The sequence below is a fragment of the Nomascus leucogenys genome, chromosome 15 (assembly GCF_006542625.1).
Source record: "Nomascus leucogenys isolate Asia chromosome 15, Asia_NLE_v1, whole genome shotgun sequence".
In the NCBI taxonomy this organism is placed as follows: Eukaryota; Metazoa; Chordata; class Mammalia; order Primates; family Hylobatidae; genus Nomascus; species Nomascus leucogenys.
In genome coordinates, this window is record NC_044395.1 from 500,617 (window position 1) to 561,564 (window position 60,948).

The 60,948-nt window shown below is 53.4% G+C and overlaps 1 protein-coding gene across 3 annotated transcripts; it reads left to right on the forward strand.

Annotated features, from left to right (window-relative positions):
• Nucleotides 1-27,235: 27,235 nt before the first annotated feature.
• On the forward strand, nucleotides 27,236-60,514 carry B3GAT1 (beta-1,3-glucuronyltransferase 1). Of its 3 annotated transcripts, XM_030828742.1 has the most exons (8): nucleotides 27,236-27,723; nucleotides 32,144-32,250; nucleotides 50,626-50,738; nucleotides 50,871-51,017; nucleotides 54,389-54,897; nucleotides 56,063-56,359; nucleotides 57,015-57,115; nucleotides 58,299-60,514. In XM_030828742.1, the coding sequence occupies exons 2-7, from the start codon at nucleotides 32,210-32,212 to the stop codon at nucleotides 57,099-57,101; spliced, it is 1,194 nt and encodes a 397-aa protein (XP_030684602.1). In that variant the 5' UTR covers nucleotides 27,236-27,723; nucleotides 32,144-32,209; the 3' UTR covers nucleotides 57,102-57,115; nucleotides 58,299-60,514. The 3 variants fall into 3 exon arrangements, with proteins under 3 accessions (XP_030684602.1, XP_030684604.1, XP_030684603.1); XM_030828744.1 differs by lacking the exon at nucleotides 32,144-32,250; XM_030828743.1 differs by lacking the exon at nucleotides 32,144-32,250 and having other exon boundaries at nucleotides 50,626-50,721.
• Nucleotides 60,515-60,948: the final 434 nt, after the last annotated feature.

The window sequence follows — 60,948 nt, forward strand, 5'->3', positions numbered from 1 at the left end:
ATGAGGGCAGCATGGTGGGGTGGGCACCAATCCACACAGTGCAAGCTACCATGAGACAACGCCTCCCGGTCACTTCGTGTGTTAGGTGGCGTTGCAGGCGCCATGAATGTCCCCAGCCTTAACAGCCACATGCAGTCAGCAGAGGCCGCCTCTGGAAGGTGCGGAAGGCAGATGTGTGATGACTCAGAGTGTTTTCCAAGAGCAGTGGCGGAAAAGCAGCCCAATGTTGCCACCACCTGTCACAGCCTGGGTCGGCCCATCCGAGGCAGCCAGTCACACACCACCCATCAGCAGGGAGGTGGGTCCCATGTCCCCCTCCCTACTCCCGCAAAGACAACCAGATCCAAAACTGGCGGCAGCTGCCACCTCTGCACTGCGTCACTGAACAGACCCAACTGCATGGGAAAAGGGGTACTTGTCACCTTTTGTGAGGGTGTCTCTCAGCTTGGCTTCAAAACCCATGTTCCTACCTCTTATCTCCTCCTGGAGACACAGTACACAGCTAACATGAAAGCAATTAATTGAGGCCTTTTACCAGACCAATGCGTGTTTCACTCCATGTAGTATCAAGTTAATTATTTAATAGCACAGAAATGCCAGCAGCCTGTGTGGGCTGAGGCTGCCATGAGCAGCAGAGAGAGCCTCTTTTCCACTCCTCTTCATTGGTAAGGAGGCCACAGGTCGCACTGCCCAGGGGCCGAGTCCACACCTGGAAGGGCCCATGCCTTCTGCAGTCGGCACCTCCCCTGGGCAGCCAAGCAGGCTGGACTGCGGACTCTGCCCAAGGGAACTGCTCATTTGTTTTTCTCTCTGTATGGATGAGGAACCAAGCTCTTCCTCCATGATTCAGGAGGGCAAAAGGGGCAAGAGCCCTGCTGGACTCTACGCCTCCCACCACGAGTGGGCTGCCTTCAAGAGGACTCATGGGAGAACGAAGGCAGGGCCGGTGCCAGGCTTGCGGTCAGTGCGCCAAGTGGATGAGCAACGCTTCAGTCCCAACGGCCAACCAGGCAGCTAGCACAGGTCACAGGAGTAAAATCGCAACAGTTAGCATTCCCGGAGCACTGCAGGGTCAAGAAGAAATTTAAACCAAGTCTGTGCGCTCAGAGATTACAAAGGAGTTGGGAAAACACGTCTTATGCACGTGAGTGTATACACAACCACAGAAGCCATACACAGAACACCAAGTACATGGCCCAATAGGTCAGTCCGAGGAGACCAGAAGACACCGAGCTGACAGCACACTAAGGCAGGCAGGGAAGGCTTCCCGGGGAAATGGAGATGAGGTCGGGTGGTCATACAGCCAGTAAGTGTGGAAGCCGGGTTTTGAACTCAGGGAGTCCAGCTCCACAAAGCTCATCACTGCCTCTATGTCTTTACAAGTGCTGTCTTTTTAATTATGACTATACATCACTGTGACATCAATGGGGCTTTCACACAAAACAACCACCTGTAACGCAACGCCCGTGAATCAAAACTGTTGGTCCTGCTTCCTGTTCCCCTCTAGTCCAGTCTCTGCCTTGGCACAACTGCTCCCATGCTGTTTGGCCCACAGCTGCTGCTGAAGCCCGACCAGCCTGCCCATGCCAGCCCCTGCCAAGGACTCCCAGGCCCCCTCGCACCCAGCGACTGGAAAGGTAATGCCCAATGGCCCAACATCTTTAAAGCTGTGATCTGTCACCTCACAGAGGAGTGCTGATGGTGCCCAGAGAGACTGCACATTAACGCCTCTGGAGTGGGAGGTGCAGGAGGTGACCACGGGCTTTGTGCGGAAACAGGAGAAGCAGCCCTGGCTGTGAGATCAGGCCTGGTGAGGACAGCTCCTGCAGTGCCAGCTCTGCACCATCTCCAAGTGGTGGTGCCTTTGGCATAGGAGGTGTTATCATGGACACCATAAATGTGGAACCTTCAGGACTGGTGACAATTTTGATGGGCTGCACTAAAAAATCTGTAAAGATGGTTAAGATTTAGCATGACTAACACCTAAATGCTTCCTTTTATGTGTCTATAAAAATGATATTATAAAAGCGGAGCTCTGGGACGATTAATCTGGTTGCAGTTCTCAAGGAGTCCAGGCAGTATTATTGCCAGGCTTGCAGGTGTGACCGGGGGACCTGGGTCAGTGTGGCCATGGCCCTGGCAGGGGCAGCGGGGAAGGAGGGTGGGCTAAAGACGCTGGGTTTCATTTTGAATATGTTGAGTTGGAGGAAGAGGTCAGCCCCGAACTTAGGAGCGATGGAAGAGCCAGCATTCTTGCCTTAGCTTGGGGGTGGGGTTCACCTTGCTCACTGCAGTTTCTCAAGGCCCGAGGATTTGCACAGTGGAAAGAAGTCTGAATTTCAGGGACAGGGACAAGTGTTGCATGGGAACCTCCATGGAAAAGACAAGGTGCTGAGGAGAAGTCTTTGCAGCTGCCGCCTCCCGACCCCCACTGAAGACAGAAAGGAAAAGGGGCCAGAGGGAGATTTGTCCGGGGAGTAACGGGCAAACTGAGAATTGCCGTCCGCTGCAAGCTACAGCCACCCTGGGCTTTTCGCATGTGGACAGAGCCACCCCCTCCCTTCCAGCACTGCGGGCCAGCACTGCAGGACCCTGGCCTACAAAGGCAATGGGCCTGTGGCTGGCGTCACCCTCCCTCTGGGCAGCCGTGCAGACACCCACAGGCCCTTGTGACTTTGGTCTTTTGAGAACTATGACAGCTCTGCCTGTGAGGCATGGTTTTTCTCTGTTTCTTTCTCATCCACCATCACCAAGCTACTTACCACTTAGAAAGGGAAGTAAAAGTCAGGCCTGGAGGCAAACCCCAAGCAAGGCTGCGCTTGGCCTGTTGTGGGCATGGGAGGGCCTCTCTGCCTGAAAGCCATGAGAGGTGAAGTCCAAGGATGGTCACTGAGGCCTCAAAGGTCTCCTCACTGTGCCACTGAGTCAGATCTTGAGTTCATCCAGGCTTGTGGGGACCCAGAGGACAGAAGGTCATGGCTGTTACCATCCATCTAGAAAACGGAGTCTGTTTCCACGTGTCCTTGGCCTGTGAGTACAAGCTGTCTGATCTGTTGATTGGAGGCTTGAAACAGAACACAGACACAATCCCTTCAGGAATTTTCCAGAAGCCTCTGAGATGCCCCCTCTACCCACAATCCCCAAAATAGACAGCTCCATCAGCGAGCAGACCTCTGGGGTCACAGACCATTTATAAAGGAGTGTGGCGCTCACTAATGCGGCTTTGGAGCTACAGCAAAGCACAGCAAAAGCCTTGGGAAAAGTTCAGAGTGAGATTGGATCGAGGCTTTCTTGTCTGGGCGAGGCGAGGAGGCAGCCGTCACCTGGCTGGCATGGAGACCTTAACCCCGTGGACTTCAGATCTGGCCCCTTGGCCCAGTGCACCCTGGGAAATCCCCTGACTGCTGCACTGGGGAGTGACTGTGGTGAGGGACGTGTCCTTCCCCAGGGCCTCTGCACTCCATTTGCCTCACAACCCAGGGCCCAGCACAGTCGGGTTCACCAAGGTTAGAGCTGTTTCCTCATCTCAGAACCACAGAGGGGGCCCTGAAAGTGCAAGATGGGAATGCCACTCCAAAAGCCACGTGGCTTCCCTGGGACCCACTAACTGGGCAGCAGGGACCTCAGTGCTCTGGGAGGAGTTGGTGGTCCTAAGGCTATGTACCCCTTTGGGCAGAATGACCCACAGGGGACAGAGGCAGCGAGGGGCTTCACTCAGATTACCTGGTGGACCCTCACACACCACTCTGATTAAATAGGTAAGAGAATAAAAGCTCAGAAGGTTCGGTGAGCTGTCAAGACATACGGGCAAGCCCGTGTTCTAGCCCAGATCTGTGTGAGGTTGAAGCCTTTGAAGGAAGGGCATGGCCCACGAATAGACGATGTAGCCAAAGGGATCCCAAAGAGTGAGGCTCCAGAATTCCTCCCACTCAAGGACAGCCAGGTCCCAATGAGGGCCAAGAAAGGCCAGCTCCCTACACCATGAGCCTGGCTGAGGAGCCAGCCTGGCACCCTGGGAAGGAAGGGATCTGTGCTCCATTTGGGCACCCAGAATCATGCCTGATCCCAGACGGACTTTATGTCATCAGCTTTTCAGCTTCACTCTCCAGGGTGGTGGATTTGATAGAAGAAGGAATTGTCTGGGTTGTATGTCCAATATGCAGTTGTATTGTATGTGGGACAATCCTAGTTCTTGCTCCACTGCCCCATCCCAGCTGCTTCCCTATGAAATCAGCAGCTGTTCCCCCGACTCGCCCTCCCCTGCTCTCTCCCATCACCCAGGCACTGCCATCTCCCACTCCGTCTCCTCATCCCTTTACCCTGAGCCCCTTTCTGGTGGCCCCCAGATATATCCCCAGGGGTTTTTTTGTCTTGTTTTTTGCTGTTGTTGTTGTTGTTGTTGTTTTTGAGACAGAGTCTTGCTCTGTCACCTGGGCTGGAGTGCAATGGTGCAATCTCGGCCCACTGCAACCTCCACCTCCTGGGTTCAAGTGATTCTCCTGCCTCATCCTCCCAAGTAGCTGGGATTATAGGCACCCACCACCGTGCCCGGCTAATTTTTGTATTTTTAGTAGAGATGGGGCTTTGCCATGTTGGCCAGGCTGGTTTCAAACTCCTGACCTCAGGTGATACACCCACCTTGGCCTCCCAAAGTGCTGGGATTAGAGGTATGAGCCACCATGCCCGCCCCACGCCCCCAACCGCCAGGATTTTTTTACATCACAATGGCATGACCCAAACCCTTCCCAGGAGCTAAGACCACGAGCCAGGTCCTACCCAGGGACCACCCTGGGAACTCTGGGCACCTGTACCCACCTCACACACTGCCTCTGACCAGGCACAAGAGCCAAGCCCCATGCACCAAGGATGGAAGAGAAAGCCTTGGAGACGTTCTCTCAGCAGGATCGCTGTCTTAGAGGCTCGACCTCTCCGTGGCTATGATGCGTCAGCAACTTTTATAAAAAGTTTTCTCAGTGCCGTGCTGCTCTCAGAGTTGCTGGGATCAAAAGAACAGCTTTACTCAAGGGGAAAAGACCAGGGACCGAAATTGTCAGGATATATACAGCCAGTTGGACAGCGCGGCTCTGCTAAACTGGATATTTGGGTTTTGTTTTGTTGTGCCTTTTTTTCCTCCTTGCTGAGATGCTTGGAGGAGGTACTGTGGGGTGTAGACAGCACCGCTCTGCAGGAGGAGGGAAGCAGGGGCTGTTGCTTCCTGCTAAAGAGTCGGCAGAAACCACCTAGGTTGATACTAGGCCCTGAGCTCAGACTCCTGTCTTAGCAGGTAAGTCGGGTGGGAAAATAGGCATTCTCCATTAGTAACGGGCTCTCCACCCTCTAGGACTATTCAGGTATTTGACTGCTGCTCCAATGTCTCTACAGGTACATGTGCCATCCAGGTGCACAGATTGCAGGAAGACTCAGGTGTCTGCCCCTGCCACCTGCGGCCGCCACACGGAGTGACACCCTGGGTGGGAGTCATGCCTCCTGTGAGGTGTGTCATGAACGCACCCGCCTGGGGACCGAGTCTGCACAAAAGTCACGGGCCCTGCCCCCAGATGCAGACAAGGGTCTTCTCTGGACAGACATGGCCCCAGAAGGAAGTTCTCCTCCCTAAGGGTAAGAGGGAAATGGACCAAGCCCCTGCTTCTTTGTGACAGATTCCTTGCAGGGATGGCAGTATTGAACAATAATGTTAATAACAAAGTTATCATTACATGTATCACAATTAATAAAACAATTTATATTTATTAGGCACCTGCTATGTGCATAGTACTCTGTATGAAATATGAAAAAAAACATAACACTGCCAACCTATAATCTATAACACATTCAAGCCATCCTCAAAATGCCCTCAATTCATTCCTTATTCACTCATTCACTCCACATTTGATGGCCTCACCTATTTGACCCCAGCACTGAGCTAGACACCTCCAGAGATGCTAAGACAAGGCAGATAGATTTTCTAGCCTTATAGGGAATACATTCTGCTTGATTGACTCAAATTATGGTGCACAAAAAGCCATTGTGGGTGCCCAGGGAAGGGCGTGACTACTGAGCTGCACCTGGGAGTGTTCAGTAGGAGTTGGACAGCTGGAAAGGGGAGAAGAGAGTGTTCTACGGAAAGAGGACAGTATTATCATCACATTGGCAGGGACATTGCAAGCACAGTAACAAATAACTGGCCATAAAGGACAAAATGTGATAAATGTCAAATGAGTGTTTCTGATGGTAAATGCCAGAAAATTTGGAGAAGAATGCCTGTTTGAATTGGGGTGATCAGGAAAGACTACATGAAGAAGGGGAGGTCATAAGGAGTAACCTGTGGAAAGGGGAGCATATTCCAGAAGAGGACAAGGTCAACGAGAGCCAAATTTTAGGACATCTGGGACTGTGACCACAGAGTTAGTTTTTTCTTGGATTAAATCTGTCACTTCCATCACAGTCCTTAGCAACAGGATCATGATTTCCTGCTTATGTGAGGGCTGTGTTTGTTTTGACAATTGCATCCTCTATGCCTGCCCTAGTTCTTGGTGCATATTAAGTATTCAATAAACATTTGTTGGATGGACGAAGGGAGAGATGGATGGATAGATGTCATTCTTTATGGACATCACTTTTAATGGTCCCATAGTATTTTATTAGAAGGATATAACATGATGGAACATACTGAACAATAATACCATTGTTCAACCATAATTTTTGGACAATTCTTGTTTGTTAATTCATTTGTTGCTTGTATTTCCCACTAAACGACGAATTCCACAAAGAGCAGGAACCACATACATTTTATTCACCAGTGTGTCCCCAACATCTAATGCAGTGTTTAGAACAGAACAGATCTTGGTATTTATTTAATAAATGATTTAAAGAAGGCATGAACATTTGGATTGTTTTCAACATATGGCCATTATAAATAACACTGTGATAAACATTCTTGTGGATGAATCAAGAAAGGAGAATTATTTAATCAAATTGAACATGTATAAAAGCTTCAACATGTGTATTCATAATGTTTCAGTTAAAGGCAGTGATTTATTCTTCCATCAGCAATTGCCATTTGAGAAGACTACTAGTAGTCCTCAACACTTTGAAACCAATTAAAAGTACATCTTTTAAATCTTTGCTAATATTATACGTAAAAGTAGTTTCTCATTTTTAACACATTTGTTTCTGGAAAGAATTAACATTTTTACTATGTTCCTTAGTCCTTGGCATTTGAAATTGTATATATATAATCTTCTGTCCATTTTCCTATTGAGGTCTGTCCTAGTCCATTTTTGTTGCTATAAAGGAATACCTGAGACTGGGTAACTTGAAAATACAATAGGCTTATTTGGCTTAGGATTCTGCTGGCTGGAAGATCGGGCATCTAGAGAGGGCCTCAGGCTGCTTCCACTCATGGCAGCGGTGAAGGGGAACTGGAGTGCACGGATCACATGGAGAGAGAGAAGGCAAAAGAGACAGGAAAGGTATCAGGCTCTCTTAACAACCAGCTCTGCTAGGAACTAACAGAGGGATGACTCACTTGACCCAGAGAGGGCTATAATCTATTTATGAGGAATCTGCCCTCCTGACTCAAGCACCTTTCACTGGGCCCCACCTCCCAAGACCACCAGAATACAGATTAAATTTCAACATGAGATTTGGAGCAGTCAAACACCCAAACTATAGCAGGCCCTTAATGTTTTTCTTATGAATATAAGTAAGAACCCTTCACATAATTTATTATTTGTCTTTGATAGTTGTAACCTTTGCCTTTTCATTGTAGGATCCTTTTGATGTACTGATGTTTTTAAAAAATATATAGCCAAATCTGTTGTAAATAAATATCCAGAAGCCATAAGGAACTTAAACAAATTAACAAGCAAAAAACAAGCAACCCCATTAAAAAATGGGCAAAGGACATGAACAGACACTTCTCAAAAGAAGCCATACACACAGCCAACAAGCATACGAAAATGAGCTCACCATCACTAATTCCACCACTTTCATGCTTAGAATGTCCTTTACACCTAGAGGCAAGCACTGACTTAAATTCTCACTTCTAATTTTAATATGTTTTTTCTCCCCTATGTCGCTTTTGCTTTGTGGTATGAATCAGGGTCCTAAAATTTTCTATTCACAAAGAAAAAGCCATTTTTCCCAGTGGTAGGTATTCAGGGGCCCCTCCCTCCCACTGAGCTACCATTCTGCCTGTATAAAGGGTGGTTATTTAGGTGACCCTCAATAGATCTCTCACGTCTCTGAACAGCCGCACTGTCATGGTCAGTAATGATTTATGATATGTTCTGACATATGTTTAAGCAAGCCCCCTCATTCAACTCCTCTGTCATAATTCTTAGCTATTTTCACCTATATGTTTTTTAGATAAACTTAAAATTCATTTTTTCAAGTCTTTTTGTCCTCCTAAAAAAAAACAGTTTAAGGAAAAGTTAAACTTCTAAGTTAATGTTGGAAGAATCAATGTCTTCACGATCTCCAGTTTTCTCCTTTCCCGCTATTATTCAGGCTCTCCCTGCATGTGCTGGGTGGTGTTTGGGTGGGACATGTGGGTAATGGGGGAGCACTTGGCCTTTCCTTCCCAGCAGGGCTTTTACCCCTGGAGGCAGAGTATGCTCATGCTGGCTTTGAGGGCTCTCTGAAGCTGTGGGGTTCTCTGACAGAGCTGCGAGGATGAGATCCATACAGCAATTATTCAGCTAATTTACAATCCGAATGAACATTTTGATCTGAATTAATTTGGTAAATTGGGCCAAAATGAAGATGAGAAGCAAGATGTAGAGAGTAGCAACATTATGGCATAATTTTTTCAAATAAAGAAAGAAAGACACCCATACACATGAACCCTAATCTCAGCCTGCCTGTGTGTCACTGGCATATCCAGAAGCACCCCCTCCCCTCTCCAGGCCTCAGTTTCGCATTTGTCAAGTGAAGAGTTTAAACCAGGTGGTCCTGAAATTCCTTTTTTCTCTGGGTTTTTACCAGCCAATTTGCAAACTATCATGTCTGCATTTGCTTACTGACTAACAAATTCTGGGAGGCCTCATTTACTAGCCCAATTGTATAACTCCAATTATATAATATACAATCTGAGTTCTGCATTACTATCTGTGGCTCTAAGGTCAAACCGAATATCCCGGACTTGCAGGAGATGAGACACCTGTTAAGACATTGAATCGGCTTCCTGGTGCTTTTTCCCATTACTGAAGTACAAGCTGGAGAAGGAGGGGGGAGTCTAAGGGGCCTCCTGCTGGTTATGGGTCTTTGGGGTCAAGGCTGAATAACAAGCGCCCTGGCCATGGACACTGCAGGGAGGCCGGTGGCCTTTCAGGTGAGCCTGCACACCCTGACAAAGCCTAGCAGCAGACCCACAGGGATGTCTGGAAAAAGGGTCCTCACTGCTGCAGAGGTGAATTCTAATTCTGAGACCCCCATGCACCCAAGCAGACAAGACATTGCAGGGGGCCCACCAAGTGTGGTGCTGGATGGAGGAAATAAAATCACAGACCCCTCTGCAAGGCTCAATTGCACAGACCTAAGAGAGCTCCATAGAATCTCAACCCACAGGCGCAGAGCCTGGGGAGATGTCGTAGGAAGAGGAAAGGCGCAGTCAGCCCTGAAGCCCGGTCTCCACTCACCACTCACCAGCTGGGCAACACTGGGCACATCGTTTGTCTTCCCTGAGCCTCAGTTTCTTCACTTATAAAATGGGTATTATCAATTACATGAGTTCGCAGAGGTAAAGTGCCTCACACATGGAAGGTAGTCAATACGTGTTATTTTCTTCCTTTCTTTTTTTCCAAGCCAGACACACGATAAACCAGAAAGAGATGTGGTCCAAAAACAATGTCGAATCCCAGCTCCCCCACCTCCTAACAATGTAAATTTGATCCTCTCTTGAACCTTCCTTTCTTCAACAGTGAATGAGAAAAATAATACCCACGGCAAATAAGAAATCGGTGGTTGTGAACGTTCTTTATCAACTGCAAAGTGTCGTGAAAAGGCAAGCGAAGACTCTCATTGTTAGAGAAGGGAGGAGAGGAGAACCTGCCTACTGATTCCACGGAGGCTGCAGTTGCTGTGTGGCTGCATGCGGGGTGACTTCATGGTAATTAGTTGCCCATTCCCATCATTAGAGCGGATCCAGCAGGCTGCCTGGGCCTGGGAGCGGAGCCACTGTCTGCTGATCTAATGATGATGCTCCTGTGCTAACCTTCCCCGGGGTGCTCTCCATCACTGGGCAGCGGGCAGACGAGCTATTTTCTGGTTTGGCTTTGCCTCTCACAGCTGGGCAGCCGCCTCTGGGCTGGAACCAGGGGACTCTTGTGGGATGGTTTTTTTTCACTGCAATGTTATTTTCTAGGAAAATAGGATTAGAGGTGGAAGATGCACTCCCTGAGTCTCTGAAAAAAAAAGTTAAATGTAGGTGACATGCCCCTTGGGTCTATGGGTCTTGCATCTGTCATTCCCCCTGTATAGGACTCCTGTGCCCAGGCCCCCTCCTGTATAGCTGCTCCTTGAAGACTCAGTTCCAGGTGCTCAGAAGCCTCTCTGCAAATTTGCCACATTGCGTGGTCTCTCCATTTCTAGTCCTCTTCTGTACATGACAGTGAGCTTCTGGGGGGCAGGGACTGAATCTTGCTCCTGTTTGGGCCTCCAGTGCCTGGCTCATAGTAGGCACTCAGTTGAAAACAAATTCCAGCAAACCCAAGCTCCACTGGATGCCCATGTGCTGAGGACCTAGGTAGAGTGGCTGGGACTCGCTTTGGGAGTGAAAACGGAGCAGGAGGGAGCAGCGGGGAGCAGGAGGGGTGAACCTAGGGGCACCCACCTCACCTTGGGAGGGCCAAGGCCCTGCTTGGGCCAGAAAATTCCTGAATTTTGAGTTCTACTTATGGTGACCATGTTTTCTAGACCAAATTTGGAAAATGGTGTCCTGTTTAAGGGATCCATTTTATTGAAATGAATACAATCGTGAGAAATCAACAGAGCCTTATAAATGCAGCACGTGTAGCTCCACCAAGAGGAAAAGGCACCTCCATGGAGCAGGGGAGGCAGATAGTGAACTTCCTGCTGCTCTGATTCGGGCTGTAAAGCGACCCTCAGCAAAACTGATAAAGTGTCACAGGTTAACATCCCGCGAGGAACCCCAGGTCCTCACCACCAGTTGGGGTCTACCCGTGCGACCCCACCCTGCAGCAGTGGGCCACAAGGGCTCCAGGCTCCTTCGCAGCCCCTTCCCAGTGCCCCAGGGGCTCCACAGAGAGAAGAAATTTGCTTTTTCATCTCCCTCAGGTCCCTCTCAGTTGGCTGGACATGAGTTTGACCCACCGAAGGCCCTCGGAGAGGCTGCCCTGAGCATTTGAGCTCCACATGAGACCCAGGGAATGGAGGGGCACCACGGACAGCTGCCTGGATGTGCCTCCTTCCTTTCCTGCTACAAAGAGAAAGCACTGGCTTCCTGCTTCTAAGAAATAACACTGCTCTATTCAGAATTGTTTGGGGTTTATTTCTTCATAGAGTTTTAATTAAGAAGGAAAAGTATATGATCTTCCTGCATCAGTTAATCCTGCTGTGCGGAGCTGCAATTTACCTAGGAGGGGCTCAGGAGAGTGCAGTGAGCTTCTGGCTCCTAGCAGGACACTTCCCTGTCCCTGCTGAAGTGCTGGGTGCAGGGGAGGCCAGGGAGGGGAATGCCCACTGCCCCTGCAGACCTGACCCAGGATGCTGGGGAGGACCAGCCCTGCCTTGCCCAGCAGGACCCCAGGCCGACAGACACCCAGGAAAGGGAAGGTGCCTGGGCCTTGCCCTCAGAATGTTTGCCTTGGAAAGTGTAGGTCCCCACACCTAAAGATGCTCTCGCCTCATGAGAGGCTGGGATAGTGGGGATAGGGGGGACCTGCAGGCCCAATACGCTATGGACCCTGTGGACCTGCGGCAGCTCATGCTCATCCTCCCACGGGGGGCCCTGTCTCTGTTTGCTGCTCAGCACTCACTTCCTCGTGTTTTCTGTGACCTTTCCACACACTAGGAAACTTCAGTCCCTATGGCAAGTCCTGTTTCACAGCTGCCTGGCCTTCCTGCAACTGCTGCCTGCCAGGCTGACCTTCTCCTGGGTGCCTCTGTACCAAGCAGTCCCCACCTGCCAAGATTTTAGCCTACCCCAACTTTCCCCAGCATTGGCAATCCATCTGGCTGGCTTCTCTGCTGCTGAAACCTGCCCTGATGACCTCCCTGCAATTCTCAGTCTCCCGACCCCACTGTCCCCAGGCACACCAGCTGCCAAATAAACCTGAGGTCTAAGGATGTTGGTTCCAGAGTCTGCCCAGTTCCCTTTGAATGTTATCAAGCCCAGCACTATGCCTCATTTACCTTAGGATCAAGGTTCTTTATCACAGTGATGCTAAACTAGTTCACTGCAGAATTACTAAGAAGTAACTAAGTTTAAACACAGCCATGCATGCAAACCACAGGCATTTAGAGGCAGCAAGAATCTTAGACCTAGCTCATCCAGCCCACCCACCTCATTTCAGAGTTAAAAAGATTCCAGCTCAGAGAGGGGTAATGATTGCCAGTGGTCACACAGCAAGCCAATCACTCACAAAAGCAATATTGATTTCTCCTCACCCAACTGATGATCTAGGTATAGTCCTGCTGAGAGACAGAAACAGGACTCAATGGCAGGTGTGAAGTCCAGGGCTCAGCAGCAGGAAAATGAACACGTGCCAGTGGCTAGCTTCTCTGGCCCCTCCAAGTTAGTGTTGATGGAACTTGGGTCCCACGTAAAAGAAAGGTTCTGAAAACATTTGGTCCATGTCGCTGCCTCCAGCCATGTCTGTGTCCTCACCATGTCTTTGGCAATCCTGTTTCTATTCTCTTTCTCACTTACCCAACTAAACACTAACATGGTCCAACTCAATGTCACCAATGGACCTATAAACTAAGGCAAATCAGATCTAGTTCTTGAATTCCTCACCACCCACAGACTGTGGGTCTGAGGACAAGTTTGGGAGAGAGAATATGCTTCTGTCGGCAACCTCAGCTTCCTGCCTTGTCCTCCCTGCAAAGCTGAGCTCCCAGGGAGGAGGGAGGACAACAGTCCTAGCCAAAGAAACACCATGTGAGCAGCCTCAGGGCCCCAGTGCCTGATGGCTGTGCTGGTCTAATTGGGTTGTAGGAGGAGGAGAAATCTGAAGCCCCACATGACAGAAGGTTCCAGCTCAATCTGTGGCTTGCGCTGAAGAGCTAAATGACACGTAATTCAGTTAAAGGAGAAGGAAGCAAACCTCATCACAACAGTTGAAAACACGAAAACAACAAATAAACAGCTGCTTTGAGCCGGCAACAAGGAGGCCAATTTGATCTTTGCAGAAAGAAAAGTGCCATCTTGCATGTGTGTGTATGCATGAGCGAGCGGGCGTGTGTGTGTGCAGGGAGGGGTGGCACACTCCAGGAAGCAGCAGCTGCAAGCAGTTGAGAGAACAGCATCAACCAAGTTCTTGGAACAATCTGTGAGATTAGAGCTATGCCATTCACAGCACACAGAGGAGGGCCCCAAGTTTCAATACTCAGGCTATACCCACTCGCAATCACCCACCACACTCATTCTCCACCTGTTGCAGCCTGGCCACAGGGGGAAATATTGGGACTCTGACTGCCAAATGCCCTGTTCTTGAAAGTGCGCCACGTACCCACCAGCCACTGGTGAATGTGAAACAAATAACATAGGTCTTCCCCTTCAGTGAGGGAGGCAAACAACCTCAAAGAACCACAGATATGAGCAACACAAAATAGGATTCCAGATCCCTCTCCAGAGTTAGCAATCAGAATCCACTAGGGCCCAATGAGTCAGTGTTTTAGTAGGAACCTCAGGTGATTCCTTTGCACACAAGGGGTGAGATGACATGTTGCCTCTAAGAGCCTCAGTTAGCTATTGCTATAATAATTCTGCATAACAAAAATAAACTCGCAAACTCTCAATAGTGTAAAACAACAGTCGTTTGTTCTCACAGATCAGCAGGGAAGCAGAGGCAGCTCAGTTTCCAGCTGTAGACCCTGGATTGCCAGGAGGCTGGGGGCTGCTCCACGTGTATTTTTTCTGGGTCCTGGGCTGAGGGCACAACAACTCTTCCCACAGCAAAGGTAGAGGAAGACAATGTGGAAACCCAGGAGGCCTTGGGGCCTGATGTTAGAACAGGCTCGTGGTCACTTCCACCCATGCAATGTCCAAAGGAAGTTGCACAGTCAGTCACAGGGTCAAAGGATGTGGATCAACACACAGAGGAGTGAAGAACTGGGGCCCACTGATCCCTACAATTTCTTATTTCCTTTATCAGCAAAAGATTCTCAATTCCCAATTATCCTATCTATAAAATGGGTGCACAGTAATCCCCACCCCTACTATCTCATGGAAGTACTGCAAGGATGTAATGGATAATGTTCTTGATAGTGATTTCTAAACTGTAGGGGCTGATACGTACATTAGCCAACATGCCTGTGACCCCTATACATGAGTCCAAGAGGTGGAGGAGGGTGGTAGACCAGATGACCTCTCTGTTCTGTCAGGCTCTCCAAGTTTGTGTTGTGTGGCCAGATTGCATACTACTGCATGTCGGTATTCATTTACTCACCCGACCTGCCCTGATGCTCTCAGCTCAGTGAAAAGCACAACAGAAGGCCACCCTTAGGTCGACCCAAGTCTTCCTGCTGGAGAGACCACAGTGATACTTCTGAATGCCCAGCCAAGGGATCCTTTCACTGTAGCACCTAACTCTATCTGTCCCCTGTTAACATTGCACTCCTGCTCCTGAATACCGTTAATCATTCTGGGCTGCAGGAACACATCGATCCCAGGTAGTCAGCAGCTACATCACTCTCAGGATGTCCGCAGTACTAGAGCTTTTGGTAAAGGCCCTGCTCTGTCTGATAAATTTGTTGTGGTCCCCATGTATTTTGTTCCGAAGAACTCTGCCTGGTACCTTGATATTAGGAAGGACACAAACTGATGCTGTGGCATCTCTGTCCTGACACATTAACCGCGATGGGCCAGCACATGGCATCCTGGCTCAGATCTTAAACCTGGTTGCCCGCAGTGCTGTGATGTGTTACTGGGCCACTCAGGACCACTGGCAGACATGCACCTGGAAGCAAGTTTGTCCTCTGCTGAAGAGGCCCAGGTGTTTGGAATAAGCCCACGGCTCCCAGTCCTCTGAGCCTAAGCTTGAACCGAGACACTGGCTCCTAACACATCTTCCTCTCCAACGTGCATCTGAGATTTGGCTTTTTGTGTGTTTCTGTGGACAGATGGATGGATCTCAACCTGCATCCAGTCACTCCTGGCAGCCTGTGGTCTGAAGCCCCTCCTCTCCCCCATCATCCCATCACCCCAGTGATGGGACCCGTGGAACCTCTCCCCAAGCTCCTCTCCAGCCGGTATTAAGAGTTTTGACATACCTAGATAAAGACACTCGTCTCCGGGATACAGGGAGACCAGAGAGGATGAAGGCATGCTTTGTGCATTTCCCAATCTGCGCCTCTGCGGTATGTTTATGTCAGTCTCACCTAGAACTCAGTGAGCTTTCTCAACCTTCAGACACAAGTATTTGGCAAACCCAAAAAGATTTTCCTCTATTATTTCTTTATTTATTGCTTCTCCATCTGTTCACTTTTCTCCTTCTGGAACGCCTACTATTTACATATGAAACCTCCAGAATCTGTCCTCCAAGTGCCTTATTTCTCCTCCTAATTTCCAACTCTTCATTTTTGCTGCATATTTGAGATTTGTCTTCCACGTGATCTTCTAAGGCACTGATTTACTTCTCTGTACTTGCCATCTCCTTTAACGTAGTTACTGAATTTTCCAACTTGGAAAGCAGGACTTTGTCTTCCAGAAAGTCTTCACTGTGCTGTGGTTTAACCTCCCTCATGCTCTAGTTTCATAATCACTATAGTCAGAGTTTGTTCTCTGTGTTCCAGCTGCTCTCCTCTCTGCGTCTGAAGGTCCCCATAGGTGTGTTTTATTTTCCTTAGTTGGTCCACGTTTACCTTGTGGGCCCTGGCAGGCTGTTGAGTTCCCTCAAGGAGCAGCAAACTGTGATTGCTGTGAGTCCTCGTGGGAAGCCACCCGCCCTCCACAGGGACTCCAGGACGAAGCCGCCCTGCTTCTATCCCTTGGTAGCCTCCGCAGCATTCTCTCAGCTTCGGCGGTGGGGAGGGATTCAGCCCACCCATAGCACCTCCCGCAGCTTCTCTGGGTCCAGGGAGACCAGTTGTATCCAACTGTTACTTAGAATCTTCCCTGAATTAGCTAATATTCATATCAAACTTAACATCCAAAACAGAACCCTTGGGTTTTCCTAGGAAATCTGATTATTCCTCCCACTATTCCCCTCCTTCTCCAGTGCACAAACCTAGGCCTTTCCCTCGAGTCCTTGACTTCCCTCACCAGGCACATCCAAAAGCCAGTCTTGGTTATCCCAGGTCTAATTACCACATTTTCCCATTAAGGTATTTGCTATGTATACAGTAATCAGATTTTCTTAATTAGGCTGTACAGTCCTGGATTTTGACTGCCTACTTCTAATGATTTATTTAGGCACTCATGCACTCAACAAATATGTATTAAGTACCTAATGAATGCCAGGCCCTGGGTTAGGTGCTTGGGAAACAGTGGTGAACAAAATATGGCCCTCAAGATGCTTATTGTATGCAGGTATGAAAACATGGAACTCAACAGGGAATTCTGCACGCAGGGCCAGTTGTAGACAGGGATAGGGGCCAAGCGCTGTGGGGATGGAAGGGATAGCTGCCCATCCCCTCTGATTCATGTGAAGGATCCAACCCCTACTTTCTTCCCTGAAGTTTCGTTTACTCTTCCTGTTCAGCAGGAGTCCCCAGTAGGCTTGCATCTTCCCTGTCCCACTCCCCATGGGCATCCCACTCTCTCCTTCCTCTCACCCATCTGTCTGACTCCATCCCCGTTTCCCTGGCAGGAGAGGACCGCCCCGCTGTGCTCCTGCCTCACACAGCAGCAGGGGGACTGCAGTCAATCACTCTCCCTTCAGCTGCTCCTGCTTCCAATATCCAAAGGTGGCACTGTTTAAGAGAAGATCCTAGGTCAGCAAACCCTAACTCTAGCTATTCTCAGCTCTACCAGCTTCATGACCTTAGGCAACTCTCTGGGACTTCTTGGGCCTGCATTTCCTCTGTTGTAAAATAAATCAAATTACAGACAAGATTCCTTCTGGAGAAGATTTCACCCAGAATTGACATCCAGTGAATTTATACGACTTCTTTACTATGGACTTAATGGAATGTAGGACTCTTATCTTGGTAAAGAGAAATCAAAAGGTGGACATGATGCTGCTTTCACACTTAGATCCTGTCTGGCACCCAGGAACCTTGGTCACTCCAAGTGAGCTCTGTGGACCCGAGCACTCTTCAGAAATGCAGCCTCCGGGGCCTCCAGAATCAGAATCTACACTTTATTCAGACTCTAGTCAGAATCAGAAGATTCCTAAGTGCTTCACAGTTTGAGAGGCACTGCTCAAGAGGACACAGCCCAAAGTGTCAAAGGGAGGCAGGTTTCAGTTTTGAAAGAGAGAAAGAACTTTTCACCAAAAAGAGCAGACCAAACATGGGATGGGTTGTCTAGAAGGCAGTAAGGACCTCTGCCATCGAGTTCAAGCAGAAGCAGAATGGCCACTCTTCAAGGACGTCGTACAGAACAGAGTATTCTGTAGGAGTGTGGATGCCTTCGCCTGCAGGCTTCCTTCTAACTCGAGAGTATAAGATTTTTAAATTCTGACTCTGCCATTGCCTCAGTTTCCTCCAGGGCGGAAGGGAGCCAGAACTCATGCCCACTGGTCATCTTCGCTAGTTTTGAGATGGCATCACCAAGCATGGATGCCATTGTGGGAGGGCAGAGTACGGCAGAGGAGAGTGACAGGCCCCGCAGGGACGACATTATTCCCTTGTCACACAGAGACCATTTCCAAAAAAGGCCTCTGCGTCTACTACAGGGCTGGAAACCTCATTCCTTTTGGACTGCAGGAGGGCCCTTTCTCCCTTCCTGGTCAAGGGCCTGGATTCTCAATTTAGAAGCTAATTCTCGTTCAAATTAGTCCATCTCACAGATAGAATTAGAAGCCGGGTGATGATTTGGAAAATACAGTCAATTTAGTCCAGTTGTTCTTGCATGTCAGCTCCATGCAATAATGAAGAATTTGCTCCTCTGGCTCTCGCACTGACGAGGAGCCATTATCCATGGGAGTGAGGTTGGTCTGATAGAACACAGGAGCTGCACAGTGGAGAGGCACCCAGGCCAGCACCAGAGGGAGAGGAAGGGAGGACAAGGACCAGATTCTGCTGCTGGGGGATAATGTGACCAGAGCAGGATAATATATCTCTACCAAGTCAGACCACAAGACAGGGCCCGTGTCAATGCACCTGTGAGTGCACCAGTGTATACAATACACCTGTCTGTCTCCGATTCCTTATACACGATTGGGAGATGACGGCACCTGCTGCTCCTCATCTCATGGGATTGTACTCCATGACAAAAAAGAACATAATTCATTGACTTTTAATAAACATTTACAATAGCTGATGTTCATTAGGCATCAGGCATGTGGCAGACATTGTGCCAGGCAAAGCAGCCAATCTAATGAACAAGACACAGTCTGAACGTCCAAGGAACTGAAGTGAAACTATGCCCTGACCATAAAAAGTAAGAATGATGATGGTGAGGATGGCGGTGGGGATGACGGCGGTGATAATGGACATTCCTCCACAAAGGCACCACTGCCTGGTGGCTGATCTTCATGTGCAGTGAAAGATTGTTCCTCATGTTGCTCATCTTGGCTACGAGCTGAGAGACATTAAAATGCTTTTGTACAAAGCAAACATATGCATATTTTATGAAATACATTCCTCTGCCTGTTTAATTGTGAGATCTTCAAAAGAGGCAGAGAGATTCACCATTCACCACCGGCTTGAATGGATGGGGTTCCAGTGTCAGCCTTGGGAGGCCCCCTGATGCTGCCATGTCCTGGCTCTCCAGGCCTGTGGAGGAAGGAGCTGGAGGGCTAGGCCCTAAGATGTGGCCCGGCCACTTTCGCTCCTCTGGGAGCCTCAATGTGTCCAGTTGTAAAGTTAAAATATCTACTTTCCCACTGCCTAAGGTTTCTCAAGCCTGGTTTATCTCAAACCAATCTGCTGAGACTTACAATAATGGTGGTTTTACAGGTCATTAGAAGTGAGTTTTCCTGGAGACTCCTAGAAGTCACCCACACTAGGTCTCCAGAAGCATCTCTAGTGGTCCTCCCAGGTGCTTTCACTGCCGGGACACTCCCATCCTGCCCCTAATCCTTAGTCTAGAATGTAGACATTCCAGTCCCTGGCAAAACAACACTGCAGCTCTCAAGGTGGTTTCACACTGAGGCTCTGCTGGGCCTTCCTACCCAGCAAGTGTGGACATCTCCAGGTGGTCTGTGGCTGGCCACACCAGGCCAGGCCTAGGAGAGGACTGTGTGATTGTTCCAGCTACATCAACGGGCAAATGTCACTTAACAAAGCCTTGCATAGGTTTATCAAACAACTGGTGGCCTGGAGCCAGGGACCTCTTCACTGCACATCAGAACTAACGCATGGAAATCAGCTTTCAGTTCTGCCAGTTGGGCCACCACCACACAGAGACAACTGCACCTTGATTTGAAGACCAGGAACCAGGACTCCGTCATACCTTCTCTACACCAGGAACTTGCCATCAGCCCCACAGAACACTGTCTTCCTCCCCCTGCACTGTAACTCTTCCATTGTCCCTTCTCCCTATTAGACCATAAGCTCATCAAGGGTAAGTAAGATGTACTGCCCAGTAACAAGCATCTAGCAGGCACCCAGTAAATGGTGGTTAAGTGAGCAAACAAAAAATGGAGGAACTGAAAGATGAGAACATATAGAACTATTGATTTTTACAGATATATAATACTACAAATTAAAAGGATCTTAAATATCACCTTGCAACCAGAAATGGCCCCCCGCTCACTCTCTCTCTCTCTCTGTGTGTGTGTGTGTGTGTGTGTGTGTGTGTGTGTGTGTGATTACCTTGCCACCCACTCAAGGCAGACATCACTAATTCGTCATGGTGCCCTGTGCTGCTTACCACAGATGTAGCTTCAGTACATTTCACCCATCTACAACTAGTTTACTGAAATCTGCATCCAGGATAAAACTGATTTGCCATCCCAGATCCAGCTCAGCCCCCTCCTTGGAAACATGAGTCCTCTTAACCTTCTCCAGTCCTTCCCCAAATAACACCCTGTTTCCACTCACATGCCTTATCTAGCTGTCACTTTAAAGAAGGTCCTGCCTCTTTCAAAGAAACACGATGACAAGGCCTGGAAAAAGGGCTCCGTGTAGATGTCACCTGGCTTCCACAATGCGATGCCTTCCTGCCAAACCCAAGTTCGGCTTCCAGAGTCCTGATACTGCTTACATCCAGATGCAGGAACATATGCCGCTCATGAGTGGAGCTGGCCTCGGTGCTGAAACATGGATATGTATATATGAGACTATAAAACCTGCATTATTGAGGATTTAGGGTGTTTGCTTTGCTGAATGAGGGATTAGAGACCAGAAAGCCCAAAATGACCATCCGTTTGCAGAAAACATAGCTGGAGAATTAGAACTGTCAGATGTGTGCTCAAACCCAGGGGGCCCTATTAAAGCTCTCCCTAACTCCCTAGACCCTTAATCTATCACTAGGCTATGGGAGGACAGATCACCAGTTCCCTACAGAGCCCCTGAGTGTTTTCAGCCAGGAAGTCGTAATCAGATAAAAAGCAGTTTTTCCAGCTCCAGGCACGGGTGCAGCCACAGAGGCTTGGGAGCTGATTGTCTGGGCAGTAGGCCCAGGACTTCGATCTTTGGGATCTCAGTGAAGGACCAACCGTTTCATGTTTCGATGAGAGCAGTGCCCAGGGTTTCCAGTGGGCTAGCTCCATCACGTTTTCTCAATATCTAAGGAGGGAGGAGCTTTGTCCCTAACACTCAACATGCTTTCTATTCACGGGTCCATATTTCCTCTTTCTCATTTCCCAGAAATCCTGCCAGACTCTTGCTTGTCTCATAAGGCCAACAGGGAACTGTTCTTCAGTCCCGCCAGCTTCCCACAACCAGCCAGGAATCTGCCAGGAAGTATTTGATGTGAGTTCTCTCTTTTCCTATCTGGCATCGGATCTGTGGGGCCTGTCCCTCTCCTCTGCCGTACTCTGCCCTCCCACAATGGCATCCATGCTTGGTGATGCCATCTCAAAACCAGCGAAGATGACCAGTGGGCATGAGTTCTGGCTCCCTTCTACCCTGGAGGAAACTGAGGCAATGGCAGAGTCAGAATTTAAAAATCTTACACCCTCGAGTTAGAAGGAAGCCTGCAGGCGAAGGCATCCACACTCCTACAGAACCCAGCAGACAGAACCCACGAGGGGAAGAAGACAGAGGGCAGCTCTTCTTCCTCTCACTCCCCTCGCTCTCTGACACATAGTTCAGACCACATGCACATTGGGCAAAGGACATCAATGTCCAGTAATTCCATGTGTCTTTCTTCCCAACTCTGCCACCCTCTTGGCTCCAGGGGAACAAAAAGAAAGTCACTGGCCTGAGTCATCTTCGAATGGAGGAGCAAGATCTTTCAATATGTTGGATTATGCTTCTCAGACCTTTCAGTGTGCAGCCTTTCTTTCAGAATGTGCCTGAACAAAAACCACTGTTGTAAGTCTGAATTCACCAACAAGTGCTATGGTCTTCTCTTCCTCTTCCATCCGAAAAGCCACTGTAACCCAACCCCTTGGGTGATCACAAAAAGGTTCTGAAGGCTGCTGCACACAGGAGACCCCTCCGCCTCTCCCAGTTTTTGGCATTTGCAGCAGCCCCTGCCCAGGTCCCAGTCTGGCTCCTCAATAATTCAGCCTTCTGCCCAACTCTTCTCCCCTGCAGAAAAATCCGTGGTAGGCACAGGGGGAAGGGCAGACAGTAAAAGTGAAACACTGAAACCTCAGGCTGGAGAAAACCATGGGACCATAAGCAGGAGCTGGCCCTTCATTTCTGTCCTTCCCACACTTCTCAAAATTCCTGGCCATAGGAGTTGCTCAGAATTTGGATGAATGAATGAATGGAATCAACACATCCATGCGGCAGGACCCCTAGCACCTTTTTTCTTTCTTCCAAATCCCAAAGGGAAAGGGTAGGGAGTCCTTTCTGCAGACGCTCTACTAATACCCAAAGGTCTAGGATGTTTGCCCATCACCCAAGCCGTGGAGGGGATTTTGGGCAGGAAATTAGATGACTCCATCCATCTTATTTATTGAACAGCTACTCTCCAGAAGACGCTAGTGCAGGAGGTCACTCATGCACATGAATCCTCAAACTCCAAGCAGAGAGTGTCCTTTCGACTCCCCATGGCTCTCTCCTTGCTCTCCACTCTCCAGCCTCACTTGCTGCACATATTCCTCAAGTGCACCAAACCTCCTGCAAACCCCTCAGGTCGCCTATTGCTGTCCTCCTTGCTTGGCCCATATTCCCCCGGGTTTTGGCTCAGACATGGCCTCTTCAAAGAGCCTCTCCCTGATCTTGCCCTCCCAGGACTCTCTCTAGCTCTTGACCCTATTTCTTCCCTTCCTGTACCTCCTCCACCTCTGTTTGTTCTGTGCATTTGTCCATCTGTGGACACTAGCATATAATCCCTGCGTTGTGCTCTGATGCTGAGCCTGAGTCCTGGAAGTAGGCTGCCTGCCTCAAATGCTGGCTATGTCACTTACTAGGCATGTGACCTTAATTAAATTACCTGAATACTATGCCCCAGATTCCTGACCTATAAATGGAAACTATAATCGAACCTTGTCACAAACAGTACCTTGTAAATAACACCTTACATGTGAAATTAGCTAACGTGCATGAAGACTTGGAACCTAACCTGGTGCATACATATAAATGGCCTAATTGAAGTTAACACTCCTAATTGCTGTTGTTTACTGCTATGTCTCTGGTGCCCAGCACAGTGCCTGGCATATGACTGGAGCTCAGTAAATATCAGTTGAACACAGGAAAGCATGCAAAGATGGGTAAGAGCCTCCAGATGTGTCTGGATAAAGTGCTATGGGACTGAGAGGAAGGGCAGTTCACAGCCAGAGGTGCCTGAGGGTCAGGAGGGCTGCAGGAGACAGCACAAGCCACAGAGCTCAGGTTGGGAAAGGCTTCAGTGAGACTTTGGAGGTGTGGGCTCTGCAGAGTACTTTGGGGAGAGTGGGGAGGTCAAAGGGCAATCTGGGTTATTTTCACTTCTGCAAGAGGACAAAGAACGGTCCCAGGTTAGCCTCGGAGATGCTCCCCTAAGTCTGGGGGCTCTGCTCCTATCACCTCTCATCCCTCCCTCAGCCACAGAGGAAAGGATGCAAAACAAAATGACATGACCGAAGTGTTCTAAAGCCATGTAACTGCACCCTTTCCCTGGAGGCAGAGACTGGAGAGAAGCAGGAGTCAGCCTTTTTGCACCAACTCAGGAAAGATGCCGACCTGGCTTCTGAGAAGAGGGGAGGGCAGAGGGAAACCTGTTGACCACATGACCATTTTCAATTTTTTATGGACAAACAAGGGTGTTCAAGATTCGAAGCTCAGACCAGAAACCTAATGAAAGGGAAGAGTTAAAAGGTCTCCTCCTCTTTCTCTATCTGGGCCATGAACTCCACCACCCAAAACAGCACATCCACACACATCCATCCAGGAGCCACTGGGAACATTTCAGACATGCCCGATAGCATGGCTGTGTCCCTGGGGAGCCCACCCTGCCTGCCGAGGCAGAAGGCAGCTCTTCTTCCTCTCACTCCCCTCGCTCTCTGGCAGCATCTTGGTGAGCCCACACGTGTGCATGTGCTGTCATCCTTGCCAGGGCAATGACGGGAGAGGACGGGCACTGTGTGGGGTGGGGCTCCTCACTGAAGAATCCCACTGGGACCTTTCCACTCACATCAGCAAAATCACTGCTATAGATTCCTGGTGAAGGCAAGGGGAGATTGGATGGCCCCCAACAATCAGACTGGCTAAGATGGATGGGGTGAGGGCCTGGGCCCCGCAGGCCAGGGCGGCAAGCAGCGCAGCTGCGTTGTTTCTCTTGGGTGGTAGCTAAGAAGGACGGCTCGGCTGAAAAGGCAGTATCATTAGGAGTCTGGAGCAGACCAAAACTCCTGCTGAAAGAGCGGCCAGGGCAGACAGAACCCACGAGGGGAACAATTAACTGATAAGAGTAAACTAATTGTTATTCATATTAAATTAGGGCACAGGTGATTTGGAGAAAACCCACAGACCCTCCCAGATGTTTTGCGGGTTTTGCATTGCAGATGACGGTTTTACAGGACTCTTCTGGGACTCAGATTATGGGAAGTGGGCCAGGATCAGAGCGGGGGCAGGGCTCCCGTCCTGCTTAACTACACAATAAACACATAACGGTTTGTCCCAGAGGACAAACCCGGGCTTTGCATACTAAACATGCTGGTGCTAGGCTTTGGGGGTCTCTGAGAAGAGGGGCTCACTACTGGCAGGGAAGGCAGGGGGAGGGGAAGATCAATCATTCAGGGAGACCTTAGAGGTGCTCCAGATGTTTGCAGCAAGCGGCAAGCTGTGGGGATGCACCAAGTCCAGACATGGGAGGGAAGGATTTCCACAGACCTGCAGAGGCCAAGCAGGAAGACAGGGGTGGGAATGTGGCTGACCTGGGAGGATGGCATGTGTACACGTGTGTCTGTGTGGGTGCAGGTGCTTCAGGTACATCCGTGTGCAAGCATTTATATGTGCACATGACGTATTTCAGAGTGTGTGTGTGTGTGTGTGTGTTCATGTGGGTGAATTTGCATGTGTAGCTGCCTCTGTGTGCATGTTTTGTGCCTGCGTAGATGTCAGTACATTTGTATGTGTCCATACACTTGGGATGTTGCCAAAACTTCCCACCAAAACGAATGGCAGGCTGTTGTCTCTTCACTGAGCCTTATCACGCTAATTTTAATCTCCTATTATTGTTTTAAATTGGCTCTAAAAATTAATATTAAAAATTCTGTAAACAGAGCCTGGGACTAAGATGCAAGACAGGTCCCTAGAAAGCAGCTTTATTATCACAATTGTTCCTGCCAGAATGCTGAGGTAAAGCCGAGAACCCCTGCAGACAGCATCTCCGAGCCACAGCCCAACAGGACCAGTCGGACCGCAGCCCACTTAGTCCAACCGCCTGTTTCATTACTGAAACCAGCCCTGAGGGGAAGTCTTTTGCTAGCGCCTTCGGAACCGGCCTGAAACCCAGGCCTCCTCGTCGCCATGTCCCTGAGCTCTCTTGAGCTCACCCCTCGTGGGAGTGTTTCCCTGTTGGTAAAATGAGGGTCTGGAACGAGACAGTCTTCATGGTCATTTCTGTCCTCCCATTTGGTGATTGTGTGACTGCGGCTGGCTGGCTTAGCAGAGGAGGGAGGCAACGTGCCCTCCGGGACGGCCTGGCCCCTCCTCAGTGCTCTCTGGTGCCCCTGCCAATCCTGCTTCTGCACCTGCCCTTCCCCTCCCTTCAGCTGGTGTGGAGTCTAAGGAGAAGCAGAGTATGGAGACCAGGAAAATAGCAGACAACACAGACTTAGGAAAGGCCTCTTAGCAGAGCCTAGAAGAGAGGGTTGTAATAGGGGCAGAAGCAGGCGGAGCAGGGCTGGCTGGGATCCCACGCGTTAAGAGAAGGGAGAAACGCTCCTGAACTGCAGCAGGAGATACTCAGGTTAGACTCAGAGGAAGTTTCTTGACGGCAAAGAGGGCTGTTAAGCACAACAATGAAAGAGCGCATGACAAGGAGGGGCAGTTATCCCTAGAGATAGTCATTAAGGACACTTTCACACGTCTGTGGCATGATATGGACGGTGAGTTGCCTTCCTCCGCTCAAGGTCTTGACCAAAGTGGCTGATTCTGGAGCCTCTGCCCCCTCCCCACCTGCACATCCTCAGTGGGGAGAGCAGGGCCCGGCTTGGTCCTAACAGGGCAGAAAAGCTGATGGAAAAGAGGCCCGTGGTCCTCAGCCCCAGCCCATAGTACGGGGGCACAGCTCTGGTTAAGCAGTGCCTAGCAATGGGGCTGGAACTGGTTTCCAGGGAAGGAGGGAGACCCTAAAGAAAGTACCGACAGTCCCTGGTCCCGCCGCGAACCCCGCCATGGGAGTTGGCCTTCTGGGGCTGTGAAGAGGACACAGCGGGTGTGGCCTGAATACAGGTGTCCAAGAGCACCGGGAGATGCCAACCTCTAAAATCAGTGCAAGGATGGCTTCAAAGTCTCCGACAAGCTGAAGGAGTACCTGGAACATAGAGCTCCATAGAGGGCTTCAAGCCACCCTACCAGTGCACCCACAGACATCCAAGAGCGCGCCCACTCACCGGCCTCCGTCCCCCGCCCACCAACACACCGCGGCAGAGGCCCGGGAAATTCCTGGAGATCCCGCTGCCCCCGGCCTCCCCGCGCCTGTCCGCCCACGCAGGCCTCCAGGCCCTCTCTCTGGAATGCCCGGTGCACTGGCCCGGAAGGGGAGGTTGGGGTGAGGCTGACGCGCGGCAGCTCGAGGGGCCCTTCCACGGCGCAGCAGAGCCCACAGGTGGGGCCGCCCTATGGCCGCCTCCTGAGGACCCCCGCGACCACCCCACACCGGCACCCCGTTTCCTGGCACGGCACCGTCCGCCCCCACCAGCCACCTCCCATCCGGGGTGCCTGAAGCCAAGGAGGGAGCTGCATCCCCCACCGGCTCCCCAGCTCGGCCTCCTGGTCCCAGAGAGCCGTCCCCCCAGCCTCCTGCAGCAGCCCGGCCGGAAACAATCACCCTTTGAGAGAGGCTGCCAAGCTGGGCGCCAGGAGCAGCCAGGATGGAGGCGGGGTGGAATGGGGGTGCAGGCGGGGGCCGAGCTTTAACTCTCGAGAGCCGAGACCTGGGGGTGCGTTCGGCCCCTGCCCGCCACCCCTGCTCCGGCGCCTGAAGCGGGAGCCGCCTCCGCGGGGGACGGTGCCGGGGGAGGGTGGGGGGCGGTGGGGAGGTGATACCAACCCCCGGGGGGGGGTCCCCTCGCCGTCCTCCCTCCTCGCGCCCCCGCCTAGGCTGGCGAGGTTGGTACCGACCATGAGCAGCTCGGGTCCCGCCGGCGCTGGCGCGGGCTCGGGGCGGGGGCGGGGCGGGGGCGGAGAGCGGGTGGGGGCGGGGCGGGAGGCGCCGGCAGAGCAGCGGCGGCACCGGCACATCCGCCGCCACCTAGGGGGACTCTGCGCCGGCCCGGTCGGCTCGGCTCCGGCCGCGCGCCCCGCTCGCCCTTCTCGCCCCCTCGCCTGCTCCCCGCGGCGCCCTCCCCGCTCCCCGCCTCCCGCCCCCCGCCTCCCTCCCCGCCTCCCTCCCGCGCCCTCCCTCCCGCGCGCTCCCAGCCTTCGGCCGCCGCCTCGCTGAGCCCAGAACGAGCCGGGCCGGGGCGGCGGGGCCGGGCGGGGCTGCGGGCGGGCGGGCGCGCGGACCCCGCGGCTATGAAGTGGCCCCCGGGGGCCCGGAGCCCGAGAGTCCCCGGGGAGGGAGCCGCACGCCGCCCAGGGCAGCAGTCTAGGGGCGCCGGGGCCGGGGCGTAGGGGCCGTCGCCCGCGATGGACCGCACCAGAGACGCTCCGGACTCGTCGCCGCAGGTCAGTGCTCCCCGCGCCCCCGCGGGCGCCCCGCCGCGCACAGAGCCCCTTTCTGCGTCCCCATCGGTGCCCACGCCATGTCCTCCCGGGCGCGCGCTGGGGCGTGTGTGTGTGCGCTGCGCGCGCTGGGGGCAGCCGGAAAGGGGGCCGAGAACCGAGCTCGGGCCGGGAGGCGCTGCTGCCGAGGGGCTGCGAAACAAAACCCGGCACCACCTGCCCTCGTCGACCGGGATTAGGGGAAGAGCTGGTTCTCAGCAGGTTCTAACAATTGGCCCGGGCTCTCAGCCGTCAGTTCCTGGCCCCCTCAGCAGGTGGTTTCTGGTGGCCGGATGAGGAGTCAGGGGTCAGTCGTCCACCACCTCCGCACCCCTGCTGCCCAACAGCCCTCTCTGGATCTCTCTCTGGCTCCTGGGCACTGCCAAGTTAACTCTCTTGAGGGGGCCCGAGCTCTGCGGGGCATGCTGAGGGACCCAGGGGTTGCAAGGGTGGCACAGAGCCCTTGGGACCTTCGGTGTAGCAAGGAGGAAGGAGGCGCGACCAGTTCACCACCCTCCCATCTGCGCCTGGGCTCAGGTCTGAGGTCCCAGTCCCTCCAAAGTCAGAGCACACAACTTCCAGAAAAAGGAGGCTGAGAGTTGAGGCAGGAAATAGGGAAGGAAGCCACCGGGTCCGACAGTGCCAGGGAAAGGAGGTGACAGCCCCTTACCAAGCAGCTAATGTCAAGAACCACCCCCACATGCACACATGGGAGCCTTGGCCCACCTCCCTGTCCCCTTCCTCCCCCAGCCAGGCCTAGCTGCATGGATTCTTGTAGAAGCTGGAGCTGAAGGACTCCAGACCTATAGAAAGGGGACCTTTCCTGACAGTTGCTAGCCCAGTGCATGGGCACCAGCGTGGGTGGGGTGCCCAATGGTGCCTCGAGCTTGGGCTGTGTAGCATGCACTGTTGAGAATGTTGGGGTACGGACGTCGTAGGGCCCAGCACTGTGCAATGCCTGGATGTGTTTGTGTGGAAATGAGAGGCACATCACTCCCTAAGTTACTAGGGCTGTGGGGCATGTGGCTGCATAGGACTGTTGTTCTAGGGTTTTCTAAGATTTGTCTTCTGTCATTATGTCTCCCTACCTCTGCTGGTAGCCGCGACAGAGATTGAGACATTTCCTCCCAGAGTCTGCTCAGCTGGTGACCATTAATGGCCTTACTGGACCAAACATCCAGCCTTCCCTTTCTTCCCGTGGGGTGAAGACCCTTTCCCAGGGTCTTCAGACAGACTTCTCACTCTGCCCAGTCCATGCCCAGCACTGCCAGAGGTTCCAGAGCTTAGAGACATTTTCCCTCTTCCCCTTTCGATGGAAGCAGAAATACTTGCTAAGGTTAATGGGACTGGGAGAGTTAATGCATCTGTGCCCCATTCAGCACTGGAGCCAGGAGCTCGCTGTTCCTGTTTCTTGCCTGACCCCAGGATGCTTGGGGATCACTCCAGGTCCAGGTGAGCTGGAAGCTGGCAGGCGCTGTGTTCAATATGTGTGTGTAGGTTTCAGACTGGGCAGGTACTCACTGTTCCGCCAGAAGCAGGGGGCAGGTGAATCACTGAGGGGATCAGCTCCAGCAGCAGGATTGGAGCCTGTGGCAGAGGCCAAGGAGCTTCACGGGAGGATGCCCTGGGGCAAGCCCAGTTCCCCAGCTTAGGCTTCGGGGGAGACCTGAAGGTTCTCTTAGTGGTTTCTCGGGGATAAGGGGACCAAGTCAGATGTACTTTCCTAGTTGTGGAGCACAGCGTGATGAGGCAGGCCGGGAGCTGGGAGTGTGAGATGGGGAAGAGGATGCACTGAGTGAAAGGCTGAGCGGACAGGAGCACGGTGCTCCATTGTGTCTGGAAGAGAGGGATGAGTGTTCCTCTCTGATGAGAATGGAGAGGAGGAGAGGAAGGGGCTGAGGAGGAGGAGGAATCTGAGAGAGAGCCTGACTCAGGCAGAGAAAGAGGCAGTGAGACCAGAGACAAAGGCACGGAGGCGCACTGGCGGACGGCAGAGGGAGGCCCACAGGCAGAAGTCAGGGCGGGCCGAGTGGTGAGTTGGGGCGGGCTGGGGTCCTCCCCCTGTTCCCCTACATCGACCTCAGCAATTGTCCACCCCTGCAGGAGGCCCCCCACTGGAGCAGCTGGACATTCTACTGAGGAAGGTCTTTCCTGTGGCTCTGATGAATGTAAGGGTCTTTTAGACGCAAGCCCAAAGGCAGAGGGAGGACAGGCTATGAGGTCAAGCACATCTTGCAGGTCAAGCACATCAAGAGCTTGCAGGGACTTTGAGGGACAGCCTTCGCCCCTGAGCATCTCGCAGTGCTGAGGGTTCCTCTCCATCTTCTGGCCCCTGCCCCAGCCCTCCTGGTCCTGGAATGCAGGGCAGCGAGGAAGGATGTGGGGTCTGGGGAAACCTGGCACTCAGGAGAAGAAGAGAAGTCATGTACCCCCTCCCCAGACCTCCAGGCAAAAAGACCTTTGGGGACCCTACTGAAGACTAGCCAGGGGACATGGAAGAAGTGCAGTGGGGACAGGCCCTTGGCCAGGCTGTCTGAGGTCCAGTCTCAGCTCCATCTGTGGCTAGCCGAGTAGACTTTGAAAAAAACAGAGCTCTCTAAGCCCCGGCTTCCTGACAGTCTATAAATTGGGAAACCGTCATCTCACCAGTTTTTAGAAGAAATACTAGATGAATTTTAATTTAATCGTTTATTTTATACACCCTCACCCCCTTTCTTCCAGGATGAGGATGGCTCTAGAATTTGGAGTAGCAGTGTCAGGCCAGCCCTGGAGCCAATCCCACTGGAATCGGTGCAGGCTGTCCCACCTCCCACCTCACCCACTTGAGTCATCACACCTCCAGACTCTGGGCTGGACCCTCCCTTCCTTATCCCGACCCAAAGAACCCAGAGCCTGCCTTGGCTCAGAGTTCGTCCTTTTGCCAAACACAAAATAATACTTTCTTGTCTAATTATTGTTAAATGTAACAATTTATCAGCAAATGGTCATCTAAAAAAAAAATCGTGACACAAAAATTTCAGATCTGTGAGCCCTTCTTATCCACGCTGAAAGGTGACAGGGTGGTCAGGGAGCCCCCAAAATTCAGTTCACTTGCACCAACACTGACCAAGCACCGACGGTGTTGGAGGCTCTGCACCAGGTGCTGGGAACGTGAAACATCAAATAATCCAAAAATCCAAATCTAATGTTTTCTGTTTAGCTTTGGAAGGGTTATGTGGGTTGCTTTTTTTTTTTTTTTTTTTTTGCAGCTACAGCAAATTTACTTTTCTAATGAGATTTAGCTCCAGCCAATATTAAAATGAGCCTGCGCTCCCTGCGCACACACCAGCTGACAGCAGGGCAGGAGGCAGCCTCCGCGCCAAGTGCCTGGCAGGGATTAAGGCTTTGCCACTGATAAGCCCAAAAGTGGAGAGTATGAGTCTGGATCAAGAGTTGACTGGATTTGAGGACTAACCTTGCCCAGGGGGCTGTGGATTCCACGGCTCAGTCTTCTGAGCCATGGATGGCAGGAGCTCTCTCCTCTCATACGTGGGAAATGTGAGCCAGCTCTCTGCTCACAGGAAGAAGACCGAGAGGGACGGGGGAGTGGAGACATGAAGGCGCGGCGTGGGGAGTGCCAGTGGCACTGTAGTTGGAGGCCTGGCTCTGCCTGTCCTTTCTGGCTGGCTGTGTGGGCCGGGGTCCTCTCCTTCCCCTCTGCCCGTCTTGCTTCCTCTGTCTATGGCAGGTGGGCAATCTGGCCTCTGAGGCCATGAGTCTCTCTTTGAACTCTGGGCTACTCATTTGGCCATTGTTCAGAAACTATTAGAGCCCAACACTGGGCACGGGGGGCTGCATCCGTCCGCACCCTGAGCAGCTCCTCAGTCACACCAGCCACATTTCAAGTGCGCAGCAGCCACATGTGGCTAGAGGCTGCCAGCTTGGGCGGCACAGATACAGAACATTCCCGCCAGCACGGAAAGTTCTAGTGGACAGAGTGTTGTGGACCGGAGCCTGCACAGGTGTTTTGGCAGGGTGGCTAAGCGCAAGGTCCTGCTGGCTGGATTCATATCCTAGTTCTGCCACTTAGTAGCTGTGTGGCCTCGGGATGTTGCTTAACCTCTCTGTGCCTCAGACTTCTCGCTTTTAAAATGAGGGTAATAGGATGTTTCTGAGGAGGAAATGAGTCATTACAGTTAATCATGCTAATCACTCAGAGCATGCAGTAGCAAGAGCTTTTTTATTTTTTATTTGAAAATAGAAAGCCGTGTTTATTATTCATTTATTTAACAATTCACTTAAAGGCTTATTGAAAAGCCCACTCTGCCAGGCCCCCCCACCCACCCAATCAACACAAGTCCTTGCTGCCTCCTGACCCTTCCTGAGCCTCCACCTCCTCCCCTAGGATGGGATTATTCCTGACCACACACCCCTGGGGGCTAGAATGAGATGAGAAAAGCATCCTCGCTTTATGCAGATGCAGCCAGATCGAGAGGCTGACGCTTTTTGGAGGTGAGTGCAACTGAAATTCTGTTTTGTCACTAAAAAGCGTCTGCTAAGCCCCCGTACTTTCAGAATAAGAGGAGCAAAGGAGGCATGGTTAGCTGCCACCAGCCAGCACCATGCCGAGCAGGGATGGAGGAAGGGATGTGAGGGGCCCCTGCCTGGGTTCACCCCTCCCTGGTCTGGAGGGCAAGAGAGCCCAGAGGCTGCTGCGGGCTCAGTGGAGGGAAGTGGCGGGAGCAGAACCTGCAGGTCTCAGAGGCCAACTGTGCTGCCAGGAGTCCCCCGGGTGCCGGTCCCAGCTGCATCTGCAACTCACTGTGCCACAGACACTGGTGGGGCCTCAGTTTCCTCATCTAAGACAAGGGGCAGGGCCGCATGAGCGTTTCCTCACCTGGAAAAATCACTTCCACACAGCGACCCGAGCTGGAGGCCAGAGGGAGGGAGCCTGCCTGCCAAGCCACCAGGGGTGGAAGGTGAGGGCGGGCCTGAGGGGCAGGAGCTGGACACCCCAGGCTACCTGGCCGCCAGCCTTCTCCGAGAAGTAGGATTCTGCAACCCTGGGCTACTCCCTTCTTTTCACAGGTGAAGGGACAGACAGCCAGAGCAGCCCTGCTCCTGTCTAGGGCCACAGAGCAATTTCACACAAGGCAGAGGCTGAGTGCCCCAGTGCCCTCCCGGGCAGATTGTTGGTACTATTGGCAGGCAGATGTGTGGGGGCTGGGGGCTGCCTCCCCCGGGGTTGGGGCACAACACTGAGACTCCCAGGGCCCCTCACCTCCTCTCTTCTCCCTCAGATGGCTGGGCCCAGGAAAGCCAACCTCAACTATCCCTGACAGCCCTGGGGAAGGTCAGTTCCTTCAGGCCACAGGCAGCAAATTAAAAATACAAACTAATGAAACCTGTGAATCGCTAGCCTGCCAGAGTATGTGCACGCACCCTGACCAAAGGACCTCACCAGGCGGGTGACCATCGGCGGGCCCTCTGTGGCTTCAGACCTGGGTTTGGGGCTGCCCGGTGCCTACCTAGCCCGGACATGAAGCCCTCTGGGTCCCCGTAGCTGATGGGGGGTCCCCTTGGGGGCATCTTCCCAAGCTAAGGAGGTCACCACTGCTCTGACACCCTTGAAGATAAGTCCTGACCCCCAAGGAGTGCTGGTGCTGAGTCCCTCTGAGGCAGGGCTGTGGCAAATGCCACCTCCGTGGTGTTGCTGGCAGGCTGTAGGTGCATCTCAACAGTATCAACACCCCCCAACCCTGCTTGCCTGCCCCAGCCCTTCTCCTTCCCTCCTCTTCCCTCATCCACAGACCACAGAGTGGGAGAGACGGCCGCTCGTGGCATGGGGAGGACACTGAGCCCAGAGAGGCCCAGGGACCGGCCAGTTGCACCCACGCTGCAACTGACTGACACAGGCCCGGCCCAGCTCTGCCAGCCTGCCTTGGCTGAAGTACAGCCTCTGGGCGAGCTGCTTTCCTCATGGTCAGAGAGTTTCTGCACGGAACTGAAGTATTACTCTCCTAACTCATCGCCTGTCCATATTAGCTTCTTCTCCCACACGTAAATCTCTCTCTCAGAACAAGTGCTCCAGCGCTGTGTCTCTGCAGCTCCCCAGGCCCGAGGGCAGCGAGAAAGTTGCAGGCTGTCGGTGGGACACGCACACTCTTCCAAGTGGCATACCTGGAGCCTTGGAGGGGGGCCTCCTGCAGGCATGCCTGGTGCCTGTCACCGTGATTCCCAGGAAGGTGCATGCTTGAGATCACACACAGACACCCAACCCAGCCGTGAATGCTCACTGAAGCCCAGGGTGCAGGCCCCGAGGGGTGTGCCGTCCTTGACTATGTCTAAACAGATGTTCTGGATGAATGACAGACTCGTTTTCATTGTGATTTAAAAAAAACACATAACATAAAACTTTACCATCTTAACCATTTTCAAGTGCACAGTTCAGTAGTGCTGAGTATATTTACATTGTTGTGAAACAGATCTCCAGATCTGTCTCATCTTGGCCATTGGAAACTCTGTACCCATTCTGGAAACCATCATTCTCAGCAAACTATCGCAAGGATAAAAAACCAAACACCGCATGTTCTCACTCATAGGTGGGAATTGAACAATGAGAACTCATGGACACAGGAAGGGGAACATCACACACTGGGGCCTGTTGTGGGGTGGGGGGAGAGGGGAGGGAAATCATTAGGAGATATACCTAATGTAAATGACGAGTTAATGGGTGCAGCACACCAACATGGCACATGGATACATATGTAACAAACCTGCACGTTGTGCACATGCACCCTAGAACTTAAAGTATAATAAATATGTACATATATATAAAAAAATTAACTCCGTACCCATTAAATGACTCCTGTTCTCCACAACGTCCCAGCCCCCACAAGCCACCATCCTAGTTTCTGTGTCTGTGAATTTTACTACTCTGGATGCCTCATAGAAATTGAATTGTGTGAAATTTGTCCCTTTAAGACTGCCTTATTTCACTTAGCATAGTGTCCTCAAGATTCGTCCATGTCAGGGCATGTGTTAAAATGTTCTCCCTTTTTAAGGCTGAATAATATTCCATTGCATGTGTACTCCGCATTTTCTTTATTTTCTTTATCCAGTCATCTGGTTGACAGGTTATTCGATGCCAGGCTATGGGGCAAAAGCTCAATAAATGGCAAATTCTTCCCACTCAGGAGATGTCTGAGCAGAGGGGCCACCCAGCAAATACTTCTGCCCAGAGGGAGGCATGTCACAGTGTCATGGGAGCATCAAGAAGGAAGGCACCCCATCCTACCTGGCATCTGGTCTGGCCTCTGGGGCTCCCTTTCTGCATCCAGGGCTACCCAGGCACCCTGTGGTGCCCAGCCCTGAGTGTGAAGCCCCTGGGCTGAGTGCACCTGGCCTGGTCCTGGGGGCTAAGCAGCTCAGCAAGTGGAGGGACTGTGAGGGAGGGAAGCATGTCCCAGGCAAACGTACCAGTGTGAAGGGATGCCTGCCTCCTGCTCTCATCCCTGCTGCCTTCCCGGGACCCCGAGAAAGAAATGGGCCAGGTACTCCTAGAGTCTCCTGGGGACAGGAGCCCGGGAGAGCCTGGAGACCCCCTCCCCCAGGTATGTGGAGGCCTGTCTTGAGCCTGTGCCTTGGGCTCCATGTCCATGGTGGACCGTGGATCTGTAGCCGCCCTGGTGCTCACTGTGTGATGTGTGGCCTAGGAAACCCAGAGATAGGATCAGCACACTCTACTGTCGGGGGCACTGAGACTGAGGACCGCGGGACCATTGCACCCACACCTCCTCTGCTGTGGAGGGCACACACTGCCCACTCTGGTTCACACATGTGCTCGGGGCAAGTCCCCTACCCAAGCCCCTTCGACTTTTTTTTTTTTTTTAAGCAGAGTCTCTCTCTGTCGCCCAGGCTAGAGTGCAGTGGTATGATCGTGGCTCACTGCAAACTCCACCTCCCGGGCTCAAGTTATTCTCCTGCCTCAGCCTCCCCAGTAGCTGGGATTACAGGCCTGCGCCACCACACCTGGCTAATTTTTGTATTTTTAGTAGAGACGGCGTTTCACCATGTTGGCCAGGCTGGTCTCGAACTCCTGACCTCAAGTGATCCACCCACCTCAGCCTCCCAAAGTTCTGGGGTTACAGGCATGAGTCACTGTTCCTGGCCCAGTTCAACATTTTATGTTAATTGTTTCTTCTCCAGGCAGTGGGGTTAGCTGACACCCCAGAGGAGGGAGGGACCTTAGGGGCAGGACAGGTGTAATAGAGGGAGGTGGGGGAGCCCTGGAAGTGGGAGGTGGTGAAAGTAAAGTTCTCTGGGAGCCTGAGCCTGCATCCTGGGGAGACGGGGCAGGGAGTGATGGTCCTGGACCCCCACCAACGACTCAGTTCTCTGACAGCTCTGGAGGCAGGAGAAGAGACGAGGGTTGGGGAATCTCTGAAATCACTCGTCCTTCCTGAGTGTCTTTCTGGGAAGCTGGGCAGAGACACAGGACCAGACTGGGCAGGGTGATGGGAGGGAAACAGCAGCCATGCACTGGGGCATCCCCGCGACTTGACTCTAGCTCAATGTGTCAGTTCCAAACCTCAGTCTCCCCACCTGAAAAAGCAGGGTGAGGGGATGGGTGCCCACCTCATCTCAGGTGGCTGCACCGAGGCTACAGCAGGAAAATGCATGAGAAAGTGCCTTGTCGTTAGGCCGGGCGGTGAAGGCTCACGCTTGTAATCCCAGCACTTTGGGAGGCCGAGGCGGGCGGATCACGAGGTCAGGAGATCGAGACCACGGTGAAACCCCGTCTCTACTAAAAATACAAAAAATTAGCCGGGCGTGGTGGCGGGCGCCTGTAGTCCCAGCTACTAGGAGAGGCTGAGGCAGGAGAATGGTGTGAACCCGGGAGGCGGAGCTTGCAGTGAGCCGAGATCGCGCCACTGCACTCCAGCCTGGGCGACAGAGCGAGACTCCGTCTCAAAAAAAGAAAAAAAAAAGAAAAAAGAAAGTGCCTTGTCGCCTGGCCCGCCTGTGCAGGGGTGCGTGCTCCAAGCAGGAACAGAGGGAGCCGGGGCCACGGCGCCAGGTTCCAGGGACACCGCCTCCCAACAGTGGTCAGACTGCCCTCCGCAGGCCACACCCTTTCGTCACAACTGCATGCTGGTGTGCCCAGTTTCCATTGAGCCCAAGCCACAGCACCGCCTCGTACTGGGGAGAGAGGGATGTGCCCGAAAGGCTGCCTGAAGGCTGGTCCCCACTAAGCCATGAGGAAGGAGCCAAGGTGCCTCCTTCCTTTGCCCTTCCTCTCCCAGGCACGTGGATTCAGCTGAGTTTTACTTTTTTTTTTATTTTTTATAATTTCAGCATTTATTTTAGATTCAGTGGTACATTTGCAGGTTTGTTACCCGGGTATATTGTGTGATGCTGAGATTTGAGGCATGACTGATCCTCTTACCCAGGTACTGAGCTTAGTAACCAATAGGTAGTTTTTCAACCCTTCCCCTCTCCCTTCTTCCTCCCTCTGGGACTCCACAGTGTCTATCGTTCTCATCTCTATGTCCACGAGTACCCGATGTTTAGCTGCCATTTATAAGTGAGCAGTATTTGGTTTTCTGTTCCTGTGTTACTTCACTTAGGATAATGGCCTCCATCTGCAACCAGGTTGCTGCAGAAAAAAACATTGTTTAATTCTTCTTTATGGCTACGTAGTATTCTGTGGTATATGTGTACCAGGTCTTCTTCTTCCAGTCTACTGCTGCTGGGCACCAAGGTGGATTCCATCAGTTCCCTATTATGAATAGTGCTGCGATAAACATATGAGTGTATGTGTCTTCACAGTAAAACGACTTATATTCCTTTGGGTAGACACTCAATAATGGGATTGCTGGGTCAGATGTTTAAGTTCTTTGAGAAATCTCCAAACTGTATTGCACAGTGGCTGAACTAATCTACATTCCCTCCAACAATGTATAAGTGTTCCCTTTTCTCCACAGCCTGGCCAGCATCTGTTGTTTTTTGGTTTTTTAATAATAGCCATTTAGACTGGTGTGAGATGGTGTCCTGTGATTTTGATTTGCATCTCTCTAATGATCAGTGAAGTTGAGATTTTTTCATATTCGTTGGCCACTTGTACGTCTTCTTCTGAGAAGTGTCTGTTCACGTGTTTTGCCAACTTTTTAATGCCGGTATTTGTTCTTTGCATTTAAATTGTCTAAATTCCTTATAGGTTCTGGATATTAGACCTTTGTTGAATGCTAATCTGTAGGTTGTCCATTTACACTGTTAAGAGCTTCTTTTGCTGCACAGAAGCTAGTTTAATTAGGTCCTACTTGTCCATTTTTGCTTGTATTTTGCAGTTGCTTTTGAGGACTTAGCAGTAAGAATTTTCCCAAGGCTGATGTCCGAAATGGTGTTCCTTAGGTTTTCTTCTGGGATTCTTAGATAGTTTGAAGTCTTACAACATTTAAATCTTTGGTCCATCTTGAGTTAATTTTCACATATGGTGAGAGGCAGGGGTCCAGTTTCATTCTTCTGCACGTGGCTAGCCATCCGCTGAATCTTAAAACAAGGTGGTGGTGGTGTTTGTATTTACCACTGTGTTCTATATGATCTAACATTCATAGTGCCAGTGGCGTGCCAGGCCTTATGCTGGTGTCTTCCATTGATTCCCTCGTTTGATCTCAAAGTAGCCGTGTGAGAGTTAAGGGTGAGGAAACTGAGTCACGGGGATATTGGCGTAGCTCTGCTTTGGGTTGGGCTCTGGGCCCTGGTGTGGGAATGCAGAGGTGAGTAAGGCCAGGCGCCCCCAAAGGAGCTCCTGGCCCGGGGCAAGGGTGCAAATGTGAAAGCTGCAGGCAAAAGGCAGGACCCAGAGCGGGAAGCCCCATGGTGTGGGCACCTTGAGTGAGCAGACCAGGGCAGGGGCAGGGCCAGGGAAGGCTTCAGAGTGGGAGAGGGAATGCCAAAGGCACAGAGCCCAGGAGAGTCTCCCCTCGCCAGCACCTCACCCAGAACGGCAGAGACAACAGCACCAAGGGAAACTGAGCAGCCTAAGGCAGCATGACAGCAGGAAGGCAGCACTGTGGGGCAGCTGGCTGCTCACATCCTCCCTCTGGGATGTCCCCACCTTGCTCACAGCCTGAGAGGTTCTGCAGGGCTGTCAGCTAACCCAAGCCTCGGACACTCAGTTCCAGGGCCGAACTCACCTGGTCACCTGGCTTGCTTATGTCCAGGCCGTGCTGGGCTCCAGCAGGTACCAAGTCAGTCACCATGACCTGTGCCAGGCTCCATGCTGCGGACGGACACGCTCGTCCAGCCCATCAGGAGAGACCCTTGCTGCAACCAGCACCCAGATCCCAAGCAGCACAACCTTGGGCGGGGCCTCCTCCGTAGAGAGGGTCAGATGAGGCGAGGCTCACAGCCCTCCTAGCTTCCAGGGCCCAGGATTCTAGGGCATCCCAGCCTTTCTGGGTTCTGGACTGCCCTCTGCCACTGCTGGGCAGCCTGGCAAAAGAGGAGGTCAGTGCTGTTAGCAGCAGCAGCTTCGACGGCTTGCCCCTGGGCCCTGCCATTCATTGGGTAGCAGAATGTGCCTCACGCTCTGGGGCCCTACGGGCCTGGCCCCCACTGAGCAGGCGCCCTGTGGTGGGTGTGCGCCCACTGGAGGCAGCTCTCCACCCATGGGTGTCCTGAGCAAACCACAGGCCTCTCCTAGGGTGCATACATTGCTGGCTGGCTGGGGACCCTCTCAGAACAGAAGCAGGTTGGTTGGTGTGTTAAGAGCATTTTGCTGGAACCAGGGTCCAAGGGCAGGACCCAAATCCTGGCGTGGTGTCTTCATAGAGCTGGAATGATGTGCACGGCTGATTCTACCCCACCTGTCTCTGACGGGTGAAGTGAGGCTGAAGGTGGGCAGGGATGTGGGGAAACTGCTGAACAGGAGCAAGTGAGAACCCCTTTGCTCCCGTCATGCAGGTGAGAGGAGCCATTCTGGGGTCACCAGCTCATGAAGGCTACAGTGAGGCCCCCCAGGGAGGGAGCAAAGCAGAGAAACTATCCAGTCTGCACAGGGCACTGGCTCCCACAGCCAGTGCCTGCACGCAGGTAGCAGTGGGCTCTGGTTAGAGAACCCACCACCCGCTGCACCCAGAACAGACCTGCTGTTGATCCATTATTATATCAGCTCATCACATTTTCAAAAGCATCCTGGTTTGGATGAGGAAGTATAAGGTCACACTAGCTCTGATGAACAAGGGCAGGGAAGTCTCAGCTGCCAGCCGGGTGTGCAGCTGCAGCACAGAGGCCTGCCTGGGGCACACAGCTAGGAAGAAACCCGTATGTCCCCAGAGGCAGGGGCCAGCTGGCCATAGGCAGGAGAGGGCCCGGGAGGGAGCCAGCAGTGGACCCAGGGCCAGGAGAGGTGGCACAGAGGCACAGCAAGGACCCCTGCCTGGCCACTGCTGCCCAGAGGAGTGCAAGGGGATGGCTGCTTTCTATCTGGACCTGGGACACTTGAGACAGTCACTCAACCCCCTCATGCCTCAGTTTCTTCATCTGTAAAACGTGAACAAACCTTTGGGATTACACGGGTTTAACCACTAAATGAGATAACAATGTGCAATCATTTTGGAAGCCACAAATCACTAATGAATGTGAGCTGCTGTGTTTAGTAGTTTTTAGGAGCAGCGGCCCCTGCAAACCCCAGTGCTGCAGAGAAAGTGAATTGGCCTCTTGGCGTCACCCCATCTATGTTCCAGCATCTGAAGCCATTGGGTGCCAAGGGCAGGCACATGAGCTACTCTTTTATTTGAACAGGGACCCAATCGTGGATTTGTCAGCAGGGCACAGAGCAACACCGAAACCCAGCTAAGAGCGTGCAGACACGTGCCTGTGAACACACGTGTGCTCACTCACGGGGTGCTGGCCATGAGCACACATGCACACATGCATGCACATGGGTGTCAAGCAGCAGGCCAGCTGCCCTGTGAAGTCACTCGGGCGGGCAGTTCTGTGGTGGCCAGCGCAGCTGCGATGACCTGTCGGAGCAGAATACTCAACCCCAGTGGTTTTCTTGAGTCGAATTCCAAGCAATATATCGAGGAGCACAGGGAGCACAGGGAGCAGGCACCTGAGTCACTGTGGCCAGACTGGCGTCTCCCCAAATCATCAGCCTCGCGAGAGTGCTGGGCAAGGGGGAGGGGACGCCGGGACAAAACCCATGCTTGCTGTTCCTCACTGCGGGGCCCCCTAACTGCCACTCGGGCCCAGGTACACCCCCACACGTGCTGGACCCTGGCCGAGGCCTGGCAGAGAGGAGCAGGCAGGGCATGGAGGCCCAGGCAAGGGAGCAGTTGACAGCTGGAAGGAAACGAGACGGATGCTGGTTTGCAGTGGCCGGGCCTGGTTTGCGCTTGCGCATCTTGACTCAACTTAAGAACCCTCTCCCTGGCTCTGGCCCCCCCGCGGCTCTGGGTGGGAATGGGGCACTGCCCTCTGGCATGGGCCGTGATGCCTCTCGCCACAGGACGAGGAAAAGGGTGTCATGTTGGAATTTCAGGGATGGAAGCTCGGGGGGCACAGGTGGCCAGGGAACAGGAGGGACGTGGTGGGAGTGGTGGGGCGGGCCCAGGGCAGGCTTCCCTGAATGCCAGGCCGGGTACGTTGCAGTCGGGAGTGGCACAGGAGGATCCGAGCAGGCCGCAGGTTGGGGTTGGAGGGTCTGACAGTGTGTGGACTCTGAATTGAGGAGGAAAGGCAGGCGTCAGAGAGATCACCATAAGGGCCATTGCGGGTAAAAACTTGACCTGGCCCAGGATCAGGGGATGGAGCCCTAGGCCGGGGCAGCAGTGGAAGGAGCTGAGGCCCAGCCGATGCAGGGAGAAGGTGGAGCCAAGGGCAGCCCTGAGGTTTTCATGCCAGGACCATGACAGAAAGAAGGGGGCTTGGATGAGAGCTGCTTCCAGAGGAAAGGTGGTGGTTGGATCTGAGGTTGTGTGTTAGGTCACAATGGACATGCCAGACAACAAGAGGGGTATAGCAGCTCCATGCGAGAGATGGGGAAGCTGAGGCCGAGGGAAATCGAAGGATGTCGTCAGGGGCCTCGTGCTGGTGTTTTCTCCTCTGGCGATCCCAGACCCTCCTCTCCACCTGCTGCTTCTTTGGAGGTGATGTGGGGCTTTCAGATCCGTGGCCTCCATCTGCCCTCCAGCAAGCAGCCGGAGTTCAGCTGGAAGGAGGCAGCGGGAAGCCAGGCCGAGCAGACCCGTTCCCTACCCCTTCCAGGCTGCAAGGTCAGCAGTGACAGCAGCTGCTCTTTATTGGCCCAACTATGTGGCAGACGGTTTGCCTGATTTTTTTTTTTCTAATTATCCTGACAGCCTAGTGGTAGGAGCGGTATTTTTATTCCCATTTTACAGATGGGAAAATGAAGGCCCAGAGAGATTACCTCACCAGAATCCCATAGCAGAGGAGGAAAGAGGGTGGCAGGTGCACAGGGTCGTCTGGCTGCAGGGTTCAGAACCTTTCTGCATCGCACGGCCCCTCCATGCACAGCTCTTCCAGGACAGAGGAGAGCAAAGAGGTGGTGGCAGGGAGGTGGCAGAAGGCTATGACTGTGGCTGGGTTCTGCCGTCACCCTCAGTAGCTATGGGACTAGGCAGGGTCTGAGGAGCTGAGGGCCAGACATGGCCCATCTGCCTTGGTGTGGGGGACAGACTCTCGGGTATCCTTGGAAGCCCCACCCCCCGGTGCTCATGCCTTCGTGCAGTCCTCACCTTTGGTGTGGATGGCATTCGTGACCAGCCCCTAGCCAGCGGACTGTGCGAAAGCAGTGGGCCGTCACTCCCAGGATCACACTGTGCTCCGTAAGATTCCGTCTGCTAGCAGATTGGCTCACCCTTCCTTGCTGGCTTGACGAAGTAAGTGGCCACGTTGGAGAAGCCGTTGTGGCAGGATCTGCAAGCAGCCTCTGGGAGCCGAGGGCAGTCTCACTGACAGCCAGCAGGAAGCCACGGCCCGCAGTCCCTCCACCAAGTGAGCCTGGAAGCAGAGTCTTCCTCAGTCAGCCTCCAGATGAGAACACGGCCCTGCCAGTACTTCACAGCCTTCTGAGACCCTGGACTCCTGACCTGTAGGAACTGAAGAGAGCCAGTGGGGGCTGTCCTCTGCCAAGTGGCTGGGAATTGGTTAGACAGCAGTAGGATAGGAAATGAACACACTTGTCTTGGGAGTGGGGACATTTCCTTCCAAAAGTGGGCCTGGCTTTTAGAATGGGCCTAGGGCAAGGATGGAAAGGTAGCAAGGAAGGAGGGCAAAGGAGGTTGGGGAGCAAGCACCTTTCAATACCAGACTTCTCCCCCAATCCCAGGCTGGGCTCCAGGGTTCTTTACAGGGACTACTTGCCAGTCCCACAAATCCCAAAGTTAGCATGAGCCTCAGTAATCCCTATCACGCAGGCAGGGGCCAAGTGGCCGAGTGGTGCTCTGTGCACCATCGTCCGGTCATGATTAGCACATTCCTGCCAAACGCCTTCCTCCACTCGGCCAGGCAGGAGCACCCCCACCCCTATCACCATCATGACCTGCTGTGGGATGGCTCCTCTCTGGGGTCTTCCACAGGCCTGGCTCACCACTGTCCAGCGTCCCACAATCCTTTATCAGGTTTGTTTCCTTCAGCTAGCCTTCTCTCCAGCTGCCGCTCCCTCTCCGGCTCTCCGTCCCCCTGCAGAGCATCTGTGTGCCCATCCCCACTTCCCCACCCGCCCCCAGGCGTGCCCCAGCAGAGAGCAGCAGCATGTGATGTCACCACACGATGAAGCCCCAATTCTTGCTTCAGGGCCTCCTGCATGGAGGCTCTGGGGTGGGTGGATGAACTGCTGCCTGAAGACCACTAGCTACATGATTCAGGGAATTTCAGTGACACCAGCTGGGGCCGACAGTGTGCTCAGTTCAGATTCCTGCAGTTAGCCAAATGGACTTTCACTGGCAGAGCACTATACTAAGCCAAACCCCAATTTTCATTTTTTACTGAATCATAATCAAAATCAAAGCCAAAGACTATTTCTGAAAAAAAGAAAAACAAAGGAACTACCTAAAAAAAAGTCAGTGAATTACATTTCTGATGCTGGAAGAAAACCAAAGTGTGAAAGTATTCTCTGCACCAAATCAGAACAAAACTAATACTTCCTTCTGCCCAAGTCCTTGGCTGGGTTTTCCCAGTTAGAACAGAACAAGATGGTTTGAGATCTGGAATTCACGCTGCCCTTCCATCAGCGGTCCCAAGTGTGAGCCCGCAGTGACCCAGGCTGGGAAGCAGAGTGCAGACATCCCAAGGCCCGAGCCTGCCACTCTTCCTCCATGAGCATGGCGAGAGCAGGGTTGGGGGGAGATCAGCAGTGCCTTCCGGGGGGCACTCGGCCTGACCACTGAGGTAGGCCATGCAGGGAATGAAAGGTCAGGGGGCTCTGGCCCTGGAGCAGGGTTGCCCAGTGGGTGGGCACGAGGGTGGGCCAGGGGAGGGTCTGCAGGGGGAGGTGGTGTGGGCACGGGTGGCACTGGACACAGAGGCCAAGGCCCGAGTTTGAGCAGCTCTGCTGGGACCTAACGCAGTGACCTTGGGCTGATCACACAGGCTTTCTGAGCTTCGGGGTCCTCACATGCAAAATGGGGACGAGATCTGTGTGTCTGCTTCATGCCATGGCTACTCTGAACATTGAGGGACTGGGCTTTATGAAAAAGGGAATCTTACTGTTTCAATGTAAGATTCAGAGTGGAATCTGCCATGGGACCCCTTCCCAACCCTCTGCAGTTGGTGACCAGGGAAAAGGAGTGGCAGGGGCCTGGGAAAGTGGCCCCTATATGGTGTGAGGTCAGTGCCTGTGTCCTGCCCCCCAGCAGGGCCGTGGTGGGCCCGGGAGGGGCTGGTGGTGGGGGCGGGAGGGCCGGGGTTAGGTTAATGAAGTATGGATTGACTGGGCTGGGACCATATTAGCTGTGGCATCAGGCATTTCCTGAGCAGCGCCTGCAGAATCAATACTAATCCGCTGATCCCATTAGGGGCACCTGCAGATCTGTGGGACAAAGCCTGTCCTTCCCTCTCTTTGGGGGCACTCGGGTTCCTGGGTGACAGAGATGATATGAACAGCAGCTGTCTTAACCAGCAGGTTGGTGTTCTGCATCCGGTCCGCACAGCACACTGACTGGTGCCTGTGTGATGCCCGGGGCTCCCTCTGCTGTCACCACTGAGCCCACACCCTCAAGAGTCAGTGACGCTGGTTCCCAGCCTGTTCACAGCACTCACCGTCTCGCTTGTTATTGTCATCACAGAATGTCATGTAAACTGTTGAAATAGCATGTTGAAGTAAATGTGTGGTTTCTATGAAAATTTCATAAGGTGAGTCCAGAAAAAAGTTCTCCAAATTAGGTAAAGACTGGTAGGGAAAAGTCATATTCTAAAGGGTACTACACTCAGACTGCTCACCAAGTGCTCTTCAGCTCTTGAATCACTATAAAGAAATCAAAACTGGAGTGCTGCGACATGGCCGATGTCAGACGGTCAGCACACACCTCCCTGACCCTGCATTGGCTGAGCGGAAGTGCTGAGAGCCAAGCATGGGTCATTTGGATTTGGGAAAAATTAGCATGCATTGTGCAGTCCTGGGGAAACAGCATCTATCGGACAACTGGCTCTGCAAGTTACTTAAATTGAAATGTATGGCATGTATGTATCATTTGGAAAGATTCTTCGCCTTAATGGACTTTTTCGATTAACCACTTAACTACTGTTCACAATCTTACTGGGTAAAAAGGCTTTTATCGTCCTCCAGAGATGAGTACCTTGGACAGTGTCTGAGCTTGTTTGTAACCTACCACGCACGCTCATACAGGCCTTTGGGAACATTTTGCGTTCACACGTCACCTGCACTGGAGCGAGCTGTGTCGTCTCTGCCCCTCCAGACTGAGCAAAGCTTCCCCACCCATACTGCTGGATTGCCCACAGAATCCAACACAGTGCTTTGCCTGCTACAGATGCTCAATTAATATTTGTTGAGTGAAATTAAATAAGCTCCTCTCCTCAGGGACTGAGGCATTGCTGAGGCCTTCGTTTGAACACCTGCAGGCTCAGAAGAAAATCTTTCCATGCATTTGCAATCGGCCACCCTTGAACCAACCTTGCACATGCTCCAGCCTCATGTGTTCTGTCCCAGCCTGGGCCAATCAGAGCCTTCCCATCTGAGTCCCAGACACCCCCTAGTCCTTATTCACAGCCCACAACACCCTAAAACCCATAGATAAATTCCTCTGTGGAGGTGCCATGGCTCATACCTGTGATCTCAGCACTTTGGGAAGCCAAAGCAGGAGGATCTCTTGAGCCCAGTAGGTTGAGACCAGCTGGACAGCATAGTGACACCCTGTCTCTACAAAAAAGAATTTTAAATTAGCTGGACATGGTGGCACGTACCTGTGGTCCCAGCTACTTGGGAGGCTGAGGCAGGAGGATCACTTGAGCTCCGGAACTCAAGCCTGCAGTGAGCTGTGATCATGGCACTGTACTCCGGCCTGGGTGACAGAGTGAGACCCTGTCTCTCAAAACAAAACCAAATGCCACAAATTCCTGCAGAGAGGTGTCCCCAGCATGGCCGATCTCCATAGGCATATTGGCCCTTAGGTCAGGACTCAGTTCCACGGGAGGCTGTTTTGTCGGCGCTCTTGCCTTGCCTCTGGCCCTAGGTGCCCACTGAGCTACACTTTCCTCACATAGGACACCCCTTCATCTTCGCAGAGCCCTATGGTAACCTCCAGTTGCTAAAATGGCAGGATCGTTGAAACTTCAGCTCAACCTCCCTATTGTAAAGATGAGGTCAAGGAGGGCAATCAACATGACCCAGGTCCCCGTGGAGCACCTGCCGGACACATCCAGGCCACCACCCTCCCACTCCCATGCGCTGCCCCAGCTTCTGCTCCCCACTCGGGAACCACCCTCCACTCTCCCACAGGGCAGCGTTTGCTTCCACCTGAGGCTCTGAGGACACCCGGGGAGGGCAGGGCACAGCCTTTTGTGTCTCTACTTGCTGAGAAGCCTGAGACATGAGGTTGGTCACAGACATGGTGCAAGTGTCAGGATGGGAGTTGTGACCGCGGCAGGCCTGGGCCCTACACTCACACACACTGCCCATGCCGCGTCCTGCTTCTCCACGACGTCCCCCTTGTGCCTCCACCCATCTCCTCCTCCAGCACCCCATTCTTCCCCGCGCTTGCCCCCATCTCCCGGGCTCTCCTGGGTGTGGCCAAGCCATTCCTGCACCTTTGTGCTGATTCTTCTGCCTGACCCAAGGGCCTAGAAGCCATTCTGGGATCCTTGTCGGAGACAGCCTGTGACCACAGACAAACACCGCCCTCCTCCAAGCCCCAGGCAGAAGCAGCAGGCTGCAAGAGGGGACCAGTGCTGGCCAACCTTGCAGCCCCGTCTCAGACTGGGGCCCAGAGCTGGGGGCAGGTGCAGCCCACCCCGCTGCCTGGCCCCAGGCCCCCTGCCCAGCCCAGGCATCACGTCCCACGACCCACCCCCTGCCGGCCAGCTGGCCTTCTCCAGGCTGGGGGCTCTCTGTGTTCTGCCTGATAACCGCCTGGTAATTAGCTCCACGATTTTGCTACTATGCTTATAATAGCCTCCATTAAAGTTATGGGGTTTTCAAGCCATAATGGCTTCCAGAGTAATTAATGCACAACTGGGTTTATTGCTGAGTTTATTTTTAGAGCTTTTCTCCCTCTTTCCCCCTCCCTTTTCTCTCATAGATGTTTTGACCAAAAAGACTGGATGGGAGCAGAAAGCACCCCACGGCACCCTTGCCCACAGGCCCCGTCCTCCCCTCTCTTCCCTTCCCGCCCCTCCTTCCTGCTCCAGCCTCCAAGCAGGTGCGAGGGCCCTGCAGTGGGGGCAGCCGTTGCAAAGGAGGATGGCTGTGGTCCAGGCCAGAGGAAGCTTTTGGCCTGTGTGTGCCCCTTACCCACCCTGCACCTGGCCCAGGTTCGAGAGGCTTGGGGGCCTGGGACCTCTTATCCTATGCCCCCGATGACAGCATAGAGCCAGATGGCCTGGACTCAATTCCGGCTCCACCATTTCCTAATGGTTGACCTCAGGCAAGTTACTCCCCTTCTCTGGCCTCGATGAACCCACAGGGACCACAGCCATGCCTACTGCACAGGGCTGCTGTGACGTTGCAGGAGCAGGTGCATGTGAAGAGCTAAGCCTTATCTTCGGACATCTCTCATGCTATAGGAAAGTTTGTATGAACAACAGTGCAAGCGGGCACAAGGGAGGCTGAGCAGGTGCCAGAGTGGGCCAGGGCTGAGAGGCTGCCCCAAAGGAAAGGGAGTGGCCACAGGGACGAGCTGGCATGACACTCATCTTCTCTCCTTGGCTTTCTCCATCCTGGTATTAGAACCTTCACCAAAACCAGGAGCACTTGAGAAAGCTCCTTCAAGAGTCTGTGAGGACACAGAAGAAATCTTGCTGGACATTTTTGAAGCCCCAGCCAGGCCCAGCCTCCCCATCCTTCATCAGATGTGGCCTAAGATCACAGCTGCCAAAGCGTGTCTTGACACACAACCCCGTGCAACCTGAGCAGTGGCCTGGGTGTGGAGGGACAGGCTAAATCTGGGGGATGTGGCATGAGGTCACTTGCATCTCAGAACACAGGACCCAGCAGGCATCCCATGTGGGGTTCTAGGCTCTGTCCCTCACTGGGCCAGCAAAGAGGAGTTTGGGGGCGGCCACAGACACACACAGCCTAGAATGTCCACTATCTCCTACGTGCGTGTGATGTTGAACCCCAGTGGGTCTTCCACTCGCCAGGTAATGGGTGGGGGAGATTCTCTGGATAGAGTGGGTCTCTGATGGCAGGGTGTGGGCAGGGGATGCCGGCCGTCCCAGGAAACCACAGTGCTCCTTAATGGAAGACAAATCCTGGTCTTCCACAGGCATCAGAACTATTTGGAGAGAGGACCCGGTGAGGAGAAGAAAACACACTATTTTGGAAACTCAGGGGCTAAAAACCCTTCTTGGCCACAGCGCTCGACTCTGCCTGCAATGGTGAGCACACGTGAGCTGGGGCAGGAGCAGGCAGCACGGCCCCCAGGGGAGGTACTGTCCCTGTCCAACACTGGGCACTGGGACAGGTGGGCACAGCGAGGCCGGCTGGGCTGCCCGAGGCTGCTTGCCCTCCCCACCACCCCCACGGGTTCCTGCTGCATCATGCATGGTGCTCAGCACAGAAGTGAAAAGGGATGAGAAGAGGATGTGACAGTTTCTAAGGTGGTCAGGAGGTCTCTTCACCCAGTGTCCTTGCCATGTGAGAGAACAGTTCCCAGGGATGCTACCAGTGGACCCTCTGCAGGACTGAGGAATCCCAGTGGCTCATTCTCCTCACTTGGGCCCCCTGCTGTTGTCATTTTGGAGGACTGTCTCCCCTCAATGTGGCAGCCCCTGTGGGGACCCCTTTTCTCTTTGCTGCTGCCCAGCCCAGCACCTGGTGCTCTGTCCTGCACAGAGTGGTGCTCCACAAGGACGTCCTATTGACACAGAAGAGGAAGGCACTCTCGTACTTCCCCCCAGGGCCCATCCCAGAAACATCTCTTCTTTGTCCTCAAAAGACTGTCACCAAAATGCAAATTGAAACCACAGTGAGATACTCTCTCACACCAGTCAGAATGGCTATTACTAAAAAGCCAAAAAATATTAGATGCTGGTGAGGCTGCAGAGAAAAGGGAACACTCTGTTGGTGGGAATGTAAATTAGTTCAGCCACTATGGAAACAATTTGGAGATCTCTCAAAGAACCTAAAACAGAGCCACCATCCTAGCCAGCAATCCCATTACTGGGTATGTATCCAAAGGAAAATAAAGTGTTTCACACAAAAAAACACCTGCACCTGTGTGTTCATTGCAGCACTATTCCCAATAGCCAAGACATGGAATCAGTCTAGGTGCCCCTCAGTGGTGGATTGGATAAAGAAAACATGGTACATCTACAGCAAGGAATACTACACAGCCATAAAAAAGGACAAAATCATGGCCTTTATGCAGCATGGATGCAGCTGGAGACCGTTATCCTGAGCAAATTAACACAGGAACAGAAAACCAGATATGGTGCGTTCTCACTTATGAGTGAGAGCCAAACACTGGGTACTCATGACTGTAAACATGAGAAGAATAGACACTGGGGACTCTAAAATGAAGAACGGCTGAAAAACGACGTGTTGGCTACTATGCTCGTACCAGGGCAACGGGATTCATCATACTCCAAATCTCAGCATCACATGCAATACGCCCCTATAACAAACTTGCACATGTGCCCCCAAATCTAAAATGTTGAAATTATTTTTAATATAATAATTTATAGTACATATATGGTAAAAAAAAAAAAAAAAAAAAGAGAGAGGGAAAGAAAAAAAACCTCTCGCCCCTTTATCCAGGCTTTGATAAGTAGCTGGCATTTTAGGGCTGCACGGGAGTTACCCTGTTTAATTCTGAGAATGACCTTATGAGGTAGGGATCCACAGTACCCCATTTTATAGATGGGAAAACTGTGGCATGGAGAACTGAAATGACTTGCAAAGGTCTTACAGCCTGTGGGTGGCACAGTGTCTCTGCAGTCTGTGCTTCTGACCCCTGCACCCTACTGACTTTCATAAATGGAGCAGCGCCATGGCCCTGTGCCTGTGGGAAGGACAGAGCCCATTCCACTCAAACAGGCAGACAAAAGAGGTCCTCAGGTGATGGACGGTTGAGGCTCCATTGTGGAACCCCTGATGCTGTGTGTCCCAGAGCAGGGCCTGGCCTTGCTGGCATCCATTCCTATACCTGGGTCTCTGGCTATCCGCTTCTGCTTCTCTTGCAGGTGTCCACCCCCAGGGTTCCTGACCCCCGCCCCTGGACAGCGACCCCTTCTCAGACTCCAGTTGGGCCGGACTCTCCAAACCTGCTTCCGCAATGGGTGGGTTGTGAGTGCTGGTAAGACCTGCTAGCCAACATTCAGCTGCTCTGTCCTCTCCATACCTGGCCGGCCCGGCCCATGCCTGTTCTTTTCTCCCCTGTGCTGCCGCCGCCCGTGGCCGCCCCTCTCCTGAACTTACCGCCACTCAGGTAATGAGGAGCCGTGGGTGCAGCCAGCCTTGGAGATGCCGAAGAGACGGGACATCCTAGCGATCGTCCTCATCGTGCTGCCCTGGACTCTGCTCATCACCGTCTGGCACCAGAGCACCCTCGCACCCCTGCTCGCCGTGCATAAGGGTGAGCACGCGCGCATGCCCTGCCTGCCCAGCTGGGCCTTGGTAGTGACAGTGACCACAACTGACACGCAAGGTTCTTGCTTGCACTCACTAAGCAGCTAGGAGGAACCACGGGATCATCTAGGCCCCTTCGTGAGTCTTGCACCCCTTTGGGGATGGGAAGCTAATGGAAGCTACCCACACAGTTTTAAGAGGTCCAGGATGGTAGGTTGGCAGACACCAAGACAACTGCTTTGAAAGAAGAGCTTGTTACTCTCAGCACCCAAGAGGAGGGGGCACACCATGCCCGCTGGGAAAGTGCTGAGGTCGGAGGTGGGAAGTAAAGGGAGTGGGAGGTGGGAAGTGGAGGGACTGGGAGTCTTCAGTGTGGTTTTGGTAGGAAGGAAAGTGGTTTTCATAGGAAGGGAAGGGCGACACACTGTCAGCAGCTGAGCTGGCCCAGAATTGCATAGTCTGAAGAATGTCAGTGGGTTTAGGATATGGGCGTGGTTTCTAATTGTCTGGTATCGCCCTGGGGTGGTTTAGGGCAGCGGAAGATTGGCTTGGGTGGGAGAGCTCCATAAAGGTGGTGGTGGGTGTGAGCTCTGGATCAGGTAGTTTGCATATGAAAAGTGTTTGCAGGCAAGGTGTATGTTGTCACTAGGAATTAGCTAGTCCTGGGAGGGGCAGTCCCTCCCCATATCTGCAAGGCCCCCAAGAAGTCAACGCATCTTAAAATACAGAAAAACTTAAAAAGCAAACATCATTAATACACACACATACACAGAAAGACACGCATGCACAACTTCACATGCCATTTCATGACATGCAAGGAAAGTGAGCATTCTGAAGTGGATGGTGGGGGAGGAATAGGATTTCTGGCCTGCAGTGTGCTTTAAACCCTTTCCCAGAGAGTATATTGTTTGCCTCTCTTCTTTTCCTGTACCTGGTGGAAATAGGGCTGGAGAGAGGAAAAGTCCCATGAAGAACTAGTGGAAGAACTAAGGGTAGAACTCCCTTCCCCTGGCTCTGGGTCCTGGGTTGCCTTTCCCTCTCACACTGAGCTCTCTACGCCCAAACCTGCCACACACCCCACAGCTGGCTGCCCCAGCTCTTCAGCACTTTGTGTCGTGCTCTCTTCTGCCCCCTCCCCGACTTACATGCACAGACTCAACACCTGGGGTCAGGCAGCTGTTCTCCGTTTGCAGTGTGCATGATATTACCTGTCAGTGTGATAAACAAGAAGGCACCAAGCCCATGCAGAGACAGGTGGTGAGTGCCTGTACCCCAAGATGCAGGCAGTGTCCAAAAATCACAGCCTGAAGTCATGCTGCTCCTCACAGTCAAATACCAAGTCCTGCAAACCCCGAGCTGTTCCTGAAGCTTCCATGAGGAAGAGCCAAGCTCAAGATTGCGGCAGCCCACTGCCCATGGCTGGCACTTGGCGCCTCTCTTCCTGACATCATCCTCTCCTCCTGACTCTAGCGCCTCTTCTCAGTGCTTGTCAGTTTAGAATCATTGTTATCTTGCAAATGCATCACTCCAGGGGGGTTAAAACTACTATATATAAAGCGACATGATATCGTGTCGATTGCGTTCTTGGCAGAGCTCCAGCGCTGGAGACGTCAGGCTGTTTGCTAAGCACTGATGGTGCTGCCTGAGGCTGGGGACTTGGCATTCTGTCTCCCCAGAGCATGCCAAGAGCAAGCGAATGAAAGCTGCAGCTGAGTGAAGTTAGGGTCACCGGGAGGCCTTTAGGACCCAAAATTGCAGATGCCCTGAAGCCAACTAGAAGGGCAGAGCCCAAGAGCACAGGCAGTAGCCGTGCCCTAATGTATGGGGACTTTCCCAGGGCACAGGTCCTCTGCGGGCTTGGGATGATTTGGGTGGCAGAGAGGTGGACAAAATGGCTCTAAACCTCTTCTCAAGGCCTCGGTTTCCAAAACTTTACTGCCCATAGGATAAATTAGGCCTTCTATTCAGGTCAGAACCCTAGACACCCATCCCGCTTTCTTCCACCTTGCTCTTCTCACAGTTTGACCCCAAACTCCTCTAAGCAGTCCCCTTTGAGCGGCGGCATCTGTGCTGGTCGCCTCCCTTGACCTTCAGCAATTGTTGTGTGCCTTGTGCCATTTGCCCATGAGAACTCCCGAAGAACCAAGAGCAGGTCTCCTGGGTCTGTTCAAATGGGCTCCACGCTAGCATCCCACACACCCCACATGCTGCCGATGACAGTGGTGGCTGGAGGGAGACAGCAGAAGAGCTGATGCACAGGGTCCTCCCCTTTGGTGTGACTTGCTCGTTCTGTCCCCACCGATTGCCTGAAGCCAGAAGGAAGCAGAGTTGGCCACTGCCCTTCCGCAAGAGAGGAAACTGCCTGGCGGTGCTCTCAGCCCTTGGCATGTATCGACTCATTAATCCACATAATAACTCGATAAGTTCGATGCTATTATTAGCTCCATTTTACAGTTTCTGAAACTGAGGCACCAGAAGCTAAGCAGCTCGCTCGAGGGTTAGGGTTTGTAATGGCAGAACTGAGCAGGGCCTCAGCCCAGGCATCAGGGTTTCTTACCGTTACCACCCGCCAGTGAGCTAGGACAGTGAGGGCCACACCGGCATTGGTGCGCGAGCCCTTCCGATGGAAGGACAGACTTTGGAGAGAAGGGACGCGCGGAAAACAAGAATCCCAGTGGTCCTGATTTCTCCTCTCGCTAGGACTGCCGGATCTACATAGATCTTGGCAACTATGGGCAAAACCCACAAGAATAAAATGCGGTTAAGTAGGAAGTTCTGCACCAAGATTCAGAGAATGCCTTACATAAGGCCAGGAGGGAAGAGGCCCCGCTTGACTGGAGGGCTTGGGAACTCCGGGGAGCTGCCTCAGGCGCCTGCAGGCTCACAGTGTGCTCTGCGCTCTGCGCTGCAGCAGTGGTGCGGCCCTGGGGCTTTGTGGCCTCCACACCACAGGGGGGCAGTGCCACGTGCTCTGCCAGCCCGGCTCTTCTAGCCCAGCCCTGCGCAGAGCAGTGTGGCCGGCTCCCTGCAGATGAGCAGGGCCCGGGAGGGGAGGACGCCTCTTCCTAGGAAAATCAGCACATTCAGGAACTGAGGATGCCATCCTGGAATGTGGGCAACCGCACTCAAATAGCTAGAGGGCTGCAAAGCTGGGGGAGAGGTTATCTCTGTGTCATCAGAACTGGGACCCTCACAGAGAGGATTCCAGGGCTGCAGATGTCAAGCTTGGAGCGAACAGGTCAGGCAAGGCAGGGGTCTGAGCAGCCCCTGCGGGGGAGGAGGAGAAGGGGGCCCCGGCAGGGCGGGTGGCGCCCTGCTCTGAATCTAGGGCCATCGCCAGCGCTGTCCTCCCGCATCGCCTGTCTCCCAACTCCGCAGATGAGGGCAGTGACCCCCGGCGCGAAACGGCGCCCGGCGCCGACCCCAGGGAGTACTGCATGTCCGACCGCGACATCGTGGAGGTGGTGCGCACCGAGTACGTGTACACGCGGCCCCCGCCATGGTCCGACACGCTGCCCACCATCCACGTGGTGACGCCCACCTACAGCCGCCCGGTGCAGAAGGCCGAGCTGACGCGCATGGCCAACACGCTGCTGCACGTGCCCAACCTCCACTGGCTGGTGGTGGAGGATGCGCCACGCCGGACGCCGCTGACCGCGCGCCTGCTGCGCGACACCGGCCTCAACTACACGCACCTGCACGTGGAGACGCCCCGCAACTACAAGCTGCGCGGAGACGCCCGCGACCCACGCATCCCGCGGGGCACCATGCAGCGCAACCTGGCCCTGCGCTGGCTGCGAGAGACCTTCCCGCGCAACTCCAGCCAGCCTGGCGTGGTCTACTTCGCGGACGACGACAACACCTACAGCCTGGAGCTCTTCGAGGAGGTGAGGGAGGCCCACAGTGAGCAGCGGGGTGGCAGGAGGTGAGGGAGGAGGTGAGGGAGGCCCACAGTGAGCAGCGGGGAGGGAGGAGGTGAGGGAGGAGGTGAGGGAGGCCCACAGTGAGCAGCGGGGAGGAGGAGGTGAGGGAGGAGGTGAGGGAGGCCCACAGTGAGCAGCGGGGAGGCAGGAGGTGAGGGAGGAGGTGAGGGAGGCCCACAGTGAGCAGCGGGGAGGCAGGAGGTGAGGGAGGAGGTGAGGGAGGCCCACAGTGAGCAGCGGGGAGGGAGGAGGTGAGGGGGAGGGGGGGGGGGGGGGGGGGGGGGGGGGGAGGTGAGGGAGGCCACAGTGAGCAGCGGGGAGGAGGAGGTGAGGGAGGCCCACAGTGAGCAGCGGGGAGGAGGAGGTGAGGGAGGAGGTGAGGGGAGGGGAGGGGTGAGGGAGGCCCACAGTGAGCAGCGGGGAGGGGAGGGGGGAGGGGGGGGGGAGGAGGTGAGGGAGGAGGTGAGGGAGGCCCACAGTGAGCAGTGGGACCTCCGGCTGCGGGGAGTGGAGGGGCTTCCCGAGGAGGGGGTCGTGGGTGTGGAGGCACGCGCGGGGGGAAACAGGGAAGAGGTGCCGGGCTGGGAGCGGGGCAGGCAGCAGAGAGCCAGGGAAAGGGATGGAACTGTGGGCCGAAGCATCCCCCACAAGTTAGGGGGAAGGCAGCTGGCTCTGGAGCCCCAACCATATTCCTGGCCCTAGAGGTGTCCTCTGAATGGGCCTGCGGGTAGGTCATTCCACGTGACTACCAGGAACCTCTTAGGTGGAATAGTTTGAGCTTGCCTGAGGATATGGGCTGTGTTAGTCTGGGGGAGAAGCGGAGTCATTTCACAGTCTAAAGTGGGGAGACTGAAAGGTTTTACACAAGGGAGAAAACAGCAGCAGGGCATGTTGAAAAGGTGAAGACCAGGCTGTCTGAGAGGTCAGGTCTCGCCGGCAGTCCAGGGCAGGTTCTTCTCAGGTGCCCGACCCATGGGATGGGCCCTGGGGGCGGGGCTGTACTGGACCCCCCGGGTGGCCTCGGCTGGCCAGGGGCATAGAGGTCGCTGAAGGGTGTGCCTCCCATGGGCACGCGCGTCCGTCCTCATCTGCAGTGCCGGCGCCCTGACTCTGGACCCCCCACTTGTAGATGCGCAGCACCAGGAGGGTGTCCGTGTGGCCCGTCGCCTTCGTGGGTGGCCTGCGGTACGAGGCCCCACGGGTGAACGGGGCAGGGAAGGTGGTCGGCTGGAAGACGGTGTTTGACCCCCACCGGCCATTTGCAATAGACATGGCTGGATTTGCCGTCAACCTGCGGCTCATTCTGCAGCGAAGCCAGGCCTACTTCAAGCTGCGAGGTGTGAAGGGAGGCTACCAGGAAAGCAGCCTCCTTCGAGAACTTGTCACCCTCAACGACCTGGAGCCCAAGGCAGCCAACTGCACCAAGGTGAGACCCTCCGCAGAACTGACAGCTGTGATACAATGTCGCAAGTACATCCAGACCCTCCCTACAGACCGGGAGAAGGAAACAGAGGCCTCGAAATAGCCTGGGCTTTCTGAAACCCCCTCCCAGGAAGGGGCAGTTTGTCACCTGCAAGGCAGCGACACTGCAGACAGGCAGGGAAAGGGAGAGCAGTGGCCACCGAGGAGTTATAACCTCCCACAGAACAGCTGTGCTCCAGGACCTCTCTGCTGAGCACTCATGCACACACACATGCCTACGCATGCACACATGTGCACACACACATGCAGGTGCACACACATGCACACACATATGCACATGAACATGCATACATATGCACACACACGCGCGCGCACACACACACACTTGGGAAGTCTTGGGGCTTCTCTTTTCTGTAGTTCTAGACTTCCCATTTCCAGCAGGTATTCTGAAGGCATCCCATGTACAAACAGCAAAAATGAGGGGGTAGTCTAGAGCCACAAAAAATAAAAAACAATTGAGAAAATCTTGATGGAACAATTGAAAAACTCTCGAAGGAAAAGGAGGGCCAGGAGAAATGTTTACACAGTGCGGGAGGGAGCAGGGAGGCAGCAGAGGTCAGGGGCCTGGCCCATCATGTTTTGCATCTCTGGGCACACAGATCCTGGTGTGGCACACACGGACAGAGAAGCCAGTGCTGGTGAATGAGGGCAAGAAGGGCTTCACTGACCCCTCGGTGGAGATCTGAGCCTCAGGATGCAGGTATGGGCATGACGAGGGTGGACCACACACTGGGCAGGGCGGCACCAGGTTGGACCGAATCAACTGTCTCATGCTTTTCCTCTTGGGCTTTCACTGTGGAGGACAGGGCAGATGTGGGCAGGAGTGGAGGGTGTCACCACAGTCCCCTTCCCACTGGGCCACCTGAAAGTCCCCAGGCATTAACTTTCACCCACACAGCTGGGTCCTTCTGCCACCGGACTCTTCAGAAGGCGTCACCTTCCAAACACCTTGCTGATTGTTCTGCTGGCAGTGACGCCTGCACCCCACAAGGCACTGCCATTCAGACTCTCACTGGCCAGGGTCTGTCCCCCCAAGTCTGCCTCTTCCTCTGTGGATTCCTTCACCACGTGGCCGTGGCGAGGACTCACAGACTCGCTGCTCCACAGCAATGAGCCCACGGCTGTCACAGTGAGAGGTGGCACAGAGTGACAGCACAGACCCAGAGCCCACCTCAGCTCCCAGGACCCCTGCTCTTCACTGTTTGACCTGACTTGACTTTCCTGGGTCTCAGTTTCTTCATCTGTGAAGTAGGTTGCTGAGGGCACCTAGAACAGTTCATGGCACTTAAATCTCATCAGTGTGGCTGTTTTTATTCAAGTCTTTAAAGCCCTCTCTGGAAGTAGGCCACAGGATCCACCTACACTTCAGAGGCAAAGAAATGATGTTGAGAGAAGCTAAATGAATGTTCCAAGGTGACACACTGGCACGAGTGAATTGTGCTGAGTGGTTGGCAAAGCCAGGCATTTTCAGGGGCTTTTCTGTGACCTTATCCTGTCTCTTAAAAGCAGCTGGTACTCCTGACTCCCTACTCTAGGTTATGCCAAACAGAGGTTGAGGCCGGAGACAGACACTTGTCCCCTTGCCCTGGAGCTAAGCAACAGCTTCTGTATCGTGTTTGCATCCGCCTGCCCGCAGGGGACCACAGGGCGTCACTCAATCACCTTGGCCAGCGCCACTTAGAATGCATCTGTACGGAGCCTCACTTCTGCCTCCTGCCCTCACTGCCCTCACTGGAAGCACCTTCCCCACCTGCCCCTTAGAAAGGCCCCCACAGGACCTGGGGGCCTGGGCTTTGCAGAGGTCCTGGTGGCCCTGCCTGGCCGTTCCATCCCCGGCCCCACACTCAGCCAACACCTCACTCATTCCTCCTCTCCCCTCACAGGAGCCTCCTCCTCAGACCCTGTTCTTGGCCTTCCATCCTCTCCCCACGGCTGACGGTCCCTCCAAGGCCGACTCCTAAGGAATCACCATCACCCTCCTTTCTATTCTGGGGGCTTCTGAGAGAGCCCAGCCTGATGCCAGAACAAAGGACAGAGAATTTAAGCACAGAAATCCCAGACCTGTTGTTCTCTCCATCCAGCGTGACCAGGGCCCGAGAGACCTGATGGCCAGGGTGGGGTGTCCAGCACCAGCCAAGCCGGTGCTCCAGCGCGCCTCCCCAGAGCTCCCCGCACTGACGGGGCTGCAGGAGCAGGTGCAGTGGGCGCCCACACCGGCCCTGCAGTGATGTGGGGTGGGAGGGAGATGAGAAGACCCCGCAGTCAAGTGGAGCATGTGGCTCTTCCTGGCTCCCTGTCCCTGGGCTCAGCACGACCACACAGGACACCCAGCCAGGAAATTCTGAAGACCAGAGAGCAGCCCACGGGCATCACGAGCGCTCTGCTCCTCTCCTGGGCCCCTGCTCTTCCCGAGAGCTGCCCCCAAGTCAGACATACCTCTGTGGCTCTCCTGGTTCATGTTTACAGAGCATAAGGCTGTCTTTGATCCCAACAGGCACCCAGCCCTGCATGGGGGAAGCCTGGGCCTAATAGGCACCCCCTGTACCTCAGGCTGTGGCGGGAGCAGAGTCCCCTCCTCCGGCCCCTCTTCCTTTACCCCTTCTCCTCCAGCACTGGCAAAGGGGTGGGCTCTAGAGCCAGCACAGGTCACTGCCTGACCCGGACTAAGAACCCCACGGCCCCACTGTCCACACACTGCCTCCCACCGCCCCCCTCGGCTGCTAGGCCCCTCTCCTAGACTGGACTGGGGAGGGAAGGCGCCTTTTCTTGCAGCTCTTCAGAGCCACAGACCTCAGGGTGGAGTGAGTCCGTAGTGGGCAGTGGGCAAGGCGGTGGGTGGTGGGCAAGGTGGGACCTCCAGCAGCCTGGAGAGAGGAGGGAGGTCAAGGCCATTCCCTAACTTCCCCCTGCCCCTGGTCTGAGGAGGAGGGGTTCCGGAATAGCAGAGGGGCTGGGGAAAAGGGGGCAGGGGCTGGTGGGACACTGAGCAGGAGGGAGGCCTGAGCACACTGCTTTGGAAATTATTCTAAACACAAAAAAGGGAAAGAAAATGTTACTTCTCCCTAAGTCAGGAGCATGCAAAGCTAGCCCACCTCATGTCCAGCTGTGCACTTTCCACCCTGGAGAAAGAACAGTGTGCCTCAAACTACTGCCCTCCCCAGGCCTCCCTGGCCCACTAGAAAGGGCTGTGACTCCCCCCGGCCCGGCCGGGCTCTCTAGTGGTGATCTGGCTCATTCTCCTGCAAGTTGGAAGCACAATTTTCCCCCAACTGGAGGAAAAGGAAAGGGCCCCAGCCTACTGAAGAGGTGTTTATTTTTTAACTAACAGCCTCCCACCCCATTAAGACTCACCAGGACAGGTCTGAGGGCCATTCAGAACCCACTCCCGCGTGGGTGGGTGGGTGGAACTCAGTCCAGAGACCTAACCTTCAGAATATAGCATTGGTTGCCTATTCTGAGACGGATTTAATCTCCTGCAGTATTCATGAGACCATCTGATGGAATCAGATCCCTCAGCCACCTTGCAGGACGTTTTCCCCAGCCTCTTACACCCTGGATGTCACTTTAGAAACCAAGCTTGAAGCAAGTGGGGTGGCATGAGAGAGAAGGGAGGAGGTGGGCACTCCACTGTCTCACTCACAGAAGCCAGCGGAGTGCCAAGGTCAGCTTGGCTGGTCCGAGGCCTCTTAGCCAAAAACCCAGGGTTCATTTTCAGGACATTGATAATGAACAACAAAATGGGGACTTCTTTTGGCAGATGCTAGGTCAGTTGTTTTCACCTAATATCCTCTTTTAGCTGCATGTATATTTATTTATAATTATAACCCTGGTGGACTGCAGCCTTCATCTTTGTTGGGAATGAGTTTGTTATAAATCAGAAATGGGTCCGTGATGACTATTGTTTTCCAAACCCAGTCTGTTCCCTGCCCCCTCACTGGCAAGCCCCACCACACAGGAGTGAGGCCAGGGGCTAGGAGTTCCAAGAACAGAGGCTGGGGTGAGGGTGGCACCCAGGCAGCTGCATCTGGTCTGTTTTAATTTAACTGTATTTAATTTGCTTTCAAAATTAAAAGTCAAATACAGTTTTTAACAGTCCTAATCCTCTTCAGCCCTGCCTTATTTTGTTCTCATTTATTAATTTAGCTGCCCAACAAGTATTTATCAGGTGCCTGTTATGAACAGGCATTATTCTAGGAGCCGACACACAGCAGTGAGAAAACAAGGCTCTCGTTTTCAAAGAACTGACCCCACTGGTGAGGAGACAGGCAATAACGAATGCATGTTATTTCAGATGCAATCCGTTGTATGAAGGATGAGGCTGAGTCGGGGAGACAGAGGTAGCAGTGGAGAAGGGTCAGTGCTCTGTAGGGTGGCCAGAAAGGCCTCCCTGATAAGGTGACACTTGAGCAAAGCAGCAACACCCTGACACGCAGCTCCCTGGGTCCAAGAAGAAAGAACTCTCCACCAGGTGGAACAAGTGTTGCTCAGCCTGCTCACAGATCAGCAGGAAGGCCATCTGGCTCGACTGGGTGG

What these genes read in the sequence shown, in the direction of transcription:
- B3GAT1 (XM_030828742.1), top strand. Translation starts at nt 32,210, where the DNA reads ATGCAGATGCAGCCAGATCGAGAGGCTGACGCTTTTTGGAG. An exon ending in GAGGCTGACGCTTTTTGGAG is followed by an intron (nt 32,251 to 50,625) that starts GTGAGTGCAACT and finishes CTTCTCTTGCAG; the next exon opens with GTGTCCACCCCCAGGGTTCC. An exon ending in AGGCAGCCAACTGCACCAAG is followed by an intron (nt 56,360 to 57,014) that starts GTGAGACCCTCC and finishes CTGGGCACACAG; the next exon opens with ATCCTGGTGTGGCACACACG.